This window comes from Cucurbita pepo, chromosome 11, assembly GCF_057944985.1.
Source record: "Cucurbita pepo subsp. pepo isolate OVF chromosome 11, ASM5794498v1, whole genome shotgun sequence".
In the NCBI taxonomy this organism is placed as follows: Eukaryota; Viridiplantae; Streptophyta; class Magnoliopsida; order Cucurbitales; family Cucurbitaceae; genus Cucurbita; species Cucurbita pepo.
In genome coordinates, this window is record NC_141808.1 from 7680200 (window position 1) to 7752288 (window position 72089).

At 36.3% G+C, this 72089-nt stretch overlaps 1 protein-coding gene, 1 non-coding gene and 1 pseudogene across 2 annotated transcripts; 2 read left to right on the forward strand and 1 right to left on the reverse strand.

Annotated features, from left to right (window-relative positions):
• The first annotated feature begins 40056 nt into the window (after positions 1–40056).
• Positions 40057–41283, forward strand: LOC147790206 (uncharacterized; annotated as a pseudogene).
• Positions 40520–40625, reverse strand: LOC111785223 (small nucleolar RNA R71). The gene has a single exon (XR_002813638.2). It is a non-coding gene; the product is annotated as a small nucleolar RNA R71 (small nucleolar RNA).
• A 268-nt stretch (positions 41284–41551) lies between the features above and the next one.
• LOC147790207 (uncharacterized) lies at positions 41552–42241 on the forward strand. Its single transcript, XM_087128627.1, has one exon. It carries the CDS (start codon positions 41552–41554, stop codon positions 42239–42241), a length of 690 nt encoding a protein of 229 aa, XP_086984753.1.
• The last annotated feature ends 29848 nt before the right edge of the window (positions 42242–72089 follow it).

Genomic DNA, 72089 nt, shown 5'->3' on the forward strand with positions numbered 1-72089 from the left:
CGTTGCAGTAATTCATAAAAAAGAATGAGATTAGTTCTGTCTTCAGTCTTTGGGTGAATGAATTTGGGTATCGAAGTTTGAGTTATTGCCATCCCTTGCAGTGAGCTTGGTAGTAGCATAGGTCGATCCTTGGGCAGTTTTTTCAAGGCTGGAGCTTGATTCCCACTCCCAGTAGTCTTTCTTCAGTAATTAGCTTGGAAAGTAGTCTTTCGTAAGCAGGAGTGTAGCGCTTCGCAAGTGAAGGTGGAGGATGTGCTTCTTCCCCTTAAAGCTCTGTCATTTTCACATAAATGTTGGAGTTGTAATAAATCCTATCTCTACTTCTGATAACGAACGCTAGAATTGGGATATCTCCAAAGAGGGTAGACCGACCAGGTGGAGGGTTCAACAAAGAAAAAGAAAACGGAAGCCAAGCCCTTGTTTGGATAGGCTGGGCTTACGGTTTTCAACTGCATCGTACGGTAGGGTTCCGTACCTCCTTTAGATATCTCGAGCCCCGTGCTCCTAATGTCGAGCTAGAACGAGAGCTACCGTGGAATCTGCCGATCACACATGAGTACCTCGCCTTCCAAAAGAAGCGGCTGCTAATTGGCATGCTAATGGGGACCATCGATCAAGAAGGACTTCGGAGACAGCAATCGAATTTCGCAAAAAAGAGAAAGAAAGAAATATAGGGCCAACTCGGAGAATTGAATTGCACCTCTAAACTGACTACGCTACCCAACCTGCTGATAAAAGGTCGAATTCCGTAGGGCGCACGAAATGCCGATCAAATCCCTTAAAGTTCACCTAAGAAAAGTCAACAATCAGATCTATCTGACTGAGTTGATGATGGACCGGATCTCGAAAGGCGAGGCGAGAGGCTTGAATAAAGAAGACGTATGAGAAAGGGAAGGTCGAGAGAGGCTTATTGCACGATCCACCCAACTCAGCTAAGCTAATAAATGCTACAGTTAAGAGAGTGGGAGGCCGGCCCCTGCCCATCTGGAGGTGCACCCCAATTTAGAAGGATATCAAACAAAAGGGGTAAAGAGAAAAGAAGCGTTGAGATAATATACTTGCATCTATCTTTCATCTACTTAAAAAGGGGGCCTGCTTGAAGAAATTTAGCCGCTTGGCCCTCTTGTGATGCGAACAAGCGTTTACGGGTTCAAGATTTGTAACATAGGAAGGAGGTACATAGCATCTCTTGTAGAGGGACGAAGCTTAGATCCAATCGAACTCCTGGTAGGAATTCCTCAGGGCGTATTACGGGGTTTCCGAAGGAAGGTACTAGCAACTTGCTGTGTCATGTCCGTTTTAGTTCTTTATTCTCAATTCTTCTTCTTTTGAGTTGAGTCAGGATGAATTCAATCCTTCACCTTATTTCACATGGTAAACTGGACAATTGATTCTTCTTAAACGAGGTAAAGCTGCTTGGCTCCTGAACCGGAACCAGAACCTTTACAGAATGAAAGAAGGGAGAGGAAAGACGAAACGAAAGAGGAAGACGACTGAACTACTGAACCAAATGGAACTCCTACACCTCGGCTTCTTGATCTGATCTTTCTCCTCGAGCAGCGACTTACTCATGAACCTCTACAACTCTTATGATCTTACCTCTGGAACCTATTTCTTCTTGAACTGTAAACAAAGACGAAAGATTAATGCAAGATGAATGAGAGTTTACAGTGAGGGGAGACGAAACAAAGACAAAGACTCCTACTTCTGGAACTCTGACGGACCATTAATTAATTTATTCTATCCAACATAGGGGTAAAACATTAAAAGAGCTTTTTCCCTAACAGCTGAAGCTTCAAGAAAAGAAATTCTATCCAGCATAGGGGTAAAACATTAAAAGACTTTTTTCCCTAATAGCTGGAGCTTCAAGAAAAGAAATTCTATCCTCCCCCTATTTTTAGGGATAAAAGAGTCCATTTTCCCTGATTTCCCTCTAGAACTCGACTGTAAACACTCAAAAAACAAGAATGATCCTATCTCCCCCTTATTTTTTTGATTAAAAAGTCTATCTTTACCCTATTTTTTTGGATAAAAGAGAGTCAAGGTAATTCATTCATTATTAAGGAAAGACGAAACGAAAGAAGAATTGAAGACGACTTGACAGTGAAAGAAAGAAGGGAAAGAGAAGGGAGACGAAACGAAAGATAAATGAGAGTGAACTGTCAGAATAGGGGTTCGTTCAGTAGTTCTGTCTCATTCTGGAAACCATAGAAGAAAACATATCATTCTTCGAATGGTTTGAATAAAATATTTTGCAAATATGCACTTCGACTCAAAGAAGCTGGAAGACTACCATAAGAGGCGAAGTATATTCAAAACATCCTACGTTGGAAGAAGTCGAATTTGACAATTATTACGGAGAAAAGGTCAAAGCTAGTCCTTTCAAAACTATCCCAGGAGGACTAGAAAAGGGTAATCCGACCCTAAAGAATATCAAGAATATCTAGCATCAAAATAATTATTCAAACAAGATTTTATCCACGATCTCCACCCAGCTTGAGAGTATCGAGGGAAAAATCTCAAAAAATTCTGGTACTCTGCAAGAACAAGTAGGCAGCTCTGTACCGAAAGTCGATGTGTCAATCCCAATACTCAGACCGGCAAACCTCGACGTATTTACAAAAAGGATTTCAAAAGAAGAGGCCGCGATGGCCAAAATAGAAGAAAAGTTGGATAGAATCCTAAATCCTGGGATAACACATGAGGATTCATCTGTTAATGTCGTTAACAATGACGACGAAATTAAAGAATTCGAAGACGTGATTTTAGATGAGGTAGAAGAGCCTCTCTACAATTGAATTGAAAGAATCTCAAGGAGAAGTCAAAATAATACCAGTAATCAGAAAAACTAGTATCCTCAATCGTCTTTTCCGAATATTCAATTCGAAGAAAAGACTCTACAAACTCAAGCTCATTACGATGGTCTACCAATATATGAATGGAATATCGATTGATTATCCGACTATCAAATAATGAATGTTGTCAATGAAATGATGATGGCCGCAGGCGCGTATAAATTACAGGGCCATAAATCCAACCATCAAATAGCTTAAGTTTTAGTGAACGAATTTACCGGGAAACTCAAGGACTGGTGGGACAAATAGCTTGATGAAGCAACTCGCCAACAGATATTAAGCCACCATGTCATTAGGCCAACTACTTAAATCATCAAAGAGGAAGGTCCATCAACTAGGACCGAAGTACAACATGAAAGGGTAGAGGATGCTGTCAACACCCTCATTTATACCCTTATAGAATTCTTCGTTGGCGACCCCTTGAAATACCAGGAAAGATCCGTCGAAATACTCATGAACCTGAAGTGCCCCACCTTAGGAGATTTCAGGTGGTACAAAGACATGTATTTGAGCAAAGTTCTTATTAGAACAGACAGTTCGTTGGAATTATGGAAAGAGAATTTTGTCAATGGACAACCAAAACACTTCTCATGAAGGATCAAAGACGGTCTTAAGACAAAGTATAATGGAACAATTCCATGGCAGACTTTGTCATAAAGGTCAATAGAATCCTTCATCATAGAAGAAGAACTCAGACTTTGCAATGAGTCAAAGATTCAAAACAAGCTCAATTCTTAGATATCAAATAGAAAAGAGCTTGGAAGATTTTGCGATCAATATGGATGCAAGGGGATAGAGGCCCCCTCAACCTCCAGAAGGAAGAAGGTTAAGATGCATCCAAAGCCTTATAATTCATACAGGCGCAGAGAAAAGTATCGAAAAAAACTAGTACATCTCAAAAGCCAACATATTCAAGAAGAAAGTATACTCCTACAAAAATCCATAGAGGAAAGAAAAAGAAAACTTGCTTCAAATGTCGAGAAGAAGGACACTATGCTAACAAGTGTTCGATAAGAGGAAAGATCAATGAGTTGGATATAGATCAAGAGCTAAAAAATCAGCTACTACGACTTGCTCTAACCGACTCAGAATAATCAAGCGAGGGAGAAATCCTTGAACTCCAAGAAGAATCCGATTCATATTCTAGCACAAAATATGAATCAAGACAGGAAGGAAAGAGGACGTGTGAAGGATGCATAAATGTCCTTACAAAGGATCAAGAAATTCTACTCGAAGTAGTAGAAAATGTTCAAGATGCAGAAATTCAACAGAAAATCGCTCAATGACTCAGAGATGCCATGACAATCTCTAAGCCACCTGAAAGGGAAGAAAGAAATCCCTACAAACTTCAATCAGTTCTCCAAAGGTTTGAAAAACCGAGAGAACTCACTACTCAAGACCTACAAAGAGACATTAATAATCTCAAACAAGAAGTACAAGCATTAAGATCTGGAACCATGTTAGAATCCTATATGCTTCGCCAAGAAGTTCAATCTTCAGGAACGACTGCCTGAACGAAATGAAACGGTGCAACCAAACCTGGACGAGGATGACTTTCAAAGTTCCTTCATTGGAGCCATCACCACTCCTCAATACCAATAATTGTACGCTCTCGTTACCTTAAAAATTTATGATTTCAAAATCACACTAAAGGCTCTCATAGATATTGGAGCCGATCAAAATTGCATTCAAGAAGGCCTAATACCTACAAAGTATTTTGAAAAAACTACTGAGGGACATAGAGGTGCAAATAACAATAGACTAAAAAATAATTACAAATTATCTAAAGTCCATGTTTATAATGACGGAATTTGCTTCGTAAATTCATTTCTTTTAGTAAAGGACTTAGGACAAGAACTAATCCTAGGTACTCCTTTCATTACTCAATCATACCCTTCTAAAATAACTGAAAAGGGGTTATAGAAAAGAAGATAAAATTTAATTTCCTTCCTCTCATAAAGATTAGTGAAATAAATAACTTTGAGAAGAACAATAAATGTATTAAATTATAAAGAAAAAAAAAATTTCTTTTTTGAAGGAAGAAATTTCATTCAAAAGAAAAGAAGAATAGATTCAAAGTAAGACGGTCCATCTAAAATCAAAACTTTACAAACTCAAATAGAAATGGAGATTTGTTCAATTATCCCTAATGCCTTTTGGAATAGGAAGCAACACATAGTTCATCTTCCTTATGTCAAAAACTTCGAGGAGAAAAATATTCCTACGAAGGCCCGACCTATTCAAATGAATAAGGAATTACTAACATTCTGCAGAGCAGAAATCAATTATCTTTTGCAGAAGGATCTTATTAGGCCGTCAAAGAGCCCCTAGTCATGTGCGGCTTTTTATGTCAACAACCAGGCAGAGAAGGAACCTGAAGTCCCACAACTGGTAATAAACTACAAACCCTTAAATAAGGTTTTGGAATGGATTAGATATCCAATTCCAAATAAATCATATTTAATGCAAAGAATTTCAAATGCAAAAGTATTTTCAAAATTTGATATGAAATCAGGATTTTGGCAAATCTAGATTTCAGAAAAAGACAAGTACAAAATGGCTTTCAATGTCCCTTTCGGACAACACGAATGGAACGTTATGCCATTTGGGCTAAAAAACGCTCCATCCAAATTTCAAAAGATTATGAATGAAATTTTCAATCCTTTTCAATTTTTTTATGTTGAGATGTTCTGATTTTTTCTCAAAACATCAATTAACACTTCAAGCATCTTCAAACATTTTTTACGACAGTCAATAGAAGCGGTTTAGTTGTGTCTAAACCAAAAATTAAACTTTTTCAAACAAAGATCCGTTTTCTTGGATTTGAAATTCATTTGGGATTAATTAAACTCATTCAAAGATCCATTGAGTTTGCCTCAAACTTTTCGGACCAAATTACAGATAAAACCCAACTACACCGATTTTTGGGATGTCTTAATTGTGTCTGATTTCCTTCAAAATATCAGACCCATTTCCAAGCCACTTTTGAAAGGCTCGAAAAGAATCCAAAGCCTTGGACTAAAGAACACACTAAAACAGTCCAAATAATCAAATCTCTTGTCAAGTCAATTCCGTGTTTATAGCTGATAAACCTAAGGACTAGTTTAATAGTGGAGACCAACGCATCCGATATTGGATATGGAGGAATCCTGAAACAGTCTCTTGACAAGAAAGAATTCATTGTCGGTTTCCATTCGGAAATATGGAATTCTACTCAAAAAAATTACTCATCAGTGAAGAAAGAAATACTTTCAATAGTACTTTGTACAAAAATTTCAAAGCGATTTAATTAACAAAAACTTTGTTATCAAAACAGATTCAATGGCATCTAAATTTGTTTTAGAAAAAGATGTCAAGAATCTTGTGTCTAAACAAATTTTTGCTAGATGGCAAGCCATTTTATCTTGCTTCAACTTCCAAATTTTGCCTATAAAAGGGGTCGAAAACCCCTTGGCAGATTACCTCTCAAGAGAGTTCTTACCAGAAGCCCTGGTAAAACAAGAAGCCCTGGTAAAACAAGAATACGACAACCCAAAAATCAGTGAGGTCGTCAAGAAAGCCTATCCATCGGGATTCTTCTATATCCCGAAAGATATTCATAAGACCAGACGGTTTTATGAATTCATTTTAGTCGACACAAAATCCGTCGAAATTACTCATATTCCGAGCCACGATGATCCTTCAAAAATTGCGTACTCAAAGTTAAAAATTTTCAAAGTCATAAATCCGACGTACTGGAATCAAGAACCGTACACGGAAAAGACTTTTTCAAAACCGTTTGTTCTTCACTCCTACTCATATAGAGACTAACAGATGGCATGGTTCAATGTCATTTGGTATCAAAATTATGAGCACTCATGGTTTATCCAATTTTGCCAGAATGCTCATAAAATTCATTATCCATTTTGGTTCATCAAATGGTGGAAAATCTTTGGATCAGCCAAAGATATATTCCCGTTCCAATACAGGAATCCTTCCACTACTTTATTCAAAATATATTCAAAACCCCATTTCCATTAACCATGCGCTTTTGCGTATAGTTTCAAATTTCTTGTATTTTAACTTGGAATTTTCAAATAAAAGAAATAGAAGACCAAATAAAACAGGTCTTCAAAACTATTAAAATCAAATGGTGGGATAAATATACTTGTACCCACGCATATATCAAAGCGGTACAGGTCTGGCTATTAGAGAATTGCCACCTTCAGGATTTATCCAAGAAGAGGACCTCCAAATTTCTTAATTCAAAGTCGAAGCTACTCGCTGCATTAGCCTAGACAACTTGAAGCTGATTTTCAAAAGCATCTTCAAGAGGCCGCATCAGTCTGTTCGACATCTTCTCCTTCTATTGTAGAAGAAGAAGAGGAAGACACGATTTATGATCTCAATTATCCATTCTTGGATTCTCAACCACCTCTGTAAATATCATCATCAATGATTGAATAGTCGTTAAACTATTTATAAAAAATAAATAAATAAATCGTAGGTGAAATATGTCAGGATGAAACATATTTCCTCACATATCATGTTTGTTTGTCTTCTATCTTTTGTTTTGTTATTTTCACTTTTTCCACTTTTATTATTTTCACTTTTTCCATTTTCATCACATTATTGATGAATATGGATTTCCACTTACATCTAATTATTTGGATGTACATTAAGAATTGTATTTTGAATATGTAAATTAAGCTAGGATGACAGAGCTCATGTAAATTGTAAGGGCTCAAGTCACTAAACCCTCAACTCCAACTTGCTTCATCACTGGTTCCTAAGCAAGTGTCTCAGAAGTTTCTTGAGTATCCGCTACAACATCACTATGTGAATCTTTCAGCAACTCAACCTCAACTTCCACTTGCTTCACCTCTAGTTTCCAGCAACGGTCTTAGGAGTTTCTCGAGTATCTGCTACAACATCACTTTGTGAATTGTTCTGCAACTCAACCTCAACTCCCATTGGCTTCGTTGTCCCGGTACTTTTCTTCAATTCTTTGGCAGTATTTGTGAAGCTAACTCGTTTTTGTTTGCTCATAACGCAGTTCTCACTAGGACTCCTATCAATAGATTTCAGACCTTCCAAAAATTTCTTCCAGCATTTTCATTCCTTTAACACTCATATGTCAAAGTCTATTGTGCCATATACTTCAATTGGAAACACTTCAGCAATAGCAGCTCTGTTCATACATCCTACAGTGGTGTATAAAGTTCCAAATTTTGTGCCACGTGCTTCCATCATAGCACCCTTCATAATCTTCCACGAACTCTTACCAAACTTTGTTGCATAATCTGTGCTATCTAACTGACCAATAGAGATCAGGTTCTTCTTGAGACTAGAAATATATCTAACATTCTTTAATGTCCCTAATTTCCTGTCGGAGTTTTTATGCAGACATCCCCTTTTACTTTGATCTTCAAATCTTTGTTGTTGGCAAGATACACATCTCAAAACTTCCAGACTTGAAATTTCGAAACAACTCTTTATTTTGAGACGAATGAAAAGACGCACCTGAATCCAAAATCAGAGATTCAATCGAACTATCCACGCTGAGGATTAGAGCATCCCCAATGTCTTCTGCTAATTGTATCGAATCATCGTCATTCTCTACTTAAGTTGAAATCTTAATAAGAACCACACGGTGAAAAAAACTAATTCGGGGTTAATATTTTTTGACATTATTGTGATGAGTGTAACTCTCATAGTATGATATCGTAATTGCACACTATGGAGTGTTCATAGGTTGCATTAGGTTTTGTTGAGACATTTTTTAGATTTAGTTCCATTATTTGACTGTAAATTTTTTAACCTAAGCAACCGTTATTAAATAATGGAATCAACCCACACCAATTAATATTTGTGTTAGGTTGGGTAAGGCCCAGTCATTTGTTTAAATTTTATTTTCAATAAAAATAAAATGTTAATATATTAAAAAATCTATTTATTTATTTTAAAACATTGAATTAAATTTTTTTTAATTCAAACTCAATTTAAAGAGATTATAGAATAATTAATAAAAAAAATTAATTGAGTATTTCAAAAATACCCATGAATTGATTACTTACTCACTATTGTTTAACTCATTCATGCTACTCTCTGGCCGAGTTTCCATAAGACCCCTAACGAGTTTCAAATGTATATTTTTCAATTAAAAAATCCGTTACCAAACATGGTTCTATTTTTATTGTGAACAATGAAGGAGAACTCGTTATCAAACATGTCCAAAATTGCCCTCATTCACAACAATAATATAAAATATTGAAACGTCATCCTTGTTCATCAACTTTAAATTTAAAGGACCATTGCATTACAATTTAGAACGGGTGTTACTGCTAACAACAGATGGTTAACAATAGCTCCCATGGGTGGTTTTGAAAATAACTAAAATATTACTAATAATAAAAAAAAAAAATATATACAAGCTTAACATGGTGGTGGTTACCCATTCCAATATAACAATAATATGTTTCTTTAGTTTTAGTGGGGGTAATTGACAATGGAACCTAATTTTACTCATATAAAAGTGGAACGAATACAACACAAATATTCTCATATTTACAAAATGAATTCATTTTCAACACTTTCACGGTCTCTCCTATTGTCATTGTTCTTTGCTACCCTATTTACTAACATCGATGGAAAAATCTTCCGAAACCCACCGATTACAGTAAACATAACAAATGTTCTAAGAAGTCATGATCAGCTCACTATTCACTGCAAATCTGGTGATGATGACTTGGGAGTCCATCATCTCCCACCTTTGAGCGTTTATGCTTTTAGTTTTCGACCAAACTTTTGGGGCTCAACACAGTTTTACTGCACCTTCCAGTGGTCTGGCTGGTCGCATTACTTTGATATATACAAGGATGATAGAGATAGAACCAAATGCAACGATACTCTATGTTTGTGGTTAGTGGTTGAACATGGTATTTGTATGTTCAACTATAAAACCAAATTGTATGATATTTGCTACACATGGCCGGAAAAATGAATATAAAAAATCGATATATCCATGAATTGGAGGGTTTTGATTATGATATTATAATAAATCGATATAAATTTGATACGGTGTATTAGTTTTAATGAATTATATTATTAAGATTTGTTAAGGTATTTCAATGCATAAAATACTTATTTATTAATTTCTTCCACTTTGATCTGAATTATTTGCCCTCATTTATCGAAATCTCCCATCATTTTTTCGAACATAAATCAAACTCAAATATGACAAGAATACAAAACCAAATTAACTTTCGTTCTTTTTTTATTAGTTATAAAATTTAAACATCTCATTAGCTTTTAATGTTACGTTACTTGTCTATATTATTTCGATGATAATGGGTCCGATTTCAATGTGGGCGCAGTCTCGAAGAATATCATTATTTTTCTTTGCTAATCTATTTACTATGGAATTATCAATTGAATTTATAGCCACCAAATAAAAATAATTCATTTTATAAGCTTGTTCAAATTGACATGATTAGTGTCACGGTCTTACATCAATCGCATAATGGAATTTGTTTATTACGACTCTCAAGTGGTCCGATGGGCGACACTCGCATAATAAACTCAGTTTAGTTTGACCCGCAAATGCTTCCACTAATGAGATACTATCGTATTATAGTAGTTTGACCCATACATTTTGACCGTTTGCAAATAAGGTATGAACTACCCTAAGCATAATTTAGTAGATACGGTATGAATTAAGATCACAAAGTCAATTTCTTACTCCTAAAATGTTGAACTTAAAAAAATGAAAATTTAGAGACCTATTAGACATAGTCTTAGGTTTACGGACCAAATAGATATAAAGTTGAAAGTTTGTCGTGGACTAAACGTACAATATAGATAATTTTGAATGTCCAATACACTTTTAGTCTTACCTGATTTTAAAACTTCATCATAAAGTATGTATTCCATCTTATTGGAGGTCGTAATGATGATGAAAGAGATGTCATTCTACAAATGGGTCAAACCCTTACCTTGTTTAAGATATTTGAAGGTGGAGAATATAGGGCTTGGATTCTTTTCTTCGACTAGTCTACGAGTCCACAAGTAATGAGAGTCGAGATGGTCACTGTTGAGAGTCGAGATTCGATATGGGTCAAACCTCTTACCTTGTTTAAGATCTTTGCTCCAATAGGCTGAGAGTCGAGATTCGATGGATTTTGTGCAAATGGTCACGGTTGATCATCTGATTCTTGTCATAATGGCAGTTTCGTAATTATCCATATCTTCAGGGGTCACTAGGTAGTTTGTCACGTTCAGAATATATTATTACTATTTTTCTATAAAAAAATCCATAATTTTCGTAACAATTCTTCATCCCTTCTTGGTCATTATTAAGACCGTTGTCCTTGATCAATCCTCTTGATTTCTTTTCTTGCATTCATTGGGTCTTACATGGATGGGTTTTCTTCATTTTTGGGGTGTTACATTGGATAAGGCCGATAAGTAGGTAAACAAAGAAATGTTGCAAAACTATATTACCCCTAAGGATATCTAATTATGGTTCATGACCTAAAAGACCTCCAAATGCTATTAACTTATGTGGTAGACCTTATTATGTGATGTCTGAAGATATGATGATGTTTGAAAGTTATTGGAACATGTTGATTAGCAAAGCAAAAAATTAGAGATAAAATGACCAAAATGCCCCTAGGACTACTTATTTAAATTCAAGGTCTATATGTGCTCCAAATGACTTGCTACTTCTTTAGAGGCCTATTTGTAAGGACAAGGAGTTATGTTCAATGGTTCAAGTTGATTAGAGCAAGCTTGGAACCTAAAGCAAGTTAGGACCAAAGAAACACCTAAAGGAAACACCTCAAGAAATAAAAGTCAAGACCCTTCTAGAATCCTCTAAGGAATTCATTATGAATGTATGACCTTCTAGAACAACTCATGTTTGTTATTACGATGTATTCATATGTTTACGAACGCATGTTATAACTTATGCCTCAAGGAATTATGAACCTTAGAAACTTACAAGATTGAGAATCAAGAACAAAATAGCTCCTTTCATAAACTATACAGAGAATACTTTATTGAATCCTAGAACAAATGCAAAATCTAAGCGATAGTTGGGTAATATAACCATTACCTCATATACTACAAACTCTTAAAATACTTTACAGGTTCTTTCCTATTATCGATGTTACTCCCTTCCCTGTTTGATGTTAACTTCTTGACAGTAATGGCGTATCCAGAATGCATCACTGCCTTGTATACAGTCCCGCCATAAGCACACATCTCGTGAAAGTAATAGTGACCTCAATTAGATCTTGGGAAGAAAGTTTTTTCCTTAGGTGGGAAATAGAAATCCGAATCCGTAGATTTTCTTTCCTTGTTTTGCTCCATTTGGAATGGATGTCTCATGCAATATAAGATGATCATAATTAGAATGATAGAAACTCCACCTACCTTAAAAGATGGAGACGATGAATCTCCATTGCAGTTGTCAAGAGGTCCACCACAGAGCCCCTCTTTGTCAATGAATCTACTAGTGGGCATGTTCTGAAAAAAAGTTTTTGAAGGGATCGGATGTCTCACATTATGCTATATTACTATGCCGTAGCAAAATTAGTAGATTTGTACTCAAAATAGAATGATTGTTCTTCAACTAGGTATACTTTTTTTACGACTAAAACTTCTATTTCACATTTGTTAAATTTTATTTTTCTCTTTCCAACGTTCCTTACATATTAACTAACATTTTGTTTGTCAAGCAAAATATATTAGTTTGATTAAAAAAAAAAAAAAGCTCACATAAAAAATCAATTGAGTAACTACTAAATTTATGTAATATATATAATATTACCATTACTAGAACAAAAATATATTTATCCATATAATAATTAAAAAAGATGTTAATGTAATATTCTTGTCAATTTATCTCAAATTCCATTTTATTTTACTTTTTTTTCTTTTTTACTTTGAATTTATTAAATTTGGTTTAAAAAGTAATTTATGAAAAAACAATACTATGTGAATAAGTGTGACTTCTGAGTAAATTATGGGTACAAGAATCACCTAAGATCACATCCTTATAAGAGCGACCGTGAGAATAAGATGACTAAGAAATGTTTAAAAGACTTGAAAGTCACTACCTATACAACCAAGGAGCACCTTCCTTTATGGTAGCTCAATCATAGGACCACATGGTTAAGCATGCTTTACTCGGAGCAATTATATGTTGGGAGACCTTTTAGAAATTTTCCTAGGATGCATGTGAACGAGGACAAAGCATGTTGGAAAGACTACATTGGTCTATCGAGATAGTTTTCATGCCTAGAATCGAGTATCCGCTACAACATTAAAAAAAAAAAAAAATTGTAGGTCAAATATGTCAAGATGAAACATATTTCCTCACATATCTCATCATGGTTGTTTTTCTTCTATCCTTTGCTTCATCATTTTCACTTTTCCCACTTTTATTATTTTCACCTTTTCCATTTTGATCACATTATTGATGAATATGGATTTCCACTTTCATCTAATTATTTGTATATACATTAAGAATTGTATTTTGAATATGTAAATTAAGCTAGGATGACAGAGCTAATGTAAATTGTTAGGGCTTAAGTCATTAAGCGTAGGAATGGTATCCGAGCCAGCCTCTCAATTTTTGTGAGGGAAGAGGAGTTACTCGATCTTTAAGAACGACATTGTAAACCAGGAGGATGATAAGAGAGATTCAGAAGAATTTGGAGTATGTGATAGCTGAGCGATTAGCCCTTGTGTTCCAGGTGGTAAGACGCGGGAAGCACAGTAAGTCCGTTCGCAAGCTTGGGTGCTTAGTCATATGAAAAATTCTGAAGAAAATCTTATTACAACCTGACACCTTTATCAGAGACAAAACAAAGATTGACAACTTGTCAGCCACACAGTGAAGGCTCACATGTGAATTATCAGTGTTTGTAAATTACTAGTCTTTTAAATTATTAGTTTGCTTTGTCTTTTCATACTTCTAGGAAAGTAGATCTTGTAGGGGTCCTCTCCTGTTAGATTTGATCTTATATCTTAGTTGGTGTTTTTCAAATTTACGTTCAAATCCGAAGTCTATAAAATGACTTCACCAATGTAAGGAGAGCATCGATCGGCCGATAGCTCTCTCTTGAATATCAATTGAAGAATTCAGATAAAAATTATTCTACTCTATCTCTTATCTTATCTATCTTCTTATGAATTTCTGAAAAAGCTCCGAAAATTAAACCATTTCAAATGTTCTACCAATCAATAAGAAAGTTCAAATGAACATAGAAGGGGAGAAAATCTCACAATCTCAAATACTGTCAATCAAGAATATCAAATTGCCAGGATCGAAGATCAACTCCAAAATTGGACTATTCCAAAGGTAGATCCTAAAACTATCTACCAAATCTCAACCTTCAATTTTACTCAAAGATCATGCATCAAATTCTCAGAGAAAAACAACCCAATTCATAGCAATAGGGAATCTCTGAATCTTTTTTCAAAATCTCTTATACTCCAACACCGTGAAGAGTTTAACTATCTTCACGTCGGTCTTGTCCAAGTCGCTGTAAAACCATTGTTCAGACTTGGGTTAGATATCCCAGTCCTTATCTCCTTACGAGATAAGAGACATGAAGATTTCTCAAATTCTTTATTGGGAATGGTTCAATCCAATCTAGAGAATGGACCAGTCTATTTCAATTGTTATCCAAATTTTACTTTGTCGCTCCAGGACTCGCACATATTATCCGCCCTCATGCTGGACTTACAATAAAACAATTTGAACATCAAGGCTGAAACTCATTCTTCAGTCGTCATATTCAGGGTTTATTATAAACTCATGAATACAAATATTTCTCCAAGAGCATTAAGATCCTCGCCAAAAGGATCAAACATGCTCATAGAGGCAAATATTGGAAAGTCCTCGGTGGCTGTTACAAAAAATCTTTCTTGTGATCAAATAACAAGAAATACTCTCTAGAAAATAGAAGATGCTAATCTTCCGAGGAAAAAGAAATCTCAAAACCCATTATATATCATCGAACATGACGATGGAAGCGTTGAAATAAAATTGAGCGAAGAACCCTCGTCAGAATCAAAAGTAAAAGAATTCTTGAGTCCTAGACCAAGTACGTCTGAAGTTTCAAGATCAATGTATGACCCCTTAAAGGTAAAAAAGGTCAGTTATGATAAAAAAAGAGCATCAGTCCACTATGAAGATTGCTCAAGATCTCCAACCCATACGGATATGGATACTCAATCCGTCTACGAAAGTCAGCTAAATGTCATTACGAGTTATTTCTAGATAGACAAAGAATTATTGAAGGCAGATTTTATGTCAGCTGCCAACTCTTCAAAGAGAAAAGCTTTCTTCCAAACCTACAAAGAAGCTGAGCGAATTGAATTAAGAGCTCAATGGTATTCTCATATGGAAACCATAGAAGAAAACATATCATTCTTCGAATGGTTTGAAGAAAATATGTTGCAAATATGCACTTCGACTCAAAGAAGCTGGAAGACTACCAGAAGAGGCGAAGTATATTCAAAACATCCTCCGTTGGAAGAAGTCGAATTTGACAATTATTACGGAGAAAAGGTCAAAGCTAGTCCTTTCAAAACTATCCCACGAGGACTAGAAAAGGGTAATCCGACCCTAAAGGATATTAAGAATATCCAGCATCAAAATAATTATTCAAACAAGATTTTATCCACGATCTCCACCCAGCTTGAGAGTACGAGGGAAAAATCTCAAAAAATTCTGGTACTCTGCAAGAACAAGCAGGCAGCTCTGTACCGAAAGTCGATGAGTCAATCCCAATACTCAGACCGACAAACCTCGACGTATTTACAAAGAGGATTTCAAAAGAAGAGGCGACGATGGCCAAAATAGAAGAAAATTTGGATAGAATCCTAAATCCTGGGATAACACATCATGATTCATCTATCAATTTCGTTAACAATGACGACGAAATTCAAGAATTCGAAGACGAGATTTTAGATGAGGTAGAAGAGCCTCTCGACAATCGAATTGAAAAAATCTCTAGGAGAAGTCAAAATAATACCAGTAATCAGAAAAACTGGTATCCTCAACCGTCTTTTCCGGATATTCAATTGGAAGAAAAGACTCTACAAACTCAAACTCATTACAATGGTCTAGCAATCTATGAATAGAATATCGATGGATTGTCCGACTATCTGATAATGAATGTTGTCAATGAAATGATGATGGCCGCAGGCGTGTATAAATTACAGGGCCAAAAATCCAACCATCAAATAGCTCAAGTTTTAGTGACTGAATTTACCAGGCAACTCAAGGACTGGTGGGACAAATATCTCGATGAAGCAACTCGCCAACAGATATTAAGCCGCTATGTCATTAGGCCAACTACTCAAATCATCAAAGAGTAAGGTCCATCAACTAGGACCGAAGTACAACATGAAAGGGTAGAGGATGCTGTCAACACCCTCATTTGTACCCTTATAGAAGTCTTCTTTGGAGACCCCTTGAAATAGCAGGAGAGATCCGCCGAAATACTCATGAACCTGAAGTGCCCCACCTTAGGAGATTTGAGGTGGCACAAACACATGTATTTGAGCAAAGTTCTTATTAGAACAGACAGTTCGTTGGAATTCTGGAAAGAGAATTTTGTCAATGGACTACCAAAACACTTCTCAAGAAGGATCAAAGACGGTATTAAGACAAAGTATAATGGAACAATTCCATGGCAGACTTTGTCATACGGGTCAATAGCATCCTTCATCATAGAAGAAGAACTCAGACTTTGCAATGAGTCAAAGATTCAAAACAAGCTCAATTCTTCGATATCAAATAGAAAAGAGCTTGGAACATTTTGTGATCAATATGGATGCAAGGGGATAGAGGCCCCCTCAACCTCTAGAAGGAAGAAGGTTAAGACGCATCCAAAGCCTTATAATTCGTACAGGCCCAGAGAAAAGTATCGAAACAAACCAGTACATCTCAAAAGCAAACTTATTCAAGAAGAAAGTATACTCCTACCAAAACCCATAGAGGAAAGAAAAAGCAAACTTGCTTCAAATGTCGAGAAGAAGGACACTATGCTAACAAGTGTCTGATAAGAGGAAAGATCAATGAGTTGGATATAGATCAAGAGCTGAAAAATCAGCTATTACAACTGGCTCTAACCAACTCAGAACAATCAAGCGAGGGAGAAAGCCTCGAACTCCAAGAAGAATCCGATTCATATTCTAGCACAGAATATGAATCAGGACAAGAAGGAAAGAGGACGTGCGAAGGATGCATAAATGTCCTTACAAAGGATCAAGAAATTCTACTCGAAGTAGTAGAAAAGTTCAAGATCCAGAAATTCAACAGAAAATCGCTCAACGACTCAGAGATGCCATGACAATCTCTAGGCCACCTGAAAGGGAAGAAAGAAATCCCTACAAACTTTAATCAGTTCTCCAAAGGTTTGAAAAATCGAGAGAACTCACTACTCAAGACCTACAAAGAGAGATTAACAATCTCAAACAAGAAGTACAAGCATTAAGATCTGAAACCAGGTCAGAATCCTATATGCTTCGCCAAGAAGTTCTCAATCTTCAGGAACGGCTGCCCGAATGAAAGGAAACCGCGCAACCAAACCTGGACGAGGATGACTTTCAAAGTTCCTTCGTTGTCGCCATCACCACTTCTCAATATCAAAAATGGTACGCTCTCGTTACCTTAAAAATTTATGATTTCAAAATCACACTAAAGGCTTTCATAGATATTGGAGCCGATCAAAATTATATTCAAGAAGGCCTAATACCAACAAAGTATTTTAAAAAAACTACTGAGGGCCTTAGAGGCGCAAATAAGAATAGACTAAAAAATAATTACAAATTATCTAAAGTCCATGTTCGTAATCACGGAATTTTCTTCGTAAATTCCTTCCTTTTAGTAAAGGACTTAGGACAAGATCTAATCCTAGGTACTTTTTTCATTACTCAATTATAGTCTTCTAAAATAACTGGATTAGAGTCAAAAGCCCTACTAAAGAAGATAAAATTTAATTTCCTTCCTCCTATAAGGATTAGTGAAATAAATTACCTTCAAAAGAATACAATTATTCGATCAATAAATGTATTAAATTATAAAGAAAAACAAATTTCTTTTTTGAAGGAAGAAATTTCATTCAAAAGAATAGAAGAACAGATTCAAAGTAAGACCGTCCAGTCTAAAATCAAAACTTTACAAACTCAAATAGAAAGGGAGATTTGTTCAACTATCCCTAATGCCTTTTGGAATAGGAAGCAATACATAGTTAATCTTCCTTATGTCAAAAACTTCGAGGAGAAAAATATTCCTACGAAGGCCCGACCTATTCAAATGAATAAGAAATTACTAACATTCTGCAGAGCAAAAATCAATGATCTTTTGCAGAAGGGTCTTATTAGGCCGTCAAAGAGCCCCTAGTCATGTGCGGCTTTTTATGTCAACAACCAGGCAGAGAAGGAACGTGGAGTCCCACAACTGGTAATAAACTACAAACCCTTAAATAAGGTTTTGGAATGGATTAGATATCCAATTCCAAATAAATCAGATTTAATGCAAAGAATTTCAAATGCAAAAGTATTTTCAAAATTTGATATGAAATCAGGTGGGTTATCCTTATTGTTCAGGTGGGTTGCATCACAAATGTGGCCACACTGAAAACTAGAGGATGCTAGCAAAAGAGTCGAGCTAAGGGAGAATGAGTGTTAGCCTATATAGTCATCCCTTGAAGACTTAGGTGATTTGCACCACAAGTGGAGGCACCCACAGAATAGGGGGATGACTTGAAGGATTCTTGGGAGAAAAAAAAATGTAGAAAGTTAATCAAATAAATTATGAAGCCAAGTCACAAAAGCAAAGGTAAAGGCATAGTAATCATTTTAGAAGTGTTTTGGGGAATACGGTAGTAGTGAGGAATATGTTATTTTTTTCTTGTAAGATTTGGTGATAAGTGTAGGGTGAAATGTGGGGAAAAAACTAATTTGAGGAAGGAATATAAAGAATGTGATCTAAATCATGCCTTTGATGAATACTCTACAAACATTTTAGAAGTGGAGAGAATGATTGCTCAAGGATGAGCAATCTTTTAAGTTTGGGGGTGTGATAACTATCTAAAAGTAGAGTCATATCAAGTCTTTTTGGGGTTAATATTGCACCCTTATTCACCATTTTCTCATTTATAACCCCATTTATTCTAGTTAGTGAGCATGAAATCGTTTATTGTGGTCCAACGTGAAAAAGAATATGATTTGGCATAAATCGATCTTAATTGTATATTTAATTGAGTTATGTGGTAAAATTTCAGACATTTATGCTAAACCATGCGGGAGTAGCGAATTTGGAAACAAATGGGGGATGACATAGAAATGATAAATCCATGTCAGCAGTCCAAGTGAGTCATTGACTACCCAATGAGGAACATCCTATGCGTACTACTTATTTCTTTTCAGCCCTAAAGAGGAACCCATGCTCAATATAAAAGGAAAAGAAAGACCAAGAGGAGAAGAGCCACAATTTGGGGAGAAAATCAAATTGTAAGGGCTCAAGTCATTAAGCGTAGGAATGGTATCAGAGCCAGCATCTCAATTTTTGTGAGGGAAGAGAAGTTACTCGATCTTTAAGAACGACAGTGTAAACCATGAGCATGATAAGAGAGATTTAGAAGAATTTGGAGTATGTGATAGCCGAGCGAATAGCCCTTGTATTCCAGGTGGAAAGACGTAGGAAGCGCAGTTATGACAAAAAAAAGGGCATCAATCCACTATGAAGATGGCTCAAGATCTCCAACCCATACGGATATGGATACTCAATCCGTCTACGAAAGTCAGCTAAATGTCATTACGACTGATTTCCAGATAGACAAAGAATTATTGAAGGCCGATTTTATGTCAGCTTCAAACTCTTCAAAGAGAAAAGCTTTCTTCAAAACCTACAAAGAAGCTGAGCGAAGTGAATTAAGAGCTCAATGGTATTCTCATATGGAAACCATAGAATAAAACATATCATTCTTCGAATGGTTTGAATAAAATATTTTGCAAATATGCACTTCAACTCAAAGAAGCTAGAAGACTACCAGAAGAGGTGAAGTATATTTAAAACATCCTCCGTTGGAAGAAGTCGAATTTGACAATTATTACGGAGAAAAGATCAAAGCTAGTCCTTTCAAAACTATCCCAGAAGGACTAGAAAAGGGTAATCCGACCCTAAAGGACATCAAGAATATCCAGCATCAAAATAATTATACAAACAAGATTTTATCCACGATCTCCACCCAGCTTGAGAGTATCGAGGGAAAAATCTCAAAAAATTATGGTACTCTGCAAGAACAAGCAGGCAGCTCTGTAACGAAAGTCGATGAGTCAATCCCAATACTCAGACCGGCAAACCTCGACGTATTTACAAAGAGGATTTCAAAAGAAGAGGCCACGATGGCCAAAATAGAAGAAAAGTTGGATAGAATCCTAACTCTTGGGATAACACATCAGGATTCATTTGTCAATGTCGTTAACAATGACGACGAAATTCAAGAATTCGAAGACGAGATTTTAGATGAGGTAGAATAGCCTCTCTACAATCGAATTGAAAGAATCTCCGGAAGAAGTCAAAATAATACCAGTAATCAGAAAAACTTGTATCCTCAACCGTCTTTTCCGGATATTCAATTCGAAGAAAAGACTCTACAAACTCAAGCTCATTACGATGGTCTAACAATCTATGAATAGAATATCGATGGATTGTCCGACTATCTGATAATGAATATTGTCAATGAAATGATGATGGCCGTAGGCGCGTATAAATTACAGGGCCATAAATCCGACCATCAAATAGCTCAAGTTTTAGTGACCGGATTTACCAGGCAACTCAAGGACTAGTGGGACAAATATCTCGATGAAGCAACTCGCCAACAGATATTAAGCCACTATATCATTAGGCCAACTACTCAAATCATCAAAGAGGAAGGTCCATCAACAAGGACCGAAGTACAACATGAAAGGGTAGAGGATGTTGTCAACACCCTCATTTATACCCCTTGAATTCATCATAGAAGAAGGACTCAGACTTTGCAATGAGTCAAAGATTCAAAACAAGCTTTCTTCGATATCAAATAGAAAAGAGCTTGGAAGATTTTGCGATCAATATGGATGCAAGGGGATAGAGGCCCCCTCAACCTCCAGAAAGAAGAAGGTTATGACGCATCCAAAGCCTTATAATTCGTATAGGCCCAGAGAAAAGTATCGAAACAAACCAGTACAATCTCAAAAGCCAACATATTCAAGAAGAAAGTATACTCCTACAAAAACCCATAGAGGAAATTAAAAGCAAACTTGCTTCAAATGTCGAGAAGAAGGACACTATGCTAACGAGTCTCCAATAAGATGAAAGATCAATGAGTAGGATATAGATCAAGAGTTGAAAAATCAGCTACTACGACTGGCTCTAACCGACTCAGAACAATCAAGCGAGGGAGAAATCCTTGAACTCCAAGAAGAATCCGATTCATATTCTAGCACAGAATATGAATCAGGAAAAGAAGGAAAGAGGACGTGCGAAAGATGCATAAATGTCCTTACAAAGGATCAAGAAATTCTACTCGAAGTAGTAAAAAAGGGAAGAAAGAAATCCCTACAGACTGCAATCAGTTCTCCAAAGGTTTGAAAAACCGAGAGAACTCACTACTCAAGACCTACAAAGAGAGATTAATAATCTCAAATAAGAAGTATAGGCATTAGGATCTGAAACCAGGTCAGAATCCTATATGCTTCGCCAAGAAGTTCTCAATCTTCAGGAATGGCTGCCCGAACGAAAGGAAATGGCGCAACCAAACCTGGACGAGGATGACTTTCAAAGTTTCTTCATTGGAGCCATCACCACTTCTCAATATCAAAAATGGTACGCTCTCGTTACCTTAAAAATTTATGATTTCAAAATCACACTAAAGGTTCTCATAGATACTAGAGCCGATCAAAATTGCATTCAAGAAGGCCTAATACCTACAAAGTATTTTGAAAAAACTACTGAGGGCCTTAGAGGTGCAAATAACAATAGACTCAAAATTAATTACAAATTATCTAAAGTCCATGTTTGTAATCACGGAATTTGCTTCGTAAATTCCTTCCATTTAGTAAAGGACTAGGACAAGAACTAATCCTAGGTACTCCTTTAATTACTCAATTATACCCTTTTAAAATAACTGAAAAGTGGTTAGAGTCAAAAGCCCTAGGAAAGAACATGAACTTTAATTTCCTTTCAACTATAAGGATTAGTGAAATAAATAATCTTCAAAAAGAATACAATTATTCAATCAATAAATGTATTAAAGTATAAATAAAAAAAAATTCTATTTTGAAAGAAGAAATTTCATTCAAAAGAATAGAAGAACAAATTCAAAGTAAGACCGTCCAGTCTAAAATCAAAACCTTACAAACTCAAATAGAAAAGGAGATTTGTTCAATTATCTGTAATGCCTTTTAGAATAGGAAGCAACATATACTTAATCTTCCTTATGTCAAAAACTTCAAGGAGAAAAATATTCCTACGAAGGCCCGACCTGTTCAAATGAATAATGAATTACTAACATTCTGCAGAGTAGAAATCAATGATCTTTTGCAGAAGAGTCTTATTGGGCCGTCAAAGAGCCCCTGGTCATGTGCGGCTTTTTACGTCAACAACCAGGCAGAGAAGGAACGTGGAGTCCCACGACTGGTAATAAACTACAAACCCTTAAATAAGGTTTTGGAATGGATTAGATATCCAATTCCAAATAAATCAGATTTAATGCAAAGAATTTCAAATGCAAAAGTATTTTCAAAATTTGATATGAAATCAGGATTTTGGCAAATCCAGATTTCAGAAAAAGACAAGTACAAAACGGCTTTAAATGTCCCTTTCGGACAATACGAATGGAACGTGATGCCATTTGGGCTAAAAAACGCTCCATCAGAATTTCAAGATTATGAATGATATTTTCAATCCTTTTCAATTGTTTATGTTGACGATGTTCTGATTTTTTCTCAAAACATCGATCAACACTTCAAGCATCTTCAAACATTTTTTTCGACAGTCAAAAGAAGTGGTTTAGTTGTGTCTAAACCAAAAATTAAACTTTTTCAAACAAAGATCCGTTTTCTTGGATTTGAAATTCATTTGGGTCTCATTAAACCCATTCAAAGATCCATTGAGTTTGCCTCAAACTTTTTGAACCAAATTACGGATAAAACCCAACTACAATGATTTTTGGGATGTCTCAATTATGTGTCTTTTTTCGTTCAAAATATCAGACCCATTTGCAAGCCACTTTTTGAAAAGCTCAAAAAGAATCCAAAGCCCTGGACCGAAGAACACACACAAACAGTCTAAAAAATCAAATCCCTTGTCAAGTCAATTCCGTGTTTATCGCTGATAAACCTAAGGGCTAGTTTAATAGTGGAGACCGACGCATCCGATATTGGATATGGAGGAATCCTGAAACACTCTCTTGACAAGAAAGAATCCATTGTCCATTTCCATTCGGGAATATGGAATTCTACTAAAAAAAAATTACTCAATAGTGAAGAAAGAAATACTTTCAATAGTACTTTGTGTACAAAAATTTCAAAGCGATTTAATTAACAAAAGCTTTGTTATCAAAACAGATTCAAGGGCATCTAAATTTGTTTTAGAAAAAGATGTCAAGAATCTTGTGTCTAAACAAAATTTTGCAAGATGGCAAGCCATTTTATCTTGCTTCAACTTCCAAATTTTGCTTATAAAAGGGGTCGAAGAAAAACTCTCCCTAGCCAACCTCCTTCTCCCAGTGATGACCGGTAAGAAAGCAACAGAAAAAGGGAAGAAGCCCATTGCTTCTTCAAACACACCTACTCCAATGATGTCCGATAGCTACGCAATGGATGCTGGTTTCACATTGGTGACCAGGTCTAGAGCAAAGCTTTCTAAAAAATATGCGGAGGTTATCACTCCGACGAGGCCTTCTGCCTCTTCAACACGGCCATCTGCCGCTACTCCATCGAGACCTACTGTCTCTTCCAGTTCAAAGGGACCTTCTGTCCCCTCAACCTACTCAGAGGTGGTTGTTCCCGTTCGATTTTCTCCAGTTCTTGAAATCATGACCTATTTTCAAAAAACTGTGTCTATACTAGAAGCCCTGGTAGAACCAGAATACGACGACCCAAAAATCAGCGAGGTCGTCAAGAAAGCCTATCCATCGAGATTCTTCTATAGCCCGGAAGATCTTCATAAGACCAGATGGTTTTATGAATTCATTTTAGTCGACACAAAATTCATCGAAATTACTCATCTTCCGTGTCGCGATGATCCTTCAAAAATCGTATACTCAAAGTTAAAAAATTTCAAAGTCATGAATCCGACGTACTGGAATCAAGATCCGTACATGGAAAAGACTTTTTCAAAACCGTTTGTTCCTTACTCCTACTCATACAGAGACTATCAGATGGCATGGTTCAATGTCATTTGGTATCAAAATTATGAGCACTCATGGTTTATCCAATTTTGCCAGAATGCTCATAAAATTCATTATCCATTTTGGTTCATTAAAGGGTGGAAAATCTTTGGATTCCTCGTTCCAATACAGGAATCCTTCCACTACTTTATTCAAAATATATTCAAAACCCCATTTCCATTAACCATGCGCTTTTGCGTATACTTTCAAATTCCTTGGATTTTAACTTGGAATTTTCAAATAAAAGAAACCGAAGACCAAATAAAACAGGTCTTCAAAACTATTAAAATCAAATGGTGGGATAAATATACTTATACCCACGCAGATATCAAAGCGGTAAAGGTCTGGCTATCATAGAATGGTCACCTTCAGGATTTATCCAAGAAGACAACCTTCGAATTCCTTAATTCAAAGTCGAAGCTACTCGCTACATTAGTCCAGACAACTTCAGAAGCTGATTTTCAAAAGCTTCTTCAAGAGGCCGCATCAGTCGGTTCGACATGTTCTCCTTCTATTGTATAAGAAGAAGAGGAAGACACGATTTATGATCTCAATGATCCATTCTTGGATTCTCAACCACCTCTGTAAATATCATCATCAATGACTGAATAGTCGTTAAACTATTGGTAAAAAAAAAAAAAAAAAAAAAAAGGAAGACAAAGAGGAGAAGAGCGACATTTTGGGGAGAAAATCAAATTGTAAGGGCTCAAGTCATTAAGCGTAGGAATGGTATTAGAGCCAGCATCTCAATTTTTGTGAGGGAAGAGAAGTTACTCGATCTTTAAGAACGACAGTGTAAACCAGGAGCATGATAAGAGAGATTCAGAAGAATTTGGAGTATGTGATAGCCGAGCGAATAGCCCTTGTGTTCCAGGTGGTAAGACGTAGGAAGTGCAGTAAGTCCGTTGGCAAGCTTGGGTTCTTAGTCATATGAAAAATTCTGAAGAAAATCTTATCTACAACCTGACACCTTTATCAGAGACAAAAAAAAAAAAAGATTGACAACTTGTCACCCACACAGTGAAGGCTCACATGTGAATTATCAGTGTTTGTAAATTATTAGTCTTTTAAATTATTAGTTTGCTTTATGTCTTTTCTTACTTTTAGGAAAGCAGATCTTGCATGGGTCCTGTCCTGTTAGATTTGATCTTATCTTCTCTTAGTTGGTGTTTTTCAAATTTACGTTCAAATCCGAAGTCTATAAAATGACTTCACCAATGTAAGGAGAGCATCAATCGGCCGATAGCTCTCTCTTGAATATCAATTGAAGAAATTAGAGAAAAATTATTCTACTCTATCTCTTATCTTATCTATCTTCTTATGAACGAATTTCTGAGAAAGCTCAGAAAATCAAACCATTTCAAATGTTCTACCAATGAAGAAGAAAGTTCAAATGAACATATTAGGGGTGAAAATCTCACAATCTCAAATACTATCAATAAAGAATATCAGATTGCCAGGATCGAAGATCTTCTCCAAAATTGGACTATTCCAAAGGTAGATCCTAAAACTATCTACCAAATCTCAACCTTCAATTTTACTCAAAGATCATGCATCAAATTCTCAGAGAAAAACATTCCACTTCATAGCAATAGGGAATCTCTGAATCTTTTTTCAAAATCTCTTACACTCCAACACCGTGAAGAGTTTAACTATCTTCACGTCTGTCTTGTCTAAGTCGCTGTAAAACTATTGTTCAGACTTGGGTTAGATATCCCAGTCCTTATCTCCTTATGAGATAAGAGACATGAAGATTTCTCAAATTCTTTATTGGGAATGGTTCAATCCAATCAAGAGAATGGACCAATCTATTTCAATTGTTATCAAAATTTTACTTTGGCGCTCCAGGACTCGCACATATTATCCGCCCTCATGCTGGACTTACAATAAAACAATTTGAACATCAAGGCTGAAACTCATTCTTCGGTCGTCATATTCAAGGTTTATTATAAACTCATGAATACAAATATTTCTCCAAGAGCATTAAGATCCTCGCCAAAAGGATCAAACATGCTCATAGAGGCAAATATTGGAAAGTCCTCGGTGGCTGTTCCAAAAACTCTTTCTTGGGATCAAATAACCAGAAATACTCTCTGGAAAATAGAAGATGCTAATCTTTCGAGGAAAAAGAAATCTTAAAACCCATTACAAATCATCGAACATGACGATGGAAGCGTTGAAATAAAATTCAGCAAAGAACTCTCGTCAGAATCAAAAGTAAAAGAATTTTGAGTTCTAGACCAAGTACGTCGGGAGTTTAAAGATCAATGTATGACCCCTTAAAGGTAAAAGAGGTCAATTATGATAAATAAATAAAAAAAAAAAGGGCATCAGTCCACTATGAAGATGGCTCAAGATCTCCAACCCATACGGATATGGATACTCAATCCGTCTACGAAAGTCAGCTAAATGTCATTACGGTTGTTTTCAAGATAGACAAAGAATTATTGAAGGCAGATTTTATGTTAGCTGCCAACTCTTCAAAGTGAAAAGCTTTCTTCCAAACCTACAAAGAAGCTGAGCGAAGTGAATTAAGAGCTCAATGGTGTTCTCATATGGAAACCATAGAAGAAAACATATCATTCTTCGAATGGTTTGAATAAAATATTTTGCAAATATGCACTTCGACTCAAAGAAGATGGAAGACTACCAGAAGAGGCGAAGTATATTCAAAACATCCTCCGTTGGAAGAAGCCGAATTTGACAATTATTACGGAGAAAAGGTCAAAGCTAGTCCTTTCAAAACTATCCCAGAAGAACTAGAAAAGGGTAATCCGACCCTAAAGGACATCAAGAATATCAAGCATCAAAATAATTATTCAAACAAGATTTTATCCACGATCTCCATCCAGCTTGAGAGTATCGAGGGAAAAATCTCAAAAAATTATGGTACTCTGCAAGAACAAGCAGGCAGCTCTGTAACGAAAGTCGATGAGTCAATCCCAATACTCAGACCGGCAAACCTCGACGTATTTACAAAGAGGATTTCAAAAAAAGAGGCCACGATGGCCAAAATAGAAGAAAAGTTGGATAGAATCCTAAGTCCTGGGATAACACATCAGGATTCATCAGTCAATGTCGTTAACAATGACGACGAAATTCAAGAATTCGAAGACGAGATTTTAGATGAGGTAGAATAACCTCTCTACAATCAAATTGAAAGAATCTCCGGAAGAAGTCAAAATAATACCAGTAATTAGAAAAACTTGTATCCTCAACCGTCTTTTCTGGATATTCAATTCGAAGAAAAGACTCTACAAACTCAAGCTCATTACGATGGTCTAGCAATCTATGAATAGAATATCGATGGATTGTCCGACTATCTGATAATGAATATTGTCAATGAAATGATGATGGCCGCAGGCGCGTATAAATTACAGGGCAATAAATCTGACCATCAAATAGCTCAAGTTTTAGTGACCGGATTTACCAGGCAACTCAAGGACTAGTGGGACAAATATCTCGATGAAGCAACTCGCCAACAGATATTAAGCCGCTATGTCATTAGGCCAACTACTCAAATCATCAAAGAGGAAGGTCCATCAACTAGGATCGAAGTACAACATGAAAGGGTAGAGGATGCTGTCAACACCCTCATTTATACCCTTGTAGAATTCTTCGTTGGTGACCCCTTGAAATACCAGGAAAGATCTGCCGAAATACTCATTAACCTGAAGTGTCCCACCTTAGGAGATTTCAGGTGGTACAAAGACATGTATTTCTGCAATGTTCTTATTAGAACAGACAGTTCGTTGGAATTCTGGAAAGGGAATTTTGTCAATGGACTACCAAAACACTTCTAAAGAAGGATCAAAGACGGTCTTAAGACAAAGTATAATGGAACAATTCCGTGGCATACTTTGTCATACGGGTCAATAACATCCTTCATTATAGAAGAAGGACTCAGACTTTGCAATGAGTCAAAGATTCAAAACAAGCTTTCTTCGATATCAAATAGAAAAGAGCTTGGAAGATTTTGCGATCAATATGGATGCAAGGGGATAGAGGCCCCCTCAACCTCCAAAAAGAAGAAGGTTAAGACGCATCCAAAGCCTTATAATTCGTACAGGCCTAGAGAAAAGTATCGAAACAAACCAGTACAATCTCAAAAGCCAACATATTCAAGAAGAAAGTATACTCCTACAAAAACCCATAGAGGAAAGAAAAAGAACACTTGCTTCAAATGTCGAGAAGAAGGACACTTTGGTAACGAGTGTCCGATAAGAGGAAAGATCAATGAGTTGTATATAGATCAAGAGCTGAAAAATCAGCTACTACGACTGGCTCTAACCGACTAAAAACAATCAAGCGAAGGAGAAATCCTCGAACTCCAAGAAGAATCTGATTCATAATCTAGCATAGAATATGAATCAGGACAAGAAGGAAAGAGGACGTGCGAAGGATGCATAATTGCCTGGATCAAGAAATTCTACTCGAAGTAGTAGAAAAAGTTCAAGAAATAGAAATTCAATAGAAAATCGCTCAACGACTCAGAGATGCCATGACAATCTCTAAGCCACCTGAAAGGGAAGAAAAAAATCCCTACAGACTTCAATCAGTTCTCCAAAGGTTTGAAAAATCAAGAGAACTCACTACTCAAGACCTACAAAGAGAGATTAATAATCTCGAACAAGAAGTACAGGCATTAAGATCTGAAACTAGGTCAGAATCCTATATGCTTTGCCAAGAAGTTCTCAATCTTCAGGAACGGCTGCCCGAACGAAAGGAAACGACGCAACCAAACCTGGACGAGGATGACTTTCAAAGTTCCTTCGTTGGAGCCATCACCATTTCTTAATATCAAAAATGGTATGCTCTCGTTACCTTAAAAATTTATGATTTCAAAATCACACTAAAGGTTCTCATAGATACTGGAGCCGATAAAAATTGCATTGAGAAAGGCCTAATACCTACAAAGTATTTTGAAAAAACTACTGAGGGCCTTAGAGGTTCAAATAACAATAGACTCAAAATTAATTACAAATTATCTAAAGTCCATGTTTGTAATGACCGAATTTGCTTGGTAAATTTCGTTCTTTTAGTAAAGGACTTACGACAAGAACTAATCCTAGGTACTCCTTTAATTACTCAATTATACCCTTTTAAAATAACTGAAAAGTGGTTAGAGTCAAAAGCCCTAGGAAAGAAGATAAAATTTAATTTCTTTTCTCCTATATGGAGTAGTGAAAGAATACAATTATTCAATCAATAAATGTATTAAATTATAAAGAAAAACAAATTTCTTTTTTTAAGAAGAAATTTCATTAAAAAGAATAGAAGAACAAATTCAAAGTAAGACCGTCAAGTCTAAAATCAAAACTTTACAAACTCAAATAGGAAGGGAGATTTGTTCAAATATCCCTAATGCCTTTTAGAATAGGAAGCAACACATAGTTAATCTTCGTTATGTCAAAAACATCGAGGAGAAAAATATTCCTACGAAGGCCCAACCTATTCAAATAAATAAGGAATTACTAACATTCTGCCGAGCTGAAACCAATGATCTTTTGCAGAAGGGTCTTATTAGTCCGTCAAAGAGCCCCTGGTCATGTGCGGCTTTTTACGTCAACAACCAGGCAGAGAAGGAACGTGGAGTCTCACAACTGGTAATAAACTACAAACCCTTAAATAAGGTTTTGGAATAGATTAGATATCCAATTCCAAATAAATCAGATTTAATGCAAAGAGTTTCAAATGCTAAAGTATTTTCAAAATTTGATATGAAATCCGAATTTTGGCAAATCCAGATTTCAGAAAAAGACAAGTACAAAACGGCTTTCAATGTCCCTTTCGGACAATACGAATGGAACGTTATGCCATTTGGGCTAACAAACGCTCCATCCGAATTTCAAAAGATTATGAATGATATTTTCAATCCTTTTCAATTGTTTATGTTGACGATGTTCTTATTTTTTCTCAAAACATCGATCAACATTTCAAGCATCTTCGAACATTTTTTACGACAGTCAAAAGAAGTGGTTTAGTTGTGTCTGAACCATAAATAAACTTTTTCAAACAGAGATCCGTTTTCTTGGATTTGAAATTCATTTGGGTCTCATTAAACCCATTCAAAGATCCATTGAGTTTGCCTCAAACTTTTCGGACCAAATTACGGATAAAACCCAACTACAAATATTTTTGGGATGTCTCAATTATGTGTCTTCTTTCATTCAAAATATCAGACCCATTTGCAAGCCACTTTTTGAAAAGCTAAAAAAGAATCCAAAGTCCTGGACTGAAGAACACACACAAACAGTCCAAAAAATCAAATCCCTTGTCAAGTCAATTCCGTGTTTATCGCTGATAAACCTAAGGGCTAGTTTAATAGTGGAGACTGACGCATCCGACATTGGATATGGAGGAATCCTGAAACAGTCTCTTGACAAGAAAGAATTCATTGTCCGTTTCCATTCGGGAATATGGAATTCTACTCAAAAAAATTACTCAACAGTGAAGAAAGAAATACTTTCAATAGTAATTTGTGTACAAAAATTTCAAAGCGATTTAATTAACAAAAGCTTTGTTATTAAAATAGAATCAAGGGCATCTAAATTTGTTTTAGAAAAAGATGTCAAGAATCTTGTGTCTAAACAAAGTTTTGGTAGATGGCAAGCCATTTAATCTTGCTTCGACTTCCAAATTTTGCCTATAAAAGGGGTCGAAAACCCCTTGGCAGATTACCTCTCAAGAGAGTTCTTACTCTCAAAGAAAAACTCTCCCTAGCCAACCTCATTCTCCAGTGATGACCGGTAAGAAAGCAACAGAAAAAGGGAAGAAGCCCATTGCTTCTTCAAACACACCTACTCCAATGACGTCCGATAGCTACGCAATGGATGCTGGTTTCACATTAGTGACCAGGTCTAGAGCAAAGCTTTCTAAAAAACAAGCGGAGGTTATCACTCCGACGAGGCCTTCTGGCACTTCAATACGGCCATCTACCGCTATTCCATCGAGACCTACTGTCTCTTCCACTTCAAAGGGACCTTCTGTCCCCTCAACCTACTCAGACGTGGTTGTAACCGTTTGATTTTCTCCAGTTCCTGAAATCAGGACCTATTTTAAAATTTTTTTGTCTATACCAGAAGCCTTGGTAGAACCATAATACGACGACCCAAAAATCAGCGAGGTTGTCAAGAAAGCCTATCCATCGGGATTCTTCTATATCCCAGAAGATCTTCATAAGACCAGACGGTTTTATGAATTCATTTTAGTCGACACAAAATCCGTCGAAATTACTCATATTTCGAGTCGCGATGATCCTTCAAAAATCTCGTACTCAAAGTTAAAAATTTTCAAAGTCATGAATCCGACGTACTGGAATCAAGATCCATACACGGAAAAGACTTTTTCAAAACCGTTTGTTCCTCACTCCTACTCATAGAGAGACTATCAGATGGCATGGTTCAATGTCATTTGGTATCAAAATTATGAGCACTCATGGTTTATCCAATTTTGCCAGAATGCTTATAAAATTCATTATCCATTTTAGTTCATCAAATGGTGGAAAATCTATGGATCAGCCAAAGATATATTCCCGTTCCAATACAGGAATCCTTCCACTACTTTATAAAAAATATATTCAAAACCCCATTTCCATTAACCATGCGCTTTTGCGTATACTTTCAAATTTCTTGGATTTTAACTTAGAATTTTCAAATAAAAGAAGCGGAAGACCAAATAAAACAGGTCTTCAAAACTATTAAAATCAAATCGTGGGATAAATATACTTATACCCACGCAGATATCAAAGCGGTAAAGGTCTGGCAATCATAGAATTGCCACCTTCAGGATTTATCCAAGAAGAGGACCTCCGAATTCCTTAATTCAAAGTCGAAGCTACTCGTTGCATTAGCCCAGACAACTTCGGAAGCTGATTTTCAAAAGTTTCTTCAAGAGGCCGCATCAGTCGGTTCGACATCTTCTCCTTCTATTGTATAAGAAGAAGAGGAAGACACGATTTATGATCTAAATGATCCATTCTTGGATTCTCAACCACCACCACTCTCACTTTATAATGTCGTTTATTGTTGAGACTGATTTTCTTTTCATTCGATAACCTAGGTAACTCCATTTTAATCCTGAGCTAACCATGTACTCGTGTTTATTCGAAATTATCCTTAGATTTGCACGGGTGAGAGTGGCTCTAGTTCGCCGACTCAATAAGCCTCCCATTTCAGGGGTAAGACTGGGTGAATGGCTGGGGACGTGGAGTGCAAGACGGAATTCACTCCTACCCACTTTTAGGGATAGAAGAAAGGTAGTTCCCTTAAGCACTGACTCCAGGTCTTGAACAAGGGGCCCCACCCTCTCATTGGCCTGAGAGGGATTCAGTTTACTGGTTGGACCACAAACCAATTGTTCATTAGAGGATCAGTGAGACATAAGAAACAAGAAGTGACTTTAGGGGTAAAACGGTAAATTGACCCAGCTCTAGTTACGAACAACCTGTGAAAGATCGACTTACTAATCATGGTTATATCAAATGGACAGAAATATATCTAGAGTGAGGGGAGTGCAACTACTAGGCTATAGTGGAGTGTCCTAGTAGTTAACGAATGTTGGTTAACAAGGTTAATGAGTTTAGCCGGTTAATCTTGGATCGTTGGAGCCCATGATCTACAGGTCCATTAGGTCCCTCTGCTAGCTCATATCGGACTAAACCATAGAACAGTGTGACGAGTGAGTTCGAAGTGTTCGAATTCAAATTAGGGAATATGCGCTACATATATATGATATATTTAACTGCATTTTTGTTTTATTTACGAATTAAACAAAAGAAGAGAATCTGAGATATTTAAATAAGATTTAAATATCTTAATCAATTATGTGTGGGAATTGATTGGGATTGGCATTTGAATTAATATTAAATATTAATTAAATAGTTTAATTAATCATTTAATGTTACTTTAATTTGAATTTTTTTATTCAAATTAATTGTTGAATTTAAATGAAGAAAGTCAAAATGTTGACTTCATTTAATGGAAAAATCCATGTTAGTGGAATTTTGAGGTGTCAAAATTTTGGTTTAACCAAACTTGCATGCTTGTCAAATAAACCCCACAAGTTTGAGTGGAATTTTGAGTGTCAAAATTTGGTTAACTCAAACATGCATGCTTGCCGCATAATTCCAAACATTTGAGTGGAATTTTAAGTGTCAAAATTTGGTGATCTCAAATTTGCATGAACATGCAAACATGACTCTTTAAATAGAGTGATCATGGTACATGGAAGGTCTTCTTCTTCTTGGTGAAAAACCTTGAGAAGAACCTCTCACAAACACTCTCTTCATATATACAAAATCCCTCCCAAGTTTAGTCACTCACCGGATTCCACAATCCCGTTCTAAGGTCGGAGGATAGTGGAGAAGACACTAATGGTGGTTCGAAACCGATTCGTGAGGAAAAAGAAGTTTGAACTACAAAAGGTTAGTATTCAAATTCATTAAGTTTTAATACTTATGAACATGCTAGTTATTTACTATAATTGATGTTCTAAAAGTTCCTAAGATCCAAATTGCTTCCGCATGTGTTAATATTAACACCATCAATTTCCTCACATATCTCATCAGGTTTGTTTATCTTCCATCTTTTTTTTTATTATTTTCATTTTTCCAACTTTTATTATTTTCAATTTTTCAATTTCCATCACATTATGGATGAATATGGATTTGCATTTTCATCTAATTATTTGTATGTACATTACGAATTGTATTTTGAATAATTTCACAATTGGTTCCTTAGAAGTTTCTTGAGTATCCGCTACAATATCACTATGTGATTCTTTCAGCAACTCAACCTCAACTCCCACTTGCTTCACCTCTAGTTTCTCAGCAACAGTCTTAGGAGTTTCTCGAGTATCTGCTACAACATCACTCTGTGAATTGTTCTGCAACTCAACCTCAACTCCCACTAGATTCATTGTCCCGGTGCTTTTCTTCAATTCTCTTGCAGTCTTTGTGAAGCTAACTCGTTTCTGTTTCCTCGTAACGCAGTTCTCACAAGGTCTCATATCAACATATTTCAGACCTTCCAAAAACTCCTTCCGGCATCTTCATTCCTTTGACGCTCATATGTCCAAGTCTATTGTGCCATATACTTCAATTTGAAACACTTCAGCAACAGCAGCTCCGTTCATATACCCTGCAATGGTGTATAAAGTTCCTGATTTTGTGCCACGTGCTACCACCATAGCACCCTTCACAATCTTCCACGAACTCTTACAAAACTTTGTTGCATAACCTGTGTTATCCAACTGACCAATAGAGATCAGGTTCTTCCTGAGACTAGGAATATATCTAGCATCCTTTAATGTCCACTAATTTTCTGCCGGAGTTTTTATGCAGACATCCCCTTTTACTTCGATCTTCAAATCTTTATTGTTGGCAAGATACACATCTCGAAACTTCCAGACTTGAAATTTCGAAACAACTCTTTATTTTGAGACGAATGAAAAGACGCACCTGAATCCAAAATCAGAGATTCAATCGGACTATCCACGCTGAGGATTAGAGCATCCCCAATGTCTTCTGCTAAATGTATCGAATCATCGTCATTCTCTGCTTAAAGTTGAAATCTTAATAAGAACAACACAGTGAAAAACACTTAATCGAGGTTAATATTTTTTGACATTATTGTGATGAGTGTAACTCTCATAGTATGATATCGTAATTGCACACTATGGAGTGTTCATGAGTTGCATTAGGTTTTGTTGAGACATTTTTTAGATCCAGTTCAATTATTTGATTGTAAATTTTCTAAGCTAAGCAACCCTTGTTAAATAATAGAATCAACCCACACCAATGAATATTTGTGTTAGGTTGGGTATGGCCGGGTCATTTGTTTAATTTATTTTCAATAGAAATAAAATGTTAATTTATTAAAAAAAATCTATTTATTTATTTTAAAACATTGAATTACATTTTTTTAATTCAATTTAAATATATATTTTGAAAAATCACCCTCTAAATATTTCAAAAAATTATTTTAAGAGATTATAGCTTCTCATCCAGCACATGTAAGTAAAAGAGTGAAATCAGTCAAAGGTTCATAAGTTCAATTAGGTTCAGGTTCAGTAGTTCTTCGTTTACTGTCTTTTCAGGGAAAGAAAGGATCAGATCCAGAATAGTTCCAACCGAGCCGAGTTCAGTTCAATCAGTCAAAGAAAGGGTGACGGTTTCTTCTTCTTCTCATACAGCCTATAAGGTGAAAGAGTTCTTCAATCATTTCATTTCATTTATTTACTTAACTGTCAGTAAAAGTCATTGAGTATAAGGTTACAGAGCAAGGATAATAAATTAATTGAGTTTTTTAAACACCCATGAATTGATTACTTACTCTGGTTGAGTTTCCATAAGACCCCTAACGAGTTTCAAATGTAAATTTTTCAATTAAAAAACCCGTTATCAAACATGGTTCTATTTTTATTGTAAACAATGAAGGAGAACTCGTTACCAAACATGTCCATAATTGCCTTCATTCACAACAAGAATATAAAATATTGAAACGTCATCCTTGTTCATCAACTTTAAATTTAAAGGACCATTGCATTACACTTTAGAACCGGTGTTACTACTAACAACAGATGGTTAACAATAGCTCCCATCGGTGGTTTTCTAAAATATTACTAATAATAAATAATAAAATATACAAGCTTAACATGGTGGTGGTTACCCATTCAAATATAACAATAATATGTTTCTTTAGTTTTAGTGAGTGTAATTGATAATGGAACCTAATTTTACTCATATAAAAGTGGAACAAATCCAGCACAAATATTCTCATATTTACAAAATGAATTCATTTTCAACACTTTCACGGTCTCTCCTATTGTCATTGTTCTTTGCTACCCTATTTACTAACATCGATGGAAAAATCTTTCGAAACCCACCGATTACAGTAAACATAACAAATGTTCTAAGAAGTCATGATCAGCTCACTATTCACTGCAAATCTGGTGATGATGACTTGGGAGTCCATCATCTCCCACCTTTGAGCGGTTACACTTTTAGTTTTCGACCAAACTTTTGGGGCTCAACACAGTTTTACTGCACCTTCCAGTGGTCTGGCTGGTCGCATTACTTTGATATATACAAGGATGATAGAGATAGAACCAAATGCAACGATACTCTATGTTTGTGGTTAGTGGTTGAACATGGTATTTGTATGTTCAACTATAAAACCAAATTGTATGATATTTGCTACACATGGCCTGCTAAATGAATATAAAAAATCGATATATCCATGAATTGGAGGGTTTTGATTATGATATTATAATAAATCGATATAAATTTGATACGGTGTATAAGTTTTAATGAATTATATTATTAAGATTTGTTAAGGTATTTCAATGCATAAAATACTTATTTATTAATCTCTTCCACTTTGATCGGAATTATTTGGCCTCATTTATCGAAATCTCCCATCATTTTTTCGAACATAAATCAAACTCAAATATGACAAGAATACAAAACCAAATTAACTTTCTTTCTTTTTTTATTAGTTATAAAATTTAAACATCTCATTAGCTTTTAATGTTACGTTACTTGTCTATATTATTTTGATGAAAATGGGTCCGATTTCAATGTTGGCACAGTCTCGAAGAATATCATTATTTTTATTTGCTAATCTATTTACTATGGAATTGTCAATTGAATTTATAGCCACCCAATCAAAATAATTCATTTTATAAGCTTGTTCAAATTGACATGATTAGTGTCACGGTCTTACATCAATCGCATAATGGAATTTGTTTATTACGACTCTCAAGTGGTCCAATGGGCGACACTCGCATAATAAACTCAGTTTAGTTTGACCCGCAAATGCTTCCACTAATGAGAAACTGTCGTATTATTACCCCTAAGGATAAGGAAGGATAAGTAGGTAAACAAAGAAATGGTGCAAACTATATTACCCCTAAGGATATCTAACTATGGTTCATGACCTAAAAGACCTCCAAATGCTATTAAATTATGTGGTAGACCTTATTGTGTGATGTCTGAAGAAGTGATGATGTTTGAAAGTTATTGGAACACGTTGATTAGCAAAACAAAGAATTAGAGATAAAATGACCAAAATGCCCCTAGGACCACTTATTTAAATTCAAGGTTTATATGTGCTCCAAATGACTTGCTACTTCTTTTAAGGCCTATTGGTAAGAACAAGGAGTTATGTTCAATGGTTCAAGTTGATTAGAGCAAGCTTGGAACCTAAAGCAAGTTAGGACCAAAGAAACACCTAAAGGAAACACCTCAAGACATAAAAGTCAAGACCCTTCTAGAATCCTCTAAGGAATTCATTATGAATGTATGACCTTCTAGAACAACCCATGTTTGTTACTACGATGTATTCATATGTTTACGAATGCATGTTATAACTTATGCCTCAAGAAATTATGAACCTTAGAAACTTAGAAGAATGAGAATCAAGAACAATATAGCTCCTTTCAAAAACTATAGAGAGAATACTTTATTGAATCCTAGAACAAATGCAAAATCTAAGCAATAGTTGGGTAACATAACCATTACCTCATATACTACAAACTCATAAAATACTTTACAGGTTCTTTCCTATTATCGATGTTACTCCCTTCCCTGTTTGATGTTAACTTCTTGACAGTAATGGCCTGTTCAGAATGCATCACTGCCTTGTATACAGTCCCGCCATAAGCACATATCTCGTAAAAAGTAATAGTGGCCTCAATTAGATCTTGGGAAGAAATTCTTTCCTTAGGTGGGAAATAGACATCCAAATCCATAGATTTTCTTTCCTTATTTTGCTCCATTTCGAATGGATGTCTCATGCAATATAAGATGATCATAATTAGAACGATAGAAACTCCACCTACCTTAAAAGATGTAGACGATGAATCTCCATTGCAGTTGTCAAGAGGTCCACCACAGAGCCCCTCTTTGTCAATGAATCTACTAGTGGGCATGTTCTGAAAAAAAGTTTTTGAGGGGATCGGATGTCTCACGTTATGCTATATTGCTATGCCATAGCAAAATTAGTAGATTTGTACTCAAAATGGAATGATTGTTCTTCAACTAGGTATACTTTTTACGACTAAAACTTCTATTTCACATTTGTTAAATTTTATTATTCTCTTTCCAACGTTCCTTACATATTAACTAACGTTCCTTACATATTAACTATCTAAAAGTAGAGTCATATCAAGTCTTTTTGGAGTTAATATTGCACTCTTATTCACCATTTTCTCATTTATAACCACATTTATTCTACTTTGTGAGCATGAAATCGTTTATTGCGGTCCAACGTGAAAAAAATATGATTTGGCATAAATCGATCTTAATTGTATATTTAATTGAGTTATGTGGTAAAATTTCAGACATTTATGCTAAACCATGTGGGAGTAGCGAATTTGGAAACAAATGGGGGATGACATGGAAATGATAAATCCACGTTAGCAGTCCAAGTGGGTCATTGACTACCCAATGAGGAACATCCTATGTGTACTACTTATTTCTTTTCAGCCCTAAAGGGGAACCCATGCTCAATATAAGAGGAAAAAGAAGACCAAGAGAAAAAGAGCCACATTTTGGGGAGAAAATCGAATTACACAGCAGCAGCTTGTGCTGCAGTGAACTGCTGTGAAACCAGAGAAGAAAAGAAAACCCTAATCCAGCAGCTGTTGACAGCAGAAGGAAAAGGAGACCAACAAGGATTGATTAGGGCAAAGAGGTGGACGTGAGAGCTCAAGAGAAGGGAACTTCCATTGACGAACGACAACAAACCGGGATAACTCTCTATTTCCTTATTATCTTTCCTTATTCCATCAATTTTACATGATGATGATGCGGATTTCTTCGTTTAGTTCAATTTGTATGGAAAGCTAAACTTAATCGGGGAGGCGAGAGAGTTTTATATAGTTTAAGTATGTTGACGATATGATTTTAGTTTATTAAAGAGTTGTTGTTAAAGATTTACATGTATGTTTAATTAGCTACTTTACATACATAGTTGTTCTCTTATTCGGGAGAAGAGTGGGAGCAATGAAATCCTCTTTAATACTCTAGTTCCGTAGCAAGGAGACTTGAAGGGTAATAGAAGGGTTAGGAATAATTCTTCTCCTAGAGCCTTGTTAATAGAAATTACAACGATTATGGAAATAATCACCATTCATGACCCTCGGAAGTGGGCTTGAGAATCTATTAAAAGGAACTAAAATCTACCACAAAACTCAACAACTTATCTATTTAATCTCTCTTAGCCGAACCTTCCTCATTATAGTTGATTTTCTCATCATTTTCTGTTTTTTGACAGCAGTGACACTCTGTTTTAGTTTTGTTTAAATAGTTAAAATCTCCAACACCCATTTGAATGTTACCCAAAAACTCACTAAGTTTCCAGCGATAAAATTAACCAAAAAGATAGGTTCCCTGTGGAATCGATAATTTACTTATTACTTGCTACTTGTGATAGTGTATACTTGCACTTATTCTTGTGAATTTTACATCATTTTATTATACACATCCACAAGCAATCAAGTTTTTGGCGCCGTTGCCGGAGAACCTAATTTGGTTATTTTACTTGTTGTAGATTTTTGTGAGCGGGAGCCAACAAGAAGTCATAGTAAGCTGAGTGTTCCTACTGCTGTATTTACTGCTGAAGAATTGAGTTTACTGCTGCAAAATTCTGTGTATGAACCCACCTACGGGTTTGGAATTTATTTTGGATCCTGAAATAGAGAGAATATTTAGACGAAGGTTGAGGGAGAAAAAGGAAATGACAAAACAGAATATACAGCAAATGGCCCAACTAAATCGGGAGTTTGAAAATCCAGTGATGATGGCTAATCAAGAGAGAATTACTGCCAATGCCATTCATTTAGCAGATGACAGAGAAAGAGCGATCCGAGCATATGCACACCCAGCTGTGGAAGAGCTAAATCCGTGCATCATTATACCCGAAATACAAGCAACCACGTTTGAGCTAAAACCTGTGATGTTTCAAATGCTGCAAACCATTGGGCAATTTCATGGACTACCGTCGGAAGATCCTCACCTACACCTAAAGTCATTTTTGGGAGTTAGTGACTCATTTCGATTTCAAGGAGTGGATAAAGATGTGATTAGACTGAGCTTATTCCCATATTAATTGAGGGATGGTGCTAAATCATGGTTGAATACCTTAGCATCGGGAACAATTGATTCGTGGAATAGTCTAGAAGAGAAATTTTTTATCAAGTATTTCCCACCCACGAGAAATGCACGGTTCAGAAATGAGATTGTTGCTTTTCAATAGTTTGAAGATGAGACACTAAGTGAAGCTTAGGAGAGATTTAAGGAGATGCTTAGAAAGTGTCCTCACCATGGACTACCTCATTGTATACAAATGGAGACTTTCTACAATGGATTAAATATTGCTACTAAACAAGTAGTTGATGCTTCCGCCAATGGAGCTATTTTGTCAAAGACATACAATGAAGAATATGAGATTTTAGAGAGAATAGCATCTAACAATTGTCAATGGGCCGATGTGAGAAGCAACCCAGGAAGGAAGACTCAAGGAGTACTTGAAGTTGATGCTTTGTCCTCTATCAATGCTCAACTAGCTTCGGTGACTAATATTTTACAAAATCTAGCGTTGGGACAAGACTCCATGATCAAAGCACCAGTCCATACAGCTGCTGTAATTAACCAGACAGCAGCCGAATCTTGTGTATGTTGTGGAGAGGAACACACCTTTGATCAATGTTCAAGCAATCTGACCTCAATTTTCTATGTCGGGAATCAAGTTAGTCAAGGCAACCCAAAAAATAACCCCTTCTCAAATACTTATAATCCGGGATGGAGAAATCATCCAAATTTCTCATGGAAGGGACAAGGCTCGTACAACCAACAAATGCCCCTTAAAGCAAATTACCCTCCGGGTTTTGGATTACAAAATCAATTGACATATGGTTCTCAACAAGCCACCACCACCCAAGGGGAAGGAACTAGCCAAGCTCAACACATACTGGGAATATCGCTTTAGAGCCTAATAAAGGAATATATGGCTAAAAATGATGCTGCGATACAAAGTCAAACAAGCATCATTGCGAAATTTGGAAGTTCAAGTAGGTCAATTAGCAAATGAGTTACGAAATAGACCTCTTAGTAAGCCTCTACTCCACCCGTTGTGAAGCCTCCTAAAACACAGACATCAGTCAGCAGTGGACAAGAAAGCAAAATATACACACCAACACCTCCTTTTCCACAAAGAATAAAAAAAAAAGAAGGAAGAAGCCAACTTTGAGAAGTTCATGGACATATTTAAGGAAATTCACATAAATATACCATTAGTTGAAGCTTTGAATCAAATGCCAAATTATGTGAAATTCTTGAAGGATGTGCTCACCAATAGAAGAAAGTTTGAAGAATTCAAGGTGGTACCATTGAATGAAGAGTGTAGTGCAATATTGAAAAACAAGATCCCGCTAAAGGAGAAAGACCCCGGTTCATTCACAATTCCAATATCAATAGGAGGGAAGAAGCTAGGTCGAGCATTATGTGATTTGGTATCAAGCATTAATCTAATGCCGCTGTTTATTTACAAAAAGTTAAGTATTGGTGAAGCTAGACCAACTACAGTCACTCTTCAACTAGCAGATCGATCTTTCACTTATCCCGAAGGAAAGATTGAGAACATCTTAATTCAAGTTGACAAATTCATATTTCTTGCAGATTTTATCATTTTAGATGATGAAGCCTATCATGATGTTCCAATTATTTTAGGGAGACCATTTTTAAAGACCGGAAGAACATTAGTCGATGTCTACAAAGGAACCATCACATTAAGAATGGGTGACAAAAAAGTTGAATTTAACATCAATGACAGCATGAAATATCCAGCAGTGACAGAAGAATGCTCAGCAGTGTATGAATTGACAGAACAACCAGCGACCGAGGAATGGGATGATGGGGAAAGCGGGCAGGAAGAAGACTGCAGCTGAAATTACAGAATAGAACCGTTACCAGATTTAGGTGAATTTAGCACAGCTTTTGAGTCACTAGAATGTGAGGGAAGAAAGAATTCACCGATGAGACCATCTATTGAGGAAGCGCCGCAGCTGGACTTGAAACCACTACCACCTAACCTTAAGTATGCTTATTTAGGTGACAAGAAGACACTACCCATCATCATCTCAGCGACACTATCCTCGACTCAAGAGGATATGCTCCTAGAAACATTGAAGAAGCACAAGGGGGCGATAGGTTGGACATTGGCGGATGTAAAAGGAATTAGCCCTTCACTATGCATGCACAAAATACAATTGAAGGAAGGAAAAGTTAAGTCCATTGAGCAACAAAGACGATTAAATCCCATGATGAAGGAGGTTGTTAGAAAGGAGATTCTCAAATGGCTAGATGCTGGAATAATTTATCCAATTGCAAACAGCAGCTGAGTCAGTCCTATTCAATGTGTTCCGAAGAAAGGAGGGATAACAGTAATGGCAAATGAGAACAATGAGTTGATCTCCACTAGAATAGTGAATGGATGGAGAATTTGCATGGATTATAGAAGGCTAAACAAAGCGACACGTAAGGATCATTTTCCTTTACCATTCATTGATCAAATGCTTGATAGGCTTGCTGGAAAGTCACATTATTGCTTCTTGGATGGTTATTCGGGATACAATCAAATTACAATCAGTCCAGAAGATCAAGAGAAAACTACATTCACATGCCCATATAGAATTTTTGCCTTTAGACGAATGCCCTTTGGACTATGTAATGCTCCAGCGACATTTCAACGTTGCATGATGGCCATTTTTACAGATATGGTAGAAACATTTATGGAGATATTCATGGATGATATTTCGGTTTATGGAGAATCTTTTGAGACTTGTTTGTGCAATTTAGGGAAGGTTCTACAAAGATGTGAAGAGAAGAATCTTGTACTGAATTGGGAAAAATGTCATTTTATGGTCAATGAGGGAATAGTGTTAGGCCACAAGATCTCAAGAAGAGAAATAGAAGTTGATAGAGCCAAGATAGAAGCTATTGAAAGATTGAATCCACCTACGTCAGTTAAAGGTATAAGAAGCTTTTTGGGCCATGCAGGGTTTTATAGGTGGTTTATTAAAGATTTCTCCAAGATTGCAAAACCATTGTGTAGTTTGTTGGAGTCAAATAGAAAATTCGTTTTTGACAAACAATGCATGACTGCCTTCCAAGCATTAAAGACAGCGCTGACCACAACTCCTATAATGTCAACACCCGATTGGAATTCACCATTTGAGTTGATGTGTGATGCTAGTGGCCATGCTGTGGGGGCAATGTTAGGACAGAAAAAGGGGAAGGTACTTCATCCTATCTATTATGCCAGCAAAACGTTGAATGAGGCTCAAGTGAATTATACAACAACTGAAAAAGAATTGTTGGTCGTAGTATTCGCTGTTGAAAAGTTCAGAGCTTATTTATTTGGAGCGAAGGTGAAAGTGTACACTAACCATGCAGCAATCAAGCACCTAATCATGAAACCAAATGCCAAGCCAAGATTAATTAGATGGATTCTACTGTTACAAGAGTTCGAGATAGAAATCGTGGACACGAAAGGAGCTAATAACCATGTAGCAGATCACTTATCTAGAATGGAGAACATGGAAGAAAAGGTCAATAGCAAAGAAATTGATGATGCATTTCCGGATGAACGGCTGCTTGGGATAAACAGCAGTTGCAGCAGCTACAGCAGTAGCAGAATGACAGCAACTCTATGGTATGCAGACATAGCAAAATTTTTTGCTTGTGCCATCATACCCGAAGAGAAAAATTATCAACAAAGGAAGAGGTTTTCCATGAATCCAAAAGTTACATTTGGGATGAACCAAGGTTTGAATTAGGGCTTGGATGGAGTCACACATTAACCTAGTATTAGCATCTACTCCACCCGCTGGGGGTGTAGCTTCAGGTGCGACTTGGAGTGGTAGGGTAGGCTGGGGTGAAGGTTCTACTTGTTGTGGAGGCTCTACTGGTGGTGGAGGCTCAGCTTGCAGTGGAGCTAGAGGAGGTAGCTCAACTGCTGGTAAGACTGGGGGCGGTGTAACTGTTACTGACCCAGTCTCTGATCTTTCTTGAGGTGGGCCCTCTACTGCCACACCTCGTCCTACTTCTCTTCGACGGGGTCGCCCCCATCCTCGTCTTCCTCTTCCTTTTCCCCTTTCTCTTCCTCATCCTCGTCCTCTAGGCATGGTTCTATAAACCAATATAAGGTTGCTTAAGTCTAAGGCCTTAATACTATGCATATACATAAATAACAATACACACACTATACAATACATCGTAACGCCAAAGAAGTAAACATTCATCATGCTAAACATCATATCATACCACCAACAAAATTACTCAGCATGCAACATATGACATCATACTCTTAAATAATAAATACGTGAAATATCACAACCATTTCAGTAATGTCCACATAAAAAAATGCATGCGAGTTTTAAAACGTTTCTCTTTTCTTATCTTATGCAAGGCGTACCTGACGGTGTCGAGGCATCGACGTTGGGACCGTGGAGTGTGCCAAGCCTACATCGTAGGCTAGTCTATAGAATCTAAAACCTAGAGCTCTGATACCAACTGTAACGACCTTAAATTTCCACATATCTAGAGTCGCCACTAACGAATCATGCTCATCTCTAATGAAGAATAAAAATCTAAGAATGCTAATTTTTATTAGCGGAAAAATTTAAAACTTCAAAACATTGGAAAACATTGCCGGACTTACGTGTTTCAAACATCATGCTGGAGTTCAAAAAGATAAAAAAAAAAAACGATTACAAATTAAATAATATAAATGAATGAAATGCAAACGCCCTATCCTAACCAAGACTAGGAATTTTAAATATGCAACTATCCTATGCACGTGCCATAGTCTCTGATCACGACGCCACCGTTAACCATACATGGGAGTCTTGCCTTTACCTGAAAAACAATATGGCACACGGCCTGAGTATTTCGAAGAAATATTCAGTAAGTGACCCCACTATAGGGGTCATGCTATTGCAAACACATGCAATCATGAATTAGGGACCTATCTCTAATCATCTTAGGGGTGGCCTCCAGTCTCAAACAAATTGGATTTGTAGTACTTCCCTACACACGACTCACACATACGAGTGTGAATCCCCAAGGCGCTCGCACACCCCCTGGACCCTCTGGTCCAGCTAATATATAGCGACGTCCGGAGGTCAGCGGAACCCCATAGTGTCATACGCCTCATGAACACCCTCATCCGTGCGCATTTGCACCTATGCGCATTCGCGCTCATCATAAGGTGCACGTCCGCACTCATCATCTCTAGGGGAAGTAGCCCTATGCTTATGAACATACAATTTGCATGAGGTCCCTCTAAATCCATCGTAATGTCTCTTCCGACACAACCCTCTAGTCTCATCTCTTTATTACTCTAGGTAACACATGCTCGTGGGTATTTATATTAATATCATATTTAAGCTCTTAGGGTTGTGTCCTATGTCGATCTAACGACATGATGCAATATGGCACTCATCATCATCTAGCATGCTCAATATGGAAACCATCATCATATTAAGGTAAACATCATGCAATCATCATACTCATCATATTGCCACAAAGTGCGTCAAACATATCAAGTACATCATTCATCAAAATATGTATATACTGCACATATCATCAAGCATCGTAATCCACACATCATCATAACTCATACAATTTTTTAGCCTATCCTATAGTAAGGCCACTTACTTGGTTGGCCTTGGCCGAAGTACTCCCTAAATAGATAAACGTAAGCTCCCATTCCGTAAGAGCTGCTTCCTACGTCACCGGGGTTTGTTTTCTATCACACCGTTCACCACTTTCTGTTAGTATTTCACAATTAATTTCCCTATAATTCAATAAATGTGAAATACGGCTCTAAAACAGCCTCGGATACCTTAATCGGGGCCGAAAACAGATCTGGGAGGGTCGAAACAGTGGAAACCGGGCTGAAAAAAGATGAGCCAAGCCGAACAGCCGCTGGGAGCCGCTAGAGCATCGCTAGAGGGAGCCTCAGCTGTTTACGCCGCACCGAGCCGAGCCGAGGGACTGCTAGCGCCGCTATGTGACACGTGGCAGCAGTAGAGCGAGCCACGTCGTGTGGTAGCGTCCGGTCAAAGCGCGGGTCGCAGTCTGGTTTAGGTCGTGGTCTAGGTCGCGGGTTGCGGAGGCTACTAGGCCAAGACTATCGTTGGGCCTCGGCTTATTGGGTTGGGCCAAAAGTTTTTTTTTGGGTTGCAGGCCGGCTCGATTGGACCGATGGTCTGGTCTCGGGTTAGTTCAACTAAATCGTAGCTTCTGGGCTGATTTGAGGTTTGGGCCACTGTAGTTGGGCTTGGCCGAAGGCAGAGGCCAAGGGAAAGAATGGGCTGACTCTCTCGGGCTTGGCCGAAGGTTCGGGTTTTTGAGTGGTGGTTCGAATCCGTGGACTGATGGTGTTAATATAACACATGCGGAAGCAATTTGGATCTTAGGCACTTTTAGAACATCAATTATAGTAAATAACTAGCATGTTCATAAATATTAAAACTTAATGAGTTTAGATACTAACCTTTTGTAGTTCAAACTCCTTTTTCCTCACGAATCGGTTTCGAACCACCACTAATATCTTCTCCACTATTCTCCGGCCTTAGAACGGGATTGTGGAATCCGGTGAGTGACTAAACTTGGGAGGGATTTTGTATATGTGAAGAAAGTGTTTGTGAGAGGTTTTTTCTCAAGGTTTTTCACCAAGAAGAACACCTTCCATGTACCATGATCACTCTATTTAAAGAGTCATGTTTGAGATTATGTGGCAAGCATGCTTGTTTGAGTTAACAAAATTTTGACACTCAAAATTCAACTCAAACTTGTGGGGTTTATTTGGCAAGCATGCAAGTTTGGTTAAACCAAATTTTGACACCTCAAAATTCCACTATCATGGATTTTTCCATTAAATGAAGTCAACATTTTGACTTTCTTCCTTTTAATTCAACAATTTATTTGAATAATGAATTTCAAATTAAAGTAACATTAAATGATTAATTAAACTATTTCATTAATTCAAATGTCAATCCCAATCAATTCCGACACATAATTGATTAAGATATTTAAATCTTATTTAAATATCTCAGATCCTCTCTTTTTGTTTAATGCGGTTAAATATATCGTATATATGTAGTGCATATTCCCTAATTTGAATTCAAACACTTCGAACTCACTCGTCACACTGTTCTATGGTTTAGTCCGACATGAGCTAGCAGAGTGACCTAATGGACCTATAGATCATGGGCTCCAACGATCCAAGATTAACCGGTTAAACTCATTAACCTTGTTAACCAACATTCGTTAACTACTAGGACACTCCACTATAGCCTAGTAGTTGCACTCCCCTCACTATAGATATATTTCTGTCCATTTGATATAACCATGATTAGTAAGTCGATCCTTCACAAGTTGTTCGTAACTAGAGCTGGGTCAATTTACCGTTTTACCCCTAAAGTTACTTCTTGTTCCTTATGTCTCACTGATCCTCTAATGAATAATTGATTTGTGGTCCAACCAGTAAACCGAATCCCTCTCAGGCTAATGAGAGGGTGGGGCCCCTTGTTCAAGACCTGAAGTCAGTGTTTAAGGGAACTACCTCTCTTCTATCCTTAAAAGTGGGTAGGAGTGAATTCCATCTTGCACCCCACGTCCCCAGCCATTCACCCAGTCTTACCCCTGAAATCGGAGGCCTATTGAGTCGGCGAACTAGAGCCACTCTCACCCATGCAAATCTAAGGATAATTCCGAACAAACAGGAGTTCATGGTTAGCTCAGGATTAAAACCGAGTTACCTAGGTTATCGAATGAAAAGAAAAATCAGTCTCAACAGTAAACGACATTATAAAGTGAGAGTGGTTTTCTTCATGGTCCGATCTTATGCAATACTCATTGCATAGGACGCCCCCACTCACATGTCTCCACATGTACAATTTAGTGATCTCATTGTTTATATCATATACAAAAGTGGGCCGCATCCATAGTGTCCCTAGAATAAGGTACTCAGCTTTATCCTTACACTATAGATCATTTTGACTATATATACTTGAACTTGATTCACTCTTATGTCTCTACAGATAGTTCAAGTAATCATACTATAGCCAGAGTGTTCTTAGTTTATTGGATTTAGATTAATGATCGTAAAGTTCACTTTATTCAATAACAATCTTTACTGAATAAACAACAATAATAACTTTATTGAAAATAGAATATGTTTTTGTTTACAAACTATGAGTTTTAGGACATAAAACCCAACAAACTCCCACTTGGACTAAAACTCTAGTGGGGTTTTATAACGTTGAGTAGAGAGAAATACAATAAACTAGGGCATCACATACTCATGCCTTTTCTCTCACTGGCGCTAGATTACATAACTCGTAGTTCTAGACTCACTAGGTGCCCTTCAAACACTTTAGCCGTGAGGGGCTTTGTAAATGGATCAGCAATGTTGTGCTCTGAAGCTATCTGTGTGACGATCACATCTTCTCGTTGCACAATCTCCCTTATGAGATGATATTTGCGCTCAATATGTTTTCCTCGCTTATGGCTTCTTGGTTCTTTTGAATTTGCAACTGCTCCATTGTTATCACAATAAAGAGTGACAGGAAGATGCATATTTGGAACGACTTCCAAATCAGTTAAAAACTTCCTAAGCCATACAGATTCTTTCGCTGCTTCACAAGCAGCAACATACTCAGCCTCCATGGTGGAATCAGCAATGCAACCTTGCTTTATGCTTCTCCATATTATTGCTCCTCCGTTCAGAGTGAAGACAGATCCTGATGTCGATTTCCTCGAATCTACATCGGTCTTAAAATCTGAGTCAGTGTACCCTGTAAGGATCATATCCTTAGCACCGTACATTAGCATATAGTCCCTCGTTCTCCTAAGATACTTGAGAATATTCTTAACGGCAGTCCAATGAACATGTCCCGGATTGGACTGATATCTACTGACAATTTCCACAGCATAGCATATGTCGGGTCGGGTACATAGCATGGCATACATCAGACTACCGACCGCTGATGCATAGGGAATGTGTCTCATATCCTCAACTTCTTGAGGTGTCTTAGGACTTTGTTCCTTCGACAAATAAGCTCCATGCCTGAAAGGTAATAATTCTTTCTTGGAGTCCTGCATCTTATATCAAATCAACATTTTGTCGATGTACGATGCATGAGACAATGCTAGTGTTTTGTTCTTGCGATTCTGAACAATTTGGATTCCAAGAACAAATTGAGCCTCTCCCAAATCTTTCATTTGGAATTGTGTCGCTAGCCAATGCTTAATGTCAGTCAGAAATCCCACATCATTTTCAATGAGTAGGATATCGTCAACGTACAACACCAGGAAAGCTACTGTAGAGTTGACACTCCTTTTATAAACACAAGATTCGTCAACATTCTGTTTAACTAGCTTGATCAACAACTCTTGTTGTTTTTTCAGTAGCTTCTTTTAAAATCTCACTTAATACTAGTTTGCTACGAGGTTGATGATTTCTTACGTGGTCTTCCTCTAAGAATGTGGTGTTTGTTGATACAAACACTCTATTTTCTTGGGTCATAAAACAAACCACCTTTCGTCTCTTTGGGGTATCCAACGAATAGACATCATTTTGAACGACGTTCTAATTTCTTGGATTTTTGCAACAACACATGTGCTGGACATCCCCAAATTCTGAAGTGACGTAAACTACCTTTACGCCCTTTCCATAACTCATAAGGTGTTTCTGAAACACTCTTAGTAGGAACCATGTTCAAAATGTATGTAGCAGTCTCCACTGCATATCCCCAAAACGAATCGGGTAATTGAGTGAAACTCATCATAGACCGAACCATGTCTAATAGAGTTCTATTTCTCCTTTCTTATACACCATTTTGTTGAGGCATACCAGGGGCTGAGAGTTGAGACCTTATTCCATGTTCTATCATATAGTTCTGAAATCTTAAGTCCATGTACTCTCCTCCTCGATCTGATCGAAGTGTTTTAATAGTTTTACCTAATAGATTCTCAACCTCAGTCTTATACTCTCTTAATTTTTCAAGAGCTTCGAACTTGTGACGCATTAGGTAAAGATAGCCATACCTTGAATAATCATCAATAAAACTGATGAAATATTCATACCCTCCTCGTGCTTTGACATTCATTGGACCACAGAGATCTATGTGCACGAGTTCTAAGGTTTCTTTGGCTCTATAACCTTTTTTGGAAAATGATCGTTTGGTCATTTTACCCTCAAGACAAGACTCACATGTAGGTAAAGAGTTATCTTCTAACTTATTTAGAAGTTCTCTTTTAACCAATCTCTCAATCCTATTGAGATTAATGTGGCCTAGTCTTAAGTGCGAAAGATAGGTATTAGGAGAAATCTTTTGTCGTTTATTTTGAGTTTCGCTCGGTTTTAACATATATAAGTTGTTTTCTAGTTTTGTAGAACAAATATGAATACCACTTTTGCAAATGAACACTTCATTCATTTCAAAAGATACTTTATACAATTGTTATAATAAACAAGAGATAGATATTAGATTTCTATTCATTTCAGGAACAAAAAGTACATTATCTAATATAATGAATCTATCTCCAAAAAACAACTTTAAATTTCCTACTGATCTTGCTGAGACAACCTCTTCTGTTCCAACCCTGAGTGTTATCTCGCTGTCCGCAAGCATTCTCCAAGAGCTAGTTTCCTGGTAAAAAGAACAAATATGATTAGTCGCCCCTGAATCTAGTATCCAAGTTAGTTGTCATACTCTACTAAACATATTTCTACAACGAGTAAATCATATTTACCTTGTTGTGTCTTTTCGGCTTTCTTCTGTGCAAGGTATTTTGAGCAGTTTCTCTTCCAGTGCCCGTTTTCATTGCAATGGAAACATTTTCCTTTATCTGCTTTTTGAACCTTGTGTTTGCGGTTAATAGGAATCTTATTTTTCCCTTTACCCTTCTTCTTCATCAAAACACTTTTAGAAGTTGAAGGTCCAGACTTATTTTTTGGAGGACGATCCTCGTTTTAATTTCTTGGAGATAGCAACATTTGCTTCTCCTGTTTGTCCCTTGTTCGTTAAGAGGGAATGATAAGTCTATAGCTCATTGAGAAGAGTAGTCAAGTTATATTCTATTTTGTTCATTACCACATTGGTGCGGAATTGGAAGAAGCTCTTCGGAAGAGACATCATGATAAAACTTACTTGACTCTTCTCATCTATGACAGCTTCATTTTCTTCTGCCACATTGAAATGGACCATCATGTCCAGGACATGTTCTCTAACTGAGGTCCCTTCTTTCATACGGCAGTTGTAAATGTATTTTATGGCTTCATGTCTAAGGGAGAAGGACGGTTGTCCAAACATCCCTTTTAGAGATTCCATAATCTCTTTTGCAGTACCCATAACATCGTGTTTCTTAGCAAAAACATCAGATATGCTGGCTAGAATGTACACTCGGGCTTTGTCATTTTCTTTTATCCATCTGTCATACGCATCCTAAACTGTTCGGTTTGCATTTGAGCTGGGGTTTGGAGGACACTCCTCAGTTAAAACAAACTTTAAATCATCAATGACCAGTATTGTGTTTAGGTTTGATTTCCAAGTTGTGTAGTTGTCGCCGTTTAATTTCTCAGAAGCGAGTAATTGTACTATTGAGTTTGCCATGCTGTTATATAAAGAAAATTCTATTAGTGATTTAACTTAATCCTGTTTAATCCAATCAGTTTTAGCAAATGTAATAATGTACCCAAATCATTATTAATTTGCAACGATACTTTAGTGAGTTAGAGCAACTGCTACCGAGGGGCAGTCAATCACTCATTCACTAAACCAAGACATCTTGACTTAAACACTAATTCCAGAATAACTCTGGTTTCTATAGTGTTTTATTTATCGTTATTTTGGTCAAGAATATACTAACTCTTAGTAATTCTTCGCAAGTGTGACCCACCAATTTCAGACCTCAGATATCGGTCCCAACAACGCTATCGAATGAAAAAGCCAAAGTTGGGAATGGACCTAAGAAATTCTATCCATTTCTGGAGTTTGCGTTGTTTCGACTCCCATGTTACGACCCTCCGAATGGGTAGTTGCTCTAGGGCAACATGCAGGCGGAACATGTGAATCCCACGGTGCAACCTAGTGGTGGAGACAATAGGACGTGTTGACTTCCTTCTCCCACTTACTATAAATACTTTCTCTATTCACCTTGTTATTAACTCATGCAAATACCTTCCGAATGGAAGACGCTCCCAGGGCGACACGAGGCCGAGCATGAATCTCACGGTGTGAATTTTTCAGAGAGCGTGAAAAGGAAAATGATGTATTTCATATACTTTTTTCCTCCCACTAAGTATTTTAGACGGTTGGGTATACTCATTACTTAGGTATATTCTGGCTAATTAAATATAACCTAAGTCTAGGTGATTTTTCCAAAACATACATCACTCAAGCATGCTCATAAAACTGGGCTAACTAAGCTCAAGTACTGGTCCGATCTCCAGGTAGTAGGTGTTCCGTAAACCGTCAACTTAAGTACCTCCAGCCTTAGACAAGATCATGCCAGGTGAGCTTTCTTGTGAGCACAATTTTACAAGACATCGACCTATTTTAACTATTAAAATTGATCGTGCTCGGTTCTTAACCCTAAGTGAGCATGCACTTATCTTTATTATAGATTTTAACGTCTATCTAGTTTTATGACGTTGAAAATAACCTGTAACATGCATCTAACATGCTTTATATAACAATTATATAATCATCCATTCCATGTAATAATATAACAATTTATATCTATCACTCATGGAACCCTAAACATGCATACTATACATTGTAACACTTATAACATACTTGGAATGCATGAAACATGCTTAGTCTATGGTGGGATTTTAAATCTATATGACATACTTTATGCATATACATGTTCTATTTAATTAAAACATACATTCATAATGCATAATTAATTAAACACACGAAAGTGGGTTGGTTTAGGCATTTTAAAGCAAGCAATTAACTAAATTATTACATTAATAATTAAAAATAACTTGAGCCGCTCTCGAGGACCACGAACTGGGCGAACCAACCCTTAAAAATGTTGAATCGGACCCCAACGGCAGAAAAAACACCCGAACCGCCTCTTCTATCTTCTTCGGTTCTATTTGTTATCTCTTCCATTTTCGATCAATGACAACCTAAAATGGACTCTAATGACTCCATAATTATTAAAAACCTTTTTTCATTCATTAAAGCTCATACACATTAGGCTTATTACAATAATTGTATCAAATGAAAGCATAAAAGAAAATGCCAAAACCAAAACCATCCACTTTAGCAACCACAAATTTCATTCATGAAATGGTACCCACCATGATCAAATTAATGTAAATAAAGTGCCTAAAACTTGCTTTGATACCAATTGATGGTGTTAATATAACACATGCGGAAGCAATTTGAATCTTAGGCACTTTTAGAACATCAATTATAGTAAATAACTAGCATGTTCATAAGTATTAAAACTTAATGAGTTTAGATACTAACCTTTTGTAGTTCAAACTCCTTTTTCCTCACGAACCGGTTTCGAACCACCACTAGTGTCTTCTCCACTATTCTTCGGCCTTAGAACGGGATTGTGGAATCCGGTGAGTGACTAAACTTGGGAGGGATTTTGTATATGTGAAGAGAGTGTTTGTAAGAGGTTTTTTCTCAAGGTTTTTCACCAAGAAGAAGAACACCTTCCATGTACCATGATCACTCTATTTAAAGAGTCATGTTTGCATGTTCATGCAAATTTGAGATCACCCAATTTTGACACTTAAAATTCCACTCAAATGTTTGGGATTATGTGGCAAGCATGCATGTTTGAGTTAACCAAATTTTGACACTCAAAATTCAACTCAAACTTGTGGGGTTTATTTGGCAAGCATGCAAGTTTGGTTAAACCAAATTTTGACACCTCAAAATTCCACTAACCTGGATTTTTGCATTAAATGAAGTCAACTTTTTGACTTTCTTCATTTTAATTCAACAATTAATTTGAATAATGAATTTCAAATTAAAGTAACATTAAATGATTAATTAAACTATTTAATTAATTCAAATGTCAATCCCAATCAATTCCGACACATAATTGATTAAGATATTTAAATCTTATTTAAATATCTCAGATCCTCTCTTTTTGTTTAATGCGGTTAAATATATCGTATATATGTAGTGCATATTCCCTAATTTGAATTCGAACACTTCGAACTCACTCGTCACACTGTTCTATGGTTTAGTCCGATATGAGCTAGCAGAGGGACCTAATGGACCTATAGATCATGGGCTCCAACCATCCAAGATTAACCGGTTAAACTCATTAACCTTGTTAACCAACATTCGTTAACTACTAGGACACTCCACTATAGCCTAGTAGTTGCACGCCCCTCACTATAGATATATTTCTGTCCATTTGATATAACCATGATTAGTAAGTCGATCCTTCACAGGTTGTTCGTAACTAAAGTTGGGTCAATTTACCGTTTTACCCCTAAAGTTACTTCTTGTTCCTTATGTCTCACCGATCCTCTAATGAACAATTGGTTTGTGATCCAACCTGTAAACCGAATCCCTCTCAAGCTAATGAGAGGGTGGGGCCCCTTGTTCAAGACTTGGAGTCAGTGTTTAAGGGAACTACCTCTCTTTTATCCTTAAAAGTGGGTAGGAGTGAATTCCATCTTGCACCCCACGTCCCCAGCCATTCACCCAGTCTTACCCCTGAAATGGGAGGCCTATTGAGTCGGCGAACTAGAGCCACTCTCACCCATGCAAATCTATGGATATTTCCGAACAAATAGGAGTTCATGGTTAGCTCAAGATTAAAACCGAGTTACCTAGGTTATCGAATGAAAAGAAAATCAGTCTCAACAGTAAACGACATTATAAAGTGAGAGTGGTTTTCTTCATGGTCCGATCTTATGCAATACTCATTGCATAGGACGCCCCCACTCACATGTCTCCACATGTACAATTTAGTGATCACATTGTTTATATCATATACAAAAGTGGGCCGCATCCATAATGTCCCCAGAATAAGGTACTCCGCCTTATCCTTATACTATGTATCATTTTGACTATATATACTTGAACTTGATCCACTCTTATGTCTCTACATATAGTTCAAGTAATCATACTATAGCTAGAGTGTTCTTAGTTTATTGGATTTAGACTAATGATCGTAAAGTTCAAACTATGAGTTTTAGGACATAAAACCCAACATGGACCTTGTCTTCCTTACCCGACTGCGGTCGATTTTCCGGCGAGTTTTCTCTCTCCTTCCCGCGACGTTTCCGTTGCCGATTTTGGTCCTCTTTCTTCCTCTTCCTCTTTATTTGTCGTCCTTCTTTCTTTTCTTGGAGTTTTGCGGCCTAAAGGTTCCTAAAACCACATATCCAAGAACGATTAGAAAATACCCAATTTTCCGACCTTAGTTACCGACGCGACGTTTAGGAAAAAGCACAAAACGCACCTTGAGTTATCGTGCTTTCGTTAGGGATCCTTCTCGTGGCGGTAACAGGTCGTTTGGTGTTGGTTTGAGGGTGGTTTGAGGGTTCGTCGGAGAAACTGGACACTCACCGACTTTTTTTTTTCTTTTCCGAAATCTCTCTCTCTCTCGTAGTTTTCTGTCTTTTCTCCCTTTGTAGGTATCCTGATGGTGCTGGGAGTCGTGGGCTAAAGGATGGCCATGTTGTGGCCGTCGTTTCGCGTGGGTTCCGCGAAACTCGGCGGTCGCCGAAAAACTCGCGAGTTTTTCGGCGACTAAGTTTTTTTTTTCGTTTTCTCGTTTTCTCATTTTTTTTTCTTTCTTTCCCGGGTCGTTACACTTGAGGCGAATGCAACTAAATGAATTGGAAGAATTCAGGTACCTAGCCTATGAAAATGCTAAGATGTACAAAGAAAAAACAAAAATGTGGCATGACAACAAATTTAGGCCCAAAGAATTCTACAAAGGACAAATTGTGTTGCTATTAAACTCAAGACTGAAGTTATTCCCTGGAAAATTAAAATCAAGATGGTCTGGTCCATTTATAGTTGAAGAAGTCAATCCCTATGAGGCAATAATGATAAAACATGGAGACGAAAGGAGATCTTTCACAGTGAATGGACAGAGACTAAAGCCATATTTGGGGGAGAAGTAAAAAGAGGCATTGCCTCTTTAAGCTTAAAAAGCTGAAAAATAAAACATTTTGGAGCAAACGGGAGCGGACAAGAAACGGTAACAGGTGACAAACTCCCGGGAAGCCAAGTTAGTTTTTCTTCTCCTTTTATTTATGCACTTTTAATTGTTTTGAAATAGTTATCTTCACTTATCTTAGAATGATAGTTTTTTTTAGATGTTATTTTACATTTTTATCATGAATGACTTGCATGCCCCAAGAAAGTAGCTAATTTTTTTTTTTTTTTTTTAGATGAATTAGGTGGATTCTGATGTGGTTAACCAGGCTAATTTCAAAGTAGTAAGGAGGTTAATTACATTTTGTACATACTAAGTTGTGATTAGTGTCAAAGTTATTCTTTTTCGGTGTATGTTGCCATGAAGTACCGCGTTCTTCCTCATTTGCATGAATTTGATCTAATTTGTGTGCGCTTTCTCACGAAACCTCAAGTCAAAACACCAACACAAAAAGATGACATCAATTGATATCAAGAAAAAGGAAAACTTTGAAAAAAAAAATTTATAGCAATCTGCTGCATTAAAAAAAAAAATTTGGCAGCAGTCTGCTGTATTGAGACTGCTATGTTATATATAATAAAAATAAATAAATAAATAAACTACTGTCCTACCCAAAGTACAGCAGCCTGCTGTCGAAAAAAAAAAAAAATACAAACTGCTATCTGTTCTTGACAGCAGACTACGGTAGCTGCATACAATAACCTATTTTCCTTTGTGTAAAAAAAAAAAATAATAATAAAAAATAAATTACTTCCCCAAGAAGTCATCCTTTGTGTTATATACAAACTACTTCCACAAGATATAACAATTCACTTTCAAACTTACAAGCAACAAGGATAAAAAAAAAAAAAAAAATAGCTTGCAACCGACAATCATGGCATCGAGAAAAAGAGGGAACAAAATGGTGGGAGGAAAGGAAGAAGTGCAGCAAGATGAAGTGCAAGAAATAAATCAAGATCTCTTTCTAACGGGCACCGGTTCGAAATGAAAAGAAAAGGACAAGAACAAAATGGAGAACCTCCCAACACAAAAAGGAATATTCGCAAACGAGGAGACGTACAACAGATATGAACTCTTCAAGTCAAGAGTAGTGTTGGTGGAAAGAAGGTTCCCAGCATTTTACCTTACATTCCTGGAGTCCTTTCTTAATGCCATCAACGATCTAGGGTGGGAGATGTTCTGTCACAAAAGGGAACAAGCTATAGTGCCGATAGTGAAGGAGTTTTACGCACATATTGATCAAGTGGAAGGGTACACAACATTAGTAAGAGGAAAAATAGTTGATTGGAGCTCTAAAGCCATCAACCAACTGTTTCACCTACAATCTTTTGAGTATGCCACCTTCAACGAAATGATGCTAGCTCTATTGGGTGATCAACTTGAGATGGCCTTGAAGATGGTAACCATAGAAGGAACACGGTGGCAACTCTCGAGAGGAGGAGCAAGACGATAATAGCAGCAGACCTCAACCCCGAAGCGAAAGTTTGGGCTGCCTTCGTAAAAACCAACTTACTACCCACTACACATGATACTACATTGTTAGTTGACAGAGTTTTACTTGTGTATGCAATCATAATGAATTTGAGCATCGATGTGGGCAAGATTGTAGCGGATGAGATTGTCAAATGTGCAAGTTCAAGAAAATGGGGAGGCTGTTTTTTCCACAGTTGATAACCATGCTGTGCCTGGAGGCTGCAGTCCCTTCTGATGAGGAAGAAGAAAGACTTGAGGCAAGGAATTTGATGGACTACATAGAAACCCATAGGGATGGCGCCAGCAGTGGCAAAAGGAGGGACAGTAGAGTAACAGACGATATGGATCAACTGCTAAAACAACAAGAGGCTTTACATAGTTGGTGTGAAAACAGTGAAGGGAGTTGTAAGGCGTATTGGTCTTATGTCAAAAAGAGGGATGAGGAAATACATAAAGCCTTAAGAACCAAGTCCAAAAATTTAGCATTCCCAAGTTTTCCAGACGAAATTTTTAAAGAGTGGAGCTGCAAAGAATCATCGCATGCGGTAGAGGAGGAAGAGAACACTTCCTCTAATGATGCCTAAAATCAAGGAAATTCTCTTACCACACCTTTTATAACCTGCTGTCTGATTTACCTTGAAATTCTCTTACCACACCTTTTATAACCTTGCTGTCTTATTTACCTTGCTGCCTGATTTAGAAGCATGCATCCTTATGTTGTGTTTGTTTTGTTGTATTGACTGCATATAATTTTGAATCATGCTCATGCATGCAACCTAGAAGCATGAAGTTCTAGAAAGGGTAATAGATCATGCATATTTTGTTTCATATGTAGTCATGATGTCTTGTGCAAGAACTAGGGATGTATTGAAAAAAAAAAAAAAGTTATCCTTATTGTTTAGGTGAGTTGCATCACAAATGTGGCCACACTGAAAACTACAGGATGCTAGCAAAAGAGTCGAGCTAAGGGAGAATGAGTGTTAGCCTATATAGTCATCCCTTGAAGACTTAGGTGATTTGCACCACAAGTGGAGGCACCTAGAGAATAGGGGGATGACTTGAAGGATTCTTCGGAGAAAAAAAAAATGTAGAAAGTTAATCAAATAAATTATGAAGCCAAGTCACAAAAGCAAAGGTAAAGGCATAGTAATCATTTTAGTAGTGTTTTGGGGAATACGGTGGAAGTTATGAATGTGTTATTTTTTTTCTTGTAAGATTTGGTGACAAGTGTAGGGTGAAATGTGGGGAAAAAACTAATTTGAGGAAGGAATATAAAGAATGTGATCTAAATCATGCCTTTGATGAATACTCTACAAACATTTTGTTAATGAGAAAAAAAGGGGAGAGTGGAGAGAATGATTGCTCAAGGATGAGCAATATTTTAAGTTTGGGGGTGTGATAACTATCTAAAAGTAGAGTCATATCAAGTCTTTTTGGAGTTAATATTGCACTCTTATTCACAATTTTCTCATTTATAACCCCATTTATTCTACTTAGTGAGCATGAAATCGTTTATTGCGGTCTAACGTGAAAAAAATATGATTTGGCATAAATCGATCTTAATTGTATATTTAATTGAGTTATGTGGTAAAATTTCAGACATTTATGCTAAACCGTGTGGGAATGCGAATTTGGAAACAAATGGGGGATGACATGGAAATGATAAATTTACGTCAGCAGTCCAAGTGGGTCATTGACTACCCAATGAGGAACATCCTATGTGTACTACTTATTTTTTTTCAGCCCTAAAGGGGAACCCATGCTCAATATAAAAGGAAAAAGAAGACCAAGAGGAGAAGAGCCACATTTTGGGGAGAAAATCGAATTACACAGCAGCAGCTTCTGCTGCAGTGAACTACTGTGAAACCAGAGACGAAGAAGAAAACCGTAATCCAGCAGCTATTGACAGCAGAAGGAAAAGGAGACCAACAAGGATTGATTAGGGCAAAGAGGTGGACGTGAGAGCTCAAGAGAAGGGAACTTCCATTGACGAACGGCAACAAACCGGGATAACTCTCTATTTCCTTATTCCATCAATTTTACATGATGAAGATGCGGATTTCTTTGTTAATTCAGTTTGTATGGAAAGCTAAACTTAATAGAGGAGGCGATAGAGTTTTATATAGTTTAAGTATGTTGACGATATGATTTTAGTTTATTAAAGAGTTGTTGTTAAAGATTTACATGTATGTTTAATTAGCTACTTTACATACATAGTTGTTCTCTTATTCGGGAGAAGAGAGGGAGCAATGAAATCCTCTTTAATACTCTAGTTCCATAGCAAGGAGACTTGAAAGGTAATAGAAGGATTAGGAATAATTCTTCTCCTAGAGCCTTGTTAATAGAAATTACAACGATTATGGAAATAATCACCATTCATGACCCTCGGAAGTGGGCTTGAGAATCTATTAAAAGGAACTAAAATCTACCACAAAACTCAACAACTTATTTATTTAATCTCTCTTAGCCGAATCTTCCTCGTTATAGTTGATTTTCTCATCATTTTCTGTTTTTCGACAGCAGTAGCACTCTGTTTAGTTTTATTTAAATAGTTAAATCTCCAACACCCATTTGAATGTTACTCAAAAACTCAATTAATTTCCAGCGATAAAATTAACCAAAAAGATAGGTTCCCTGTGGAATCGATAATTTACTTATTACTTGCTACTTGTGATAGTGTATAATTGCACTTATTCTTGTGAATTTTACATCACAAAGCATGTTGGAAAGACTACATTGGTCTATCGAGATAGTTTTCATGCCTTGAATCGAGTATCCGCTACAACATTAAAAAAAAAAAAAAAAAAATCGTAGGTGAAATATGTCAGTTCCTCACATATCTCATCATGTTTGTTTGTCTTCTATCTTTTGCTTTATCATTTTCACTTTTCCCACCCATTTTCATCACATTATTGATGAATATGGATTTCCACTTTCATCTAATTATTTGTATGTACATTAAGAATTGTACTTTGAATATGTAAATTAAGCTAGGATGACAGAGCTCATGTAAATTGTAAGGACTAAAGTCATTAAGCATAGGAATGGTATCAGAGCTAGCCTCTCAATTTTTGTGAGCGAAGAGGAATTACTCGATCTTTAAGAACGACAGTGTAAACTAGGAGGATGATAAGAGAGATTCAGAAGAATTTGGAGTATGTGATAGCTGAGCGAATAGCCCTTGTGTTCCAGGTGGTAAGACGCGGGAAGCGCAGTAAGTCCGTTGGCAAGCTTGGGTGCTTAGTCATATGAAAAATTCTGAAGAAAATATTATCTAACCTGACACCTTTATCAGAGACAAAAAAAAAAAAAAAAAAAAAAGATTGACAACTTGTCAGCCACACAGTGAAGGCTCACATGTGAATTATCAGTGTTTGTAAATTATTAGTCTTTTAAATTATTAGTTTGCTTTATGTCTTTTCTTACTTTTAGGAAAGCAGATCTTGCACGGGTCCTGTCCTGTTAGATTTGATCTTATCTCTTAGTTCCTGTCCTGTTAGATTTGATCTTATCTCTTAGTTGGTGTTTTTCAAATTTACGTTCAAACCCGAAGTCTATAAAACAACTTCATCAATGTAAGGAGAGCATCGATCAGCCAATAGCTCTCTCTTGAATATCAATTGAAAAATTCACAGAAAAAATATTCTACTCTATCTCTTATCTTATCTATCTTCTTATGAATGAATTTCTGCGAAAGCTCAGAAAATCAAACCATTTCAAATGTTCTACCAATGAAGAAGAAAGTTCAAATGAACATAGAAGGGGAGAAAATCTCACAATCTCAAATACTGTCAATCAAGAATATCAGATTGCCAGGATCGAAGAACAATTCCAAAATTGGACTATTCCAAAGGTAGATCCTAAAACTATCTACCAAATCTCAATCTTCAATTTTACTCAAAGATCATGCATCAAATTCTCAGAGAAAAACATCCCAATTCATAGCATTCGGGAATCTCTGAATCTTTTTTCAAAATCTCTTATACTCCAACATCGTGAAGAGTTTAACTATCTTCACGTCGGTCTTGTCCAAATCGCTGTAAAACCATTGTTCAGACTTGGGTTAGATATCCCAGTCCTTATCTCCTTACGAGATAAAAGACATGAAGATTTCTCAAATTCTTTATTGGGAATGGTTTAATCCAATCTACAGAATGGACTAGTCTATTTCAATTGTTATCCAAATTTTACTTTGTCGCTCCACGACCCGCACATATTATCAGCCCTCATGCTGGACTTACAATAAAAAAATTTGAACATCACGGCTGAAACTCATTCTTCCGTCGTCATATTCAAGGTTTATTACAAACTCATGAATACAAATATTTCTCCAAGAGCGTTAAGATCCTCGCCAAAAGGATCAACCATGCTCATAGAGACAAATATTGGAAAGTCCTCAGTGACTGTTCCAAAAACTCTTTCTTGGGATCAAATAACCAGAAATACTCTCTGGAAAATAGAAGATGCTAATCTTCCTTGGAAAAAGGAATCTCAAAACCCATTACAAATCATCGAACATGACAATGGAAGCGTTGAAATAAAATTCAGCAAAGAACCCTCGGACGCGGTTGTTCCCGTTCGATTTTCTCCAGTTCCTGAAATCAGGACCTATTTTCAAAGATCTATGACTATACCAGAAGCCCTGGTAGAACCAGAATACGACGACCCAAAAATCAGAGAGGTCGTCAAAAAAGCCTATCCATCGGGATTCTTCTATATCCCGGAAGATCTTCATAAGACCAGACGGTTTTATGAATTCATTTTAGTCGACACAAAATTCGTCGAAATTACTCATATTCTGAGTCGCGATGATCCTTCAACCATGCGCTTTTGCGTATACTTTCAAATTCCTTTGATTTTAACTTGGAATTTTCAAATAAAAGAAACGGAAGACCAAATAAAACAGGTCTTCAAAACTATTAAAATCAAATGGTGGGATAAATATACTTATACCCACGCAGATATCAAAGCGGTAAAGGTCTGGCTATCATAGAATGGCCACCTTAAGGATTTATCCAAGAAGAGGACCACCGAATTCCTTAATTCAAAGTCGAAGCTACTCGCTGCATTAGTTCAGACAACTTCGGAAGCTGATTTTCAAAAGCATCTTCAAGTGGCCGCATCAGTCGGTTCGACATCTTCTCCTTCTATTGTAGAAGAAGAAGAGGAAGACACGATTTATGATCTTAATGATCCATTCTTGGATTTTCAACCACCTCTGTAAATATCATCATCAATGACTGAATAGTCGTTAAACTATTTGTAAAAAATAAACAATAAATCGCACGTGAAATATGTCAGGATGAAACATATTTCCTCACATATCTCATCATGTTTGTTTGTCTTCTATCTTTTGTTTTATTATTTTCACTTTTCCCACTTTTATTATTTTCACTTTTTCCATTTTCATCACATTATTGATAAATATGGATTTCCACTTTCATCTAATTATTTGTATGTACATTAAGAATTGTATTTTGAATATGTAAATTAAGCTAGGATGACAGAGGTCATGTAAATCGTAAGGGCTCAAGTCACTAAACCCTCAACTCCAACTTGCTTCACCACTGGTTCCTCAGCAAGAGTCTCAGAAGTTTCTTGAGTATCCGCTACAACATCACTCTGTGAATCTTTCACCAACTCAACCTCAGCTGCCACTTGCTTCACCTCTAGTTTGTCAGCAACAGTCTTAGAAGTTTCTCGAGTATCTGCTACAACATCACTCTGTGAATTATTCTGCAACTCAACCTCAACTCCCACTGGCTTCGTTGTTCGGTTACTTTTCTTCAATTTTGTGGCAGACTTTGTGAAGCTAACTTGTTTCTGTTTCCTCATAACGCAGTTCTCACAAGGACTCATATCAACAGATTTCAGACCTTCAAAAAACTTCTTCTGGCTATGTCCAAGTCTATTGTGTCATATACTTCAATTTGAAACACTTCAGCAACAACAGCTCTGTTCATACACCCTGCAGTGGTGTATAAAGTTCCAGATTTTGTGCCACGTGCTTCCATCATAGCACCCTTCATAATCATCCACGAACTCTTACCAAACTTCGTTGCATAACCTGTGCTATCCAACTGACCAATAGAGATCAGGTTCTTCTTGAGACTAGGAATATATCTAACATCCTTTAATGTCCACTAATTTCCTGTCGGAGTTTTTATGCAGACATCCCCTTTTACTTCGATCTTCAAATATTTGTTGTTGGCAAGATACACATCTCAAAACTTCCAGACTTGAAATTTCGAAACAACTCTTTATTTTGAGACGAATGAAAAGACGCACCTGAATCCAAAATGCAAGATTCAATCGGACTATCCACGCTGAGGATTAGAGCATCCCCAATGTCTTCTACTAATTGTATCGAATTATCATCATTCTCTTCTTAAAGTTGAAATCTTAATAAGAACCACACGGTGAAAAAAACTAAATCGGGGTTAATATTTTTTGACATTATTGTGATGAGTGTAACTCTCATAGTATGATATCGTAATTGCACACTATAGAGTGTTCATGAGTTGCATTAGGTTTTGTTGAGACATTTTTTAGATCCAGTACCATTGTTTGACTGTAAATTTTTTAACCTAAGAAACCCTTATTAAATAATGGAATCAACCCACACCAATGAATATTTGTGTTAGGTGGGTAAGACTGGGTCATTTGTTTAAATTTTATTTTCAATAAAAATAAAATGTTAATTTATTAAAAAAATCTATTTATTTATTTTAAAACATTGAATTACATTTTTTTTAATTCAATCTCAATATATATTTTGAAAAATCACCCTCTAAATACTTCAAAAAATTATTTTAAGAGATTATAGAATAATTAATAAAAATATTAATTATTTTAAGAGGTTACAGAATAATTAATAAAAAAATTAATTGAGTTTTTTAACCATGAATTGATTACTTACTCAGTATTGTTTAACTCATTCATGCTACTCTCTCATGGAGTTTCCTTAAGACCCCTAACGAGTTTCAAATGTATATTTTTCAATTAAAAAACCCGTTATCAATCATGGTTCTATTTTTATAGTAAACAATGAAGGAGAACTCGTTACCAAACATGTCCATAATTGCCTTCATTCACAACAAGAATATAAAATATTGAAACGTCATCCTTGTTCATCAACTTTAAATTTAAAGGACCATTGCATTACACTTTAGAACCGGTGTTACTGCTAACAACAGATGGTTAACAATAGCTTCCATGGGTTGTTTTGAAAATAACTAAAATATTACTAATAATAAATAAAAAAATATACAAGCTTAACATGGTGGTGGTTACCTATTCCAATATAACAATAATATGTTTCTTTAGTTTTAGTGGGGGTAATTGACAATGGAACCTAATTTTACTCATATAAAAGTGGAACAAATCCAGCACAAATATTCTCATATTTACAAAATGAATTCATTTTCAACACTTTTAGGGTCTCTCCTATTGTCATTGTTCTTTGCTACCCTATTTACTAACATCGATGGAAAAATCTTCCGAAACCCACCGATTACAGTAAACATAACAAATGTTCTAAGAAGTCATGATCAGCTCACTATTCACTGCAAATCTGGTGATGATGACTTGGGAGTCCATCATCTCCCACCTTTGAGCGGTTACGCTTTTAGTTTTCGACCTAACTTTTGGGGCTCGACACAGTTTTACTGCACCTTCCAGTGGTCTGGCTGGTCGCATTACTTTGATATATACAAGGATGATAGAGATAGAACCAAATGCAACGATACTCTATGTTTGTGGTTAGTGGTTGAACATGGTATTTGTATGTTCAACTATAAAACCAAATTGTATGATATTTGCTACACATGGCCGGCTAAATGAATATAATAAATCGATATAAATTTGATACGGTGTATTAGTTTTAATGAATTATATTATTAAGATTTGTTAAGGTATTTCAATGCATAAAATACTTATTTATTAATTTCTTCCCGATAGGAATTATTTGCCCTCATTTATCGAAATCTCCCATCATTTTTTCGAACATAAATCAAACTCAAATATGACAAGAATACAAAACCAAATTAACTTTCTTTCTTTTTTTATTGGTTATAAAATTTAAACATCTCATTAGCTTTTAATGTTACGTTACTTGTCTATATTATTTCGATGATAATGGGTCCGATTTCAATGTGGGCGAAGTCTCGAAGAATATCATTATTTTTATTTGCTAATCTATTTACTATGGAATTATCAATTAAATTTATAGCAACCCAATCAAAACAATTCATTTTATAAGTTTGTTCAAATTGACATGATTAGTGTCACGGTCTTACATCAATGACATAATGGAATTTGTTTATTACGACTCTCAAGTGGTCCGATGGGCGACACTCGCATAATAAACTCAGTTTTGTTTGACCCGCAAATGCTTCCACTAATGAGAAACTGTCGTATTATAGTAGTTTGACCCATACATTTTGACCGTTTGCAAATAAGGTATGAACTACCCTAAGCATAATTTAGTAGATACGGTATGAATTAAGATCACAAAGTTCCGTAGTTCAATTTCTTACTCCTAAAATGTTGAACTAACAAAATGAAAATTTAGAGACCTATTGGACATAGTCTTAGGTTTACGGACCAAATAGATATAAAGTTGAAAGTTTGTCGTGGACTAAACGTACAATATAGATAATTTTGAATGTCCAATACACTTTTATTCTTACCTGATTTTAAAACTTCATCATAAAGTATGTATTCCATCTTATTGGAGGTCCTAATGATGATGAAAGAGATGTCATTCTACAAATGGGTCAAACCCTTACCTTGTTTAAGATATTTGAAGGTGGAGAATATAGGGCTTCGATTCTTTTCTCCGACTAGTCTATGAATCCACAAGTAATGAGAGTCGAGATGGTCACTGTTGAGAGTCGAGATTGGATATGGGTCAAACCCCTTACCTTGTTTAAGATCTTTGCTCCAATAGGCTGAGAGTCGAGATTCGATGGATTTTGTGCAAATGGTCACAGTTGATCATCTGATTCTTGTCATAATGGCAGTTTCGTAATTATCCATATCTTCAGGGGTCACTTAGGTAGTTTGTCACGTTCAGAATATATTATTACTATTTTTCTAAAAATAGAAATCCATAATTTTCCTAACAATTCTTCATCCCTTCTTGGTCATTATTAAGACGGTTGTCCTTGATCAATCCTCTTGATTTCTTTTCTTGCATTCATTGGGTCTTACATGGATGGCTTTTCTTCACTTTTGGGGTGTTACATTGGATAAGGAAGGATAAGTAAGTAATCAAAGAAATGGTGCAAAACTATATTACCCCTAAAGATATCTAATTATGGTTCATGACCTAAAAGACCTCCAAATGCTATTATCTTATGTGGTAGACCTTATTATGTGATGTCTGAAGATGTGATGATGTTTGAAAGTTGTTGGAACACTTTAATTAGCCAAACCAAGAATTAAAGATATAATGACCAAAATGCCCCTAGGACTAGTTATTTAAATTCAAGGTCTATATGTGCTCCAAATGACTTGCTACTTCTTTTGAGGCCTATTCGTAAGGACAAGGAGTTATGTTCAATGGTTCAAGTTGATTAGAGCAAGCTTGGAACCTAAAGCAAGTTAGGAGCAAAGAAACACCTAAAGGAAACACCTCAAGACACAAAAGTCAAGACCCTTCTAGAATACTCTAAGGAATTCATCAGGAATGTATGACATTCTAAAACAACTCATGTTTGTTATTACGATGTATTCATATGGTTACGAACGCATGTTATAACTTATGCCTCAAGGAATTATGAACCTTAGAAACTTACAAGATTGAGAATCAAGAACAAAATAGCTCCTTTCAAAAACTATACAGAGAATACTTTATTGAATCCTAGAACAAATGCAAAATCTAAGCAATAGTTGGGTAACATAACCATTACCTCATATATTACAAACTCTGAAAATACTTTACAGGTTCTTTCCTATTATCGATGTTAGTCCCTTCCCTGTTTGATGTTAACTTCTTGACAGTAATGGCCTGTCCAGAATGCATCACTCCTTGTATACAGTCCCGCCATAAGCACACATCTCGTGAAAAGTAATAGTGACCTCAATTAGATCTTGAGAAGAAAGTTTTTTCCTTAGGTGGGAAATAGACATCCGAATCCATAGATTTTCTTTCCTTGTTTTGCTCCATTTCGAATGGATGTCTCATGCAATATAAGATGATCATAATTAGAACGATAGAAACTCCACCTACCTTAAAAGATGGAGACGATGAATCTCCATTGCAGTTGTCAAGAGGTCCACCACAGAGCCCCTATTTGTCAATGAATCTACTAATGGGCATGTTCTGAAAAAAAAGTTTTTGAAGGGATCGGATGTCTCACGTTATGCTATATTACTATGCCGTAGCAAAATTAGTAGATTTGTACTTAAAATAGAATGATTGTTCTTCAACTAGGTATACTTTTGTTAGGACTAAAACTTCTATTTCACATTTGTTAAATTTTATTTTTCTCTTTCCAACGTTCCTTACATATTAACTAACATTTTGTTTGTCAAGAAAAACATATTAGTTTGATGAAAAAAAAGAAAAAAAGCTCAGACAAAAAATCAATTGAGTAACTACTAAATTTATGCAATATATATAATATTACAATTATTAGAACAAAAATATATTTATCCATATAATAATTAAAAAAGATGTTAAAGTAATATTCGGGTCAATTTATCTCAAATTCCGTTTTATTTTACTTTTTTTTTTCTTTTTAACTTTGAATTTATTAAATTTTGTTGAAAAAGTAATGTATGAAAAAACAATACTATGTGAATAAGTGTGACTTCTGAGTAAATTATGGGTACATGAATCACCTAAGATCACATCCTTATAAGAGCGACCGTGAGGATAAGATGACTAAGAAATGTTTAAAAGACTTGAAAGTCACTACCTATACAACCAAGGAGCACCTTCCTTCATGGTAGCTCAATCATAGGACCACATGGTTAAGCATGCTTTACTCGGAGCAATTATATGTTGGGAGACCTTTTAGAAATTTTCCTAGGATGCATGTGAATGAGGACAAAGTGATAACTATCTAAAAGTAGAGTCATATCAAGTCTTTTTGGAGTTAATATTCCACTCTTATTCATCATTTTCTCATTTATAGCCCCATAATCCGACCATCAAATGAATGTTGTCAATGAAATGATGATGGCCATAGGCACGTAAAATTACAGGGCCATAAATCCGACCATCAAATAGCTCAAGTTTTAGTGACCGGATTTACCGAGCAACTCAAGGACTGGTGGGACAAATATCTCGATGAAGCAACTCGCCAACAGATATTAAGCCACTATGTCATTACGCCAACTACTCAAATCATCAAAGAGGAAGGTCCATCAACTACGACCGAAGTACAACATGAAAGGGTAGAGGATCCTGTCAACACCCTCATTTATACCCTTATAGAATTCTTCGTTGGCGACCCCTTGAAATACCAGGAAAGATCCACCGAAATACTCATGAACCTGAAGTATCCCACCTTAGGAGATTTAAGGTGGTACAAAGACATGTATTTCTGCAATGTTCTTATTAGAACAGACAGTTCGTTGGAATTCTGGAAAGAGAATTTTGTCAGTGGACTACCAAAACACTTCTCAAGAAGGATCAAAGACGGTCTTAAGACAAAGTATAATAGAACAATTCCGTGGCTGACTTTGTCATACGAGTCAATAGCATCCTTCATCATAGAAGAAGGACTCAGACTTTGCAATGAGACAAAGGTTCAAAACAAGCTTTCTTCGATATCAAATAGAAAAGAGCTTTGAAGATTTTGCAATCAATATGGATGCAAGGGGATAGAGGCCCCCTCAACCTCTAGAAGGATGAAGGTTAAGATGCATCCAAAGCCTTATAATTCGTACAGGCCCAGAGAAAAGTATCGGAACAAACCAGTACAATCTCAAAAACCAACATATTCAAGAAGAAAGTATACTCCTACAAAAACCCATAGAGGAAAGAAAAAGCAAACTTGCTTCAAATGTCGAGAAGAAGGACACTATGCTAACGAGTGTCCGATAAGAAGAATGATAAATGAGTTGGATATAGATCAAAAGCTGAAAAATCAGCTACTACGACTGGCTCTAACCGACTCAGAACAATCAAGTGAGGGAGAAATCCTCGAACTCCAAGAAGAATCCGATTCATATTCTAGCACAGAATATGAATCAGGAAAAGAAGGAAAGAGGACGTGCGAAGGATGCATAAATGTCTGGATCAAGAAATTCTACTCAAAGTAGTAGAAAAAGTTAAAGAAATAGAAATTCAATAGAAAATCGCTCAACAACTCAGAGATGCCATGACAATCTCTAAGCCACCTGAAAGGGAAGAAAGAAATCCCTACAGACTTCAATCAGTTTAACAAAGGTTTGAAAAATCGAGAGAACTCACTACTCAAGACCTACAAAGAGAGATTAATAATCTCAAACAAGAAGTACAAGCATTAAGATATGAAACCAGGTCAGAATCCTATATGCTTTGCCAAGAAGTTCTCAAACTTCAGGAACGGCGGCCAGAATGAAAGAAAATGGCGCAACCAAACCTGGACGTGGATGACTTTCAAAGTTCCTTCGTTGGAGCCATCACCACTTCTCAATATCAAAAATGGTATGCTCTCGTTACCTTAAAAATTTATGATTTCAAAATCACACTAAAGGTTCTCATAGATACTGGAGCCGATAAAAATTGCATTGAGGAATGCCTAATACCTACAAAGTATTTTAAAAAAACTACTGAGGGCCTTAGAGGTTCAAATAACAATAGACTCAAAATTAATTACAAATTATCTAAAGTCCATGTTTGTAATGACGGAATTTGCTTCGTAAATTCCTTCCTTTTAGTAGACGACATAGGACAAGAACTAATCCTAGGTACTCCTTTAATTACTCAATTATACCCTTTTAAAATAACTTAAAAGTGGTTAGAGTCAAAAGCCTAGGAAAGAAGATAAAATTTAATTTTCTTTCTACCGTATGAATTAGTGAAATAAATAACCTTCAAAAGAATACAATTATTCAATCAATAAATGTATTAAATTATAAAGAAAAACAAATTTCTTTTTTAAGAAGAAATTTCATTCAAAAGAATAGAAGAACCGATTCAAAGTAAGATCGTCCAGTCTAAAATCAAAACTTTACAAACTCAAATAGAAAGGGAGATTTGTTCAACTATCCCTAATGCCTTTTAGAATAGGGAGCAACACATAGTTAATCTTTCTTATGTCAAAAACTTTGAGGAGAAAAATATTCCTACGAAGGCCCAACCTATTCAAATGAATAAGGAATTACTAACATTCTGCCGAGCAGAAACCAATGATCTTTTGTAGAAGGGTCTTATTAGGCCGTCAAAGAGCCCCTGGTCATGTGCGGCTTTTTACGTCAACAACCAGGCAGAGAAGGAACGTGGAGTCTCACAACTTGTAATAAACTACAAACCCTTAAATAAGGTTTTGGAATGGATTAGATATCCAATAACAAATAAATCAGATTTAATGCAAAGAGTTTCAAATGCAAAAGTATTTTCAAAATTTGATATGAAATCTGAATTTTGGCAAATCCAGATTTCAAAAAAGACAAGTACAAAACGGCTTTCAATGTCCCTTTCGGACAATACGAATGGAACGTTATGCCATTTGGGCTAACAAACGCTCCATCCGAATTTCAAAAGATTATGAATGATATTTTCAATCCTTTTCAATTGTTTATGTTGACGATTTTCTTATTTTTTCTCAAAACATCGATCAACATTTCAAGCATCTTCGAACATTTTTTACGACAGTCAAAAGAAGCGGTTTAGTTGTGTCTAAACCAAAAATTAAACTTTTTCAAACAAAGATCCGTTTTCTTGGATTTGAAATTCATTTGGGTCTCATTAAACCCATTCAAAGATCCATTGAGTTTGCCACTAACTTTTCGGACCAAATTACGGATAAAACCCAACTACAAAGATTTTTGGGATGTCTCAATTATGTCTGATTTCGTTCAAAATATCAGACCCATTTACAAGCCACTTTTTGAAAGGCTAAAAAAGAATCCAAAGCCCTGGATTGAAGAACACAC

Excerpts from the sequence above, each read along its gene's own strand:
- LOC147790207 (XM_087128627.1), top strand. The coding sequence starts at position 41,552 with ATGGACATATTTAAGGAAATTCACATAAATATACCATTAGTTGAAGCT.